This window comes from Cupressus sempervirens, chromosome 6, assembly GCF_028749045.1.
Source record: "Cupressus sempervirens isolate cs-2001-9-10 chromosome 6, ASM2874904v1, whole genome shotgun sequence".
Taxonomy (NCBI): Eukaryota; Viridiplantae; Streptophyta; class Pinopsida; order Cupressales; family Cupressaceae; genus Cupressus; species Cupressus sempervirens.
In genome coordinates, this window is record NC_143123.1 from 396578620 (window position 1) to 396650708 (window position 72089).

General features: G+C 35.6%; 1 protein-coding gene across 1 annotated transcript; it reads left to right on the forward strand.

Moving 5' to 3' along the window:
• The first annotated feature begins 26384 nt into the window (after positions 1 to 26384).
• LOC149552731 (uncharacterized) lies at positions 26385 to 35116 on the forward strand. Its single transcript, XM_089788281.1, has 4 exons — positions 26385 to 26615; positions 26708 to 26809; positions 28523 to 28683; positions 34658 to 35116. The coding sequence occupies exons 1-4, from the start codon at positions 26519 to 26521 to the stop codon at positions 34799 to 34801; spliced, it is 504 nt and encodes a 167-aa protein (XP_089644407.1). The 5' UTR covers positions 26385 to 26518; the 3' UTR covers positions 34802 to 35116.
• The last annotated feature ends 36973 nt before the right edge of the window (positions 35117 to 72089 follow it).

Consider the following 72089-nt stretch of genomic DNA (forward strand, 5'->3'; position numbering starts at 1 on the left):
AGCATCTTCCCATATGTAGGCCCATTCACGAGGATGCCCAAGAGCCGATGGAGCCATATATCTGCAGATATCAGGGGCATATTACCCAGGTCTTCCTAGGTAAGACAAAGCATTAGAAGACACATCTTGATGACCTGGTCTCCATCGTATGGCAGCCCTAGCAAGAGATGGAGGATTGGGATGACACCCAGAGAGAGTTGCCCTAGATTTTTAGCTCGTGGCCACTGTTGGGCAGGACCACGCAGATCATAGAGCGGTTTACAATTTCACGGGTGTGGTGACAATACGGCCGACCACAAGATATCTCGCTGGAGTACTGCGCCTACGCCCAATTGCAGAGGGACGTAGAGCGGGGGTGGTCTCCACTTATGGATCTAGGCCAATCCATGATAGACATGTGCAGTTTAGCTATGGTTCAATGGGACTTCCTTTCGAAGGTAACAAATGTAGGATGATGCCTACCTATCAAGCTCATTTGATTAGCCATCCATTCCCATGATTTACTGATCCACTAGGGATGGTAGGTCAAGCACAGAGACAGGTGCCTCAGCAGCAGTAGGCATAGCCACAGCCACAGGTGTGGGCACAATAGCAGCCATAGGTCTGGCACTAGGTACAGTAGGTGCAGATTCCTCCACGACAAATGGGATCAAACCCAGGTGCTGGGGGTAGCGGGGCAGAGCACGATCGGTGACAGAGGCCAAGGACCAAGGAGCAGACACCACTGCAGCAGTAGGCACTGCCATAGTAGTAGGCACTACCACAGCAGCAGGCACCTGAGATGTTGGATGAGGATATGCCTAATCAGCCTACTATTAGGACACAGGACATAATGTGATGCTACCGAGAGCGGATTCGTCAGGGCTCCCGACAATTGGGAGATCTGTAGATACAAGTAGTTATCCATGATGCACAATTGGCCGAGCGACAGCGGGAGATCTATCGATGGAGAGAGCACGTCGAGACTGCTAAGCAGAGGTTAGTGATGTTGTAGGATGAGGTTCGATTACAGTCAGCCTAGGTAGCCTACTACTATGCTGCATATTCAATAGTGGTGCTTGATGAGGCTCTGTAGGTGCAATAATTTTCACCATATGCGCAAGAGTCTGGAGGTGCATGACCTCCTATGAGGTCAAACATGCCACCGCCTCCTCCTCCACCTACTGCTCCTGCTTCTCCTAGAGACGAGGGTACAAGACAGAGTTAGATGTTGTATGTTTCGCTCTTGATTTTGATCTCTGGCTATGTATTGATTGGTGTGCTAGCACCATTTTGTATCATTTTGATCGATAGCACTCGAGTAGTGCCCATTTTTGTACTGATCCATTTTGTTTGATAGATATATAAATGAGATTTTTGAGCCGAGTATCAGTGTGTACATGTCATTGTCTATGTCTGCTTCACTTTGATGTACATGAGATGTCAATATGATGATTATGAGATGTATGTTTTACTTGGATATGAATATGATTATGAGCATGTAGAGTAGATATTATGAGTATATGGATGCAATGCATATGGAAAATGGACCGACATCTCATGTAGTGTTGCGTGTTTTTACTTGATAGTGATAGCTATTCCATTGAGGAGTGTGAATCGACAAATCAAATGCTTGTGCAGCCATGGAAAAACTTGATATGTTTGAAGATGCCCCCAATCCTTCATCACACGGGGGAGAAATAGAATCACAATCAAATTGCGTGCTTATGCAAGTGAAGCATGTAATGAAAGACTATATTAAATGCAACCCTAGGTCTGGTTACCAAGCCTTGGCATTTTATCATCACTGGATATAGAAAAAAGCTCATATGTTATATAATTCCCACTAACATTGCATTCATGTGAATATAAATAGACCATACATTATAGGTTTGTTGGGATTAAATGTAAGCATTCGAGGCACAAGAAGCTAGAATGACCAGAATATTTGTCCCTTTTAATATAGCAAGTTAACATAAGCATCAAAGCATAAATGCTAGGATGACCAGAATGTTTCTTGCATGACAAACACACCAAACACACGAGAGATTCATCTCATGGTCAGTATTAAGTAAGTATTATATCTACAACAACCCTTGCATTCATAACCTGAGACAGAAGTGTGCTAGGTATACTTGCAGTGACCCATACATTCACTTAGCAGGATGAGTATCAGTATTTACTGTAGCATGAAGAGTTCACTCCAACAAACAAGGAGAAGAACCAACGTTATTGACGTATTCATCTAAAAGGAGTTGAGGTACACTCGGCCATCCAATGTGAGATGGAGGCTCTTATAGTGGACACCCCTCTTATAGGAATATGTCAACTAATTGGAACTAAACTGCAAACAAAAAGCAAAGAAAAGATCATGCCCCTGGTCATTATCTCTCTAATAAAAAATGACATCATCGAGTTGCTCAAGGGGACATGATAAAGTGAAAACAAAGCAAACAAAGAAAGATCTCAGTATATCCAAACAAGTATGTCATTTTGAAATCATTATTTGTCATGAGATTGATGTCAAGTGTCAGTGTCCAGAACATGTTTGAAATTAATCTCTTCAGTAGGGTGACAACAGTAGGCAAACTCAGTCAAAATGACTGGTGATTGAGAACAAAGGGGAATCTTCATGACGAAGAACCTAAAGAGGACTAAGCAATAATAGACAAACACAGCCAAAATGACTGGTGACTAATGCAAGAGAGATCTTCCATAAAGGAATCTGGAGAAGTGACCCAAGTAATAGTAGGCAAATACAACTAAAACAATTGGTGACTGTTGCGAAAGAGATTCTATGAGGAGAATCTTGAAAATAAGGTATAGTGGCGACAATAGGTAGATGCAGTGAGGACCACTGGTGACTGTCATGAAGGAGATTCTATGAGGAGAATCTCAAAAATAGTGACAAGTTAGTGATAGTAGGTAGACGTAGTGAGGACCACTGGTGATTGTCACGAAGGAGATTCTATGAGGAGAATCTCAAAAATAGTGACGGTAGGCAAACATAGTGAGGACCACTAGTGACTATTGCGAAGGAGATTCTATGAGGAGAATCTCAAAAATAGTGACATTGAAGGGGAATGCCCACAAGCTGTGCAAGACTCAATCCATGGATACATGAGCAAAAAGTGGGAAAAGTAGGAAAGCAACTATATAGAAAGCTAGAAGGTGCGCTGCAAGATGGAGCATTGGGAACAAGAGGTGTCTGTTTACTAGGTTTTCACCTTCTTGGCAGGATTTCTCTTTTTTTGCTACCATGATGCCTATTTCTAGGTTTTCACCAATGGCACTCTTTTTTTTCAATTTTTTTTGTATTTTTCTTTTTTTAGTATTTTTGAGATTTTTCACTTTTTTTTGGTGTTACCAAGGTGCCTATTGCTAGGTTTTCACCAGGGTAACAATTTTTTTGAAGAGTTTTTCTTATTTTTATGATTTTTTCAAGACATATAGATATGTACAAAGAGCTTATTGAGATTAGATCAACTATAAAACCGCTTCAAGTGGAGAGTGTTGACAGGTTCTTTAAGCACTTCTCCTTCGATTGTGGAAAGCTAATAGGTACCAGATCCATATACTGCAATAATGATGTAAGAACCGAGCTAGTTCGGTTCAAACTTTCCTTTTTGTACTCCTTGTTGTTGATTCTTAGGGTTCTCTTGCAGGACGAGATCACCCAGCTAGAAATCACATGGCTTGACCCTTCGATTGTAAATTCTTACCATTCATTGTTGATATTGCTCATAGATGATCACATGCCACTTGTCGACGTTCATCCAGTAACACAAGCTCTTGAAGCTGAGCTATCCTATAGTCATCATTAGTGATAAGGCCCTTCATAGAGATTCTCAAGGTAGGAATCTCAACCTCTATTGGGAACACAACATCCGCCCCATACACCAATGCAAAGAGAGTCGTGCCCGTTGCGGTCTTGATGCTTGTCCTATATGCCCACAGGGCTGGATTGATCTGGAGATGCCAGTCTCTCCCCAATTTGCTAACTATGCGATGGAGGATTTTGAGGATCATCTTATTGGATGCTTCAGCCCGGCCATTACCCTAGAGTAATAAATGGAAGACCAATGTTGTGTGATTTTGAATTTCTTGCATAGTTCCATGAGGTCTTTGTTCTTGAATTATCCTCCATTGTTAGTAATGATTGAGAACGGCACACCATATCTGCAGATGATGTAGTTTGTGATAAAAAGTGCTACAGTTTTGCCATCGGCAACTGCTAAGGTACTGCCTCGACCCACTTCATGAAGTAATCTGTAGCCGTGATGATGAACTTAAGCCCATTAAAAGAAGTCAGGTGGATCTATCCCACCAAGTCGAAGGCCCATTGTTGAAATGGCTATGTTGTAGTAGAGGGAATCAACTCTCTAGCTAGAGAATGAATCAGATTCTCGTGTAACTGACACTACTTGCAGGATCTAGCATACTTGATAGCTTCTTGCTCCATTTTAGGCCAATAGTAACCAGCTCTAAGGAGTTTGCGAGCTAGTGTCAGGCCATTGGAATGAGATCCACAATTGCCCTCGTGAACGTCAATTAGTGTGCGTTTGGACTCTTTAGGTTCTAAACACCTAAGGAGTGTTCCGTCAAGACCTCTCTTATATAGATTGTCAGCAATAATGACATAATGCAAAGCATTACAAATTAGGTAATGTTTCTCATTCCAGGTCAGACCTTGCAGAATGGTTTGATTGCGAAGGTAGGAATAAATGTGATGGTAGCGGGATGATTCTTGTCCTATAATAGAATATATCATCTTAGAATCAGGGGTTTCATAGGCTGGGTAGTGTAACGCTTCCACCAAGAACTCATGGCGGAGATCATTTGCAGGCATTTGTAGCAAAGAGGCCAGAGTGGCCATGGTATCAGCCGCTTTATTATCTGCTCATGGAACTTGCTGGAAGGTGATGTGTGCAAAATACTTCTTTAATTCATCAACCATGCACTTGTAAGGAATTAGTTTCTCATCCTTTTTTTTGTACACATCATTAACCTGGTTGATGACAAGCTGAGAGTCACCAAAGATATCTAACTGATCCACTCTACATTCAGCTGCAATTTTCATGCCATTGATGAAAGCCTCATATTCAACAATGTTGTTTGTACAAGGAAACATAATCTTGTACGCTTTGGGCAGTGAGCATCTTTGTGGTGTAATAAAGAGTAATCCAGCACCTGATCCTTGTTGTGTGAAGGACCCATCAAAGAACATAACCCATGTGTGGTGCGTTAGTGTTAGAATCGACTCATCTGGGAAATCAATGTTCATTGGTAGAAGACTCTGTATGGGTGCATCGGTCATCTGGTCTACGATTGCCTGTCCCTTTATAGCCTTGTGTTCAATGTATTGAATGTCAAACTCACTGAGTATCATAACCCATTTAGTCAATCTTCTAGTGAGAGCTGCCTTATTGAGCAAGTAATTTAGTGGGTCTATTTTAGCCATGAGCCGCGTAGTGTGCGCAAGCATGTAGTGTCTCAACTTCTAGGAAGCAAAGACAACTACCAAGCAAGCTTTCTCAATAATGTTGTATTTCTTCTCATAAGAGACCAGTGTTTGGCTCAAGTAGTAAATAGCTCTTTCTTTGTTGTCATTATCTTCCTGAGCCAACAGGATTTCCAGAGATGTTCCAGTTGCCGAGATGTATAAAAGAAAAGGCTTCCCATGGATGGGAGGCATTAGGATTGGTGGATTGGCAAGATATTGTTTGATCTATGCTAAGCTTTGCTCACAATCTTAGCTCCAATTGAATTCCACACCCTTATGTAAGGTCTTTGTGAAGGGTTGTGATCTATCTGCCAATTATGAAATAAACCTACGAGTAGATTGGAGCCTTCCCTGTAGTCCTCTCCTCTGACTGATGTTTTGAGGTGGTGGCATGTCCATTATTTCTTGTAATTTCTCTAGATCTACCTCAATTCCTTTTGCAAAAACAATGTATCCCAACAACTTCCCTGATGTGACTCCAAATGCGCATTTCTTAGGATTGAGTCGAAGATTGAATTTTTCCATATGATCTATGATGGGCCCCAAATCTTGTAGATGAGTATTGCATTTAACACTTTTGACCAAAGTATCATCAATGTAGTCCTCCATGGTTCTATGCATCATGTCATAGAAAATTGTAGTAACAGCCTGCTAATACGTAGCACCAGCATTCTTCAAACCAAATGGCATCACATTCCAACAAAAGGTTCCCCATGCACATGTGAAAGTCATTTTCTCCTAGTCTTCTGGTGCAATTTTTATTTGATTGTATCCAGAAAAACCATCCATAAGTGAGTACATCTCATAGCCAGCCATCATGTCTACGATCATATCAATATTAGGGAGTGAAAAGTCATCTTTAGGACATGCCAAGTTAAGATCACGGAAGTTTGTACAAACCCTAATAGATTTATCGTGCTTGGAAACTGGAACAATATTGGATATCCATTCAGCATAATCAATTGCACGGATGAAACTAACTTTTAGAAGTTTCTCCAATTCTGCTATGATGAGCAATGCAACGTGAGGATGCATTTTCTGAAGCTTCTATTTAACTGGTTTGATGCCTGGTGTTATGGAAAAGTGATGCATGATAAGATCAGGATCTAATCCTGCCATGTCAAAGTATGTCCAAGAAAAAATTATTTTCTTTTCTTTGAAAAAGGCAATGAATTCTTCCTTCTCTTTAGGTGGCAATGATTGTACCAGATGTATCATATGAGGATTTTCTTCTGTGCCCAGATTAATTGGTTGTGTTGGCTCTATTAACACTAATGATCTCTCTTGAAAGTAACTAGGAAGTGCATCAAATATCTCGTCCATGGGCACCTTAGAGAGGTTTTCACCCTTGGATACATCTTTTGTTTTTACTTTTTTGGGTTCCAACACTGCTACAATGTGGTTTTCACCATCAAACCTTTTGCATTTTTTCTTTTTAATTGTATGATTGAGATATTTGATGTTAGCCTCAGTCACGTTGACACTTTTCTCATTAGTGGAAGACATTACAAGTTCGACAGCGTTTAGGTAACAGGCAAGAGCATAATCATTCTGGAACATGGGGACTTCGCTAGATGCATTAGGGTTCCAATCTATAAGCTCGGGATGTGTGAGTGAGAGAGTAGTGGTTGGTTCAATTGTGTTCACAATATAGTCATTAAGTGCTTGGACTAGCAATTCGAGACCTATGGTGACCTCGTCCATAGGTGTGTTCAAACGCCTCAGAGTACAAACATCAGTAATTGATGACACTAGGATACTAGTTGGATTAGACCCATGTGACCTAACCCTAGACGTTTGACCCACTTTGATTTGGTTTTCATAGACATGCACTTGGTCAATGTCTTTATCAGTAGTCGCTTCTGAAAGAGAGTCAAACTCGTATTCCTTAGAATCAATGCTACATGGGGAGAGATTATAGAACTCCCCAATAGTGATAGGGACATACTTGCCTTCATCCTCTAGGTTCTTACACAAATACTCAATATGAAATGACTGACTAGATTCTCCCTTTTCTGAATGATATTTGAGTTGCTTAGTATTTTCCTCAGAAGAATCACTAGTATCATCCACAGTGCTAACACATGGCAAAAAGTCATCTGGCTCAGCAAAGAATTCAGCGAGATCATGAGGAATAGGATGAGGATAGGAATCCTCACCATTGGATTCTTCCTCTTGAGTATCTGACTCAACTTGTGACTCATTTTCAGATGAACTCTCAGGTTCTGGTATGAATTTATTTGGTCCCAAATGGAAAGGGACCTTCTTAAATCCTAGGCCAGTTGTATCACTGTTACTTCAAGCTGTTGCTTTGATAGGATCAATTAGGCCATTGTTATTGCACCCAACAGGGCCAGTTCACTTGTAACCAAAACACTTCATAAGCCTAAGACCAGGCCCATATTTCTTAGGAGTGATTTCTCGAGCTTGCTCTGTTAGGTCCACTGGAGCCTCTTCTTTATAAAGCCATGCTGCAATGGCTCTATTTTCACTTTCATCCTCTAAGAGCATTGTAGCCTTAACAAAAGTGTCATTATACTTGGTCTGAGGTGTTAGCACAAATGGCTTCTTTGCCTCTGAAGGTCTCCCATAATGTCAAGGAGACTCTAGGAGAGATGTTAATGACAACACTGGTTCAATGTGGTACTCTCCCATGCCAATTTATTTTAGTTTGAATGACTGCTCGATTTGTTTCAGCTTATTGTCATGATAATCAGTGAATTCACGGTTAGCAGGGACAAAAGTTTCAACAGCCTTGAGCAGATTGCAGGTATAGCTAGTAGTGGCAGGAATAATAACTTTGGAACCATGAAATGGGAACTTAATGCATTGGTGGTATGTGGATGGCACAACATGCATCTCATGTATCCATGGTCATCCTAATAGAATGTTGTAAGCCAAGGGAATGTCAAGCACCTGACAAGTGACATCCCTTTCTACAAGACCGACGCAAATGGGTAAAACCACAAGACCTAGAGACTTTCGTTCCACTTCATCATATTCTTTGATAGGGATCTTACATCAAGGATCAATAGAGTCCTTAGAATAGTTCAATTGTCTAAGGAGAGTAGTAGAGGCAATATTCAGGCCAGCACCGTTATCGATGAGTACCCAACAAACACGTGTCTGATGGATCATAACCTTGATATGTAGAGGTTGATTGTGTGGATGACTCAGCAAGTTATCATCCTCCTTGGAGAAGGTCATAAGATAAGGTGAGTTCGGGTGACCTACCATGGATTAAAATCACTCAAGATCAAGATCTTGAGGAACATTCATCTCAACGAGGGATTTGTCCAGAATCTGCCGGTGAGCAGGGGAGATTTAAAGTAGCTCAAAGATGGAAATATGAGCATTAGTTCATTTCAATTGATTGAGAGCACTATAACTGGTTACTGTCAAGTTTGTTGTGGGTTTTGCACCTTTGCCAGATGGACTAGCAAGGGCTTTGTCTTTGTGTTGTTCAAGATCTAAAGTAGGAGGCAAAGGGCCTTTGACCACCAACTTGGCATAAGAGTGAGTGACAACGTTAGCACAATGTTGCGAGGCTGTATTATCCATTGTGTTGAAAGTAGAGCCCCTCAAGAAAAATGGTTTCTTGGGGTTTGTTGTTATCTTGTTTGCCTTTAATGGTAATAATGTCGCAGTATTCATAATCCACAGCTTCAACCATGTGAATGACATTGTCATCATTGGAATATGCATAATTGACCTTTTTGTAGGGTTGTGGTTTCGAAGTCTCTCCTTTTTCATAAGCTGGGAAAGGTTCTTTGAATGCCTTGTGATCCGAGTTTTTGTTATGTCCATCTACCACAAGACCACCAGCATCAATCATGTCTTGGACTTTATGGTGTAGATTTATGCAGTTGCTAGTTTTGTGTCCCTTATTTTGGTGATACTCACATAATGAATTTTCATTCCACCATGGTGGACGTGGTTGTGGATCATAGGGATGAGGATTATCCATTAGTGAAATAAGCTTATGTTGTAGCAATGATTTGTAAACCACGTCCAAAGGTTCTCCCAAGGGTGTATACTCTTGCTTAGGGTGTGTTACCCATGAGTTTTTTGGTTTATTCCTGGATGGCTTGTTGTTAGGTGGAGGTTTCTTAGCATTTTTGGCCACTTTGAGGTCGTCTGTGAGATTAAATGTCGCTTTAGCAGGTTTGGGTGTGACATTATCAACAACTCCATCATGTACAATTTCTCGGTTCTTGTTGACATGTTTGGTTTTATCCCTATTGGAAGTGGAACCTTGTTTTATGTCCCTCTAAAGAGTAAGTTCACCTTTCTTGACCATAAATTCCTTGATGTGGATAGCCTATGTGATCATGTCTTCAAAGGTACATGGACCTTGAAGTTGGACTCTATATCCGAAATCAAGTAGGAGGTTATCAATGAAAATGTCAAGCTTCTCTATTTCTAGAATTTTGTGAGAATACTTAGTGTATAGTTGTCTCCATCATTAGAGGAATGTGAGAAAAAGTTCTCCAACTTTCTATTGAAGGTTGCATAGATCTCGAATATTGACAGGGTGTTGTATGTTATGAGAATACTGCTGAACAAATAGATTGGCAATTTTGTCAAACATCTTGATAGGAGGAGGTAAATGTGAGAACCACTCCAAATCTTGACCACCTAAGCTTCTAGGGAATAAATGCATGAGGTGTGTTTGATCATGTATAAACTCCATAGAAAAAGCACCAAATTCTTGCAAGTGATCTTGGGATCAGGAGTACCAAAGTACTTGTCATACTTGGGTAGCTCTATGCCTCATGGGAAAGGCGACATGTTTATGCTTTTGTCAAATGAAAATAGACAAAGAGCATCTAATGTGTATGTTTTCGTGGATTTCTCCTTCTCATGCATCATCTAAGCCAGTTGGTCTTGCATAATTTTCAATTGTTTTTGGAGTTTAGAAGTCTTGGTTTCTTCTTTAGGCATGATAATGGTTTCCACATTGAAATGAGAGGGCAGCTTAGCTCCCTCTTGGGAAAGTTTGAGAAAGTACTTTTCTTTTTCTTCGTTGAGTAGGATTCCCATGACCTTTTGAAAGTATTTGTCTCTTCAACATTTTGCTATGTGTTTAGGGGGTATTTCCACCTCTTCCTGTTCCTCATTAGTGTCGTGGTCTTTCTCTTTCTCTTTGTCATTCCTGGGTGGTTCTTGATGTCGACTATAACTACCATGTTCAGGTCCATGATTAGTCATTGTAGGAACATGTTCAGTTTCAGTGTGTTGTGTTTCAAAAGGTCCTTTGAAAAACGAGTCAGACATCATGTTTGGTGATACAAGACCTCTACCTGTCTCAATGTCCTCTTGGTACAAAGGATTCCTAATTTGTTGCAAGTTTATGGAAAATGTTTGTTGAATTCGAGGTGACCTGGCAGGTGAGGGAGATTGTGAAGATGCCTCACTAGCCAAACTAGTTACAGATTATGTAGTGAAAGGTAAGCGACCTCTATCGTAATTACAACCCCTAACACAACCTTGTCTAAGTCTAAGAGAATAAAGTATGTCGCCGCTCCTAGTTGCGATAGTCATAGACAAGGACAAGAAGCAAGAACCTGGACAAGGACTGCACTAAGACTGAGTCTCAATAGGGCAAGACAAGAATGCCATATATTGAGGCACGAGTAGTTTGATTTGAAGGCTAGAATAGCTAAAGGTTATGACTTTCATAACATGGAGTATGAAAATCATTAAGAAACAAGAATCCAGAGAAGTAAAAGATAAAACTAGTCAAAATGCGGATCATAAATCTTTGGTTCAGCTAAATGCCACTATTCAGGACTGTGTACAGATAGAAAAGGACAACTTAGTGTAGGAAACTGATTGGACGAAGATTACAGATTGGTCAAACTAACTAATTTGACAGTTTTAGAGCAGGATTTTGTGCGAAGATTCTCTATAAGCCGTGCGAGGAAGTTCACAAGATCGCACAAAGACTCATGACAGTAGTTTAATTTCACGCAAGGACTTTTTCTATCTCACGTGAAGAAATGGTAGGATAGCTAACATAGAGGCAAGATTTCGTGCAGGTATAGGCAAGATCTCGTACAAAGACCTAAAAGGGCTCATGCGAAAAGATGAATTCTCACGTGAAAAAGTACAAGTCTGCGCAAAAATTAGGACAAGATTACCAACAATGTTGGATTTTGAAGAGATTTTCAAACTGTTCGGATAGATTGGATAGATTTATTAGACAAATTTGATTAGATAGATAGCAAGGTTAACTTAGTAAGACATTTGGACAATGTTTCAGGATTCAATCAAGGCAATGTGTTTGAACAAGACAGTGGGAAGCAAGCAGTAGTCGAAAACAGTCCTGCCGAGGGCAAAGCAACTCGACAAGATAGGGGAGTCTTGACCTTTGTTTGTTGTAGATAGTTTTGGACTTGTTTATGACTCAAGAACAAACACGCTTTTATCCCTAAAAACAAAAATTGGTAGAGAAGGCAAAACCTTTGTCCCACATCTTATGTGTATGCGTGTACCTCACACAACCGTGTCACCCCTAGAGGGCACCCTTATTTTTGGTATATTCAAAGGACTTAATAGTATATGCTAAATGAGTGCCCTTGTGGCAGGGGACGAGCACGTATACCACCTTCAAACTTCCAGTAGCATGCCTATGGTGAGTTCTACAAGAGAGATTCTTCCCCCTCCTTGCACAAATATTATGCTTCCTTTCGGAGGTGAATCGGGTAGCTTCTAACTAAGAGGTTTTTACTTGGCTTCTATTCGAATTAATCCTTGGTGGCTCTGCAAGTGGAGTTGAGGCCAGCAACCCACACCAGCATCTGAAAGTGTACACTACTTGCTTAGCAAGCAAGGGGTTGATGCCGACCAATGCACAAACAAAGCTTCCCTTTGATATGCGATATCGAGAATCAAGGGGAAGAAATTAATTCGGCTTTGAAGTCTTTCACTCTACAAAGCATCTTGATTATAGTGAGTTGGAATCTCTAGTGAAAGGAGTGTGCTCACTTGGGTTGTTCCCGGAGGTTGGATCACTCCGGCAGGCCCTCTAAAGGATTGACTTAGACTGGTGGTTTGATCGCAAGGGTCAAAGTTTCTGATTTCCCCCAAGGGGAAAGAGCATAGTCCTCTACCTTACTTTCTCACCCAAACACGCAAAACAAGTTGATTTATCGACTTAGCTTAATCAATCCAGACTTGTCCTTTCTCAAAATTTTGATTCCCTAAAAGAAAATCATCATCTCTTCATAGAAAAGGACCTGTACTAGAGAACCACTAAGTTGCTTGCCTTCTTCAAAATGTTGTCTTTCAGAAGTGTCTAGGTTTCTGATTCACCCTTGATCATGACCTCCAAGTGGTGAAGAGCATAATCCCCTATTCTTCTGTCTTGCACCCTAGGAAGTTCACAATCCCTTAATGAATCTATGTTTTGAAAGCAATAAATAAGACATGCTATTTTGTGGGTTTTAAAAATAGTCTTTGTCAAACGTATCTTTGGTAATCGTTCTACAAGCAAACTGTTAGTTCATGTTTGAGTAGGTTGTATAAGGAATCTTTGACAAATCATCCTGCAAACAACAGTTAAGCTGCAAAAAATTAGAGAAACAGAGCAACACAGATTCCAAAAAAAGTACGTTAACAAAATTGAGTAAATTGCAAAGTAAAAAATGCTTGAAACATAGGCTATTGTTACAAGATCTCATGCGAGATCTCTAGCAGAGCCGTGCGAAATCTTTTTACAGCTCGCGCGAAGAAATAAGGTGAAGGTTCACGAGCCAGGGCACTTTTTGGCGCGAACCAAAAAGAATCTTCGTGCGAAGATTCAAAATCTTGGCGCTAAAATGGATTATCTCGCACGAAGATTCATGAATCTGTATGAAACTGTATTGACAGAGAGCTTGAAAACTAATAAAAAAAAGTGTAGAGAAGGCCTGAGAAATTGATTTTCTTGGGCCCATGGTGGGTGCTAGAAATGTATGCATGAATTTTGGCCTATACTAACACACATTTCAACATGGTCATTATGTGTGGATTCATCCTGGAATGAACATGAGATTGTTCATCTGAGAGAAATCCTGCAAGACGACCTGTTTCCTTCTATCTAAAAGGATTTTTCCTGTTAATATCCTTAGAATCAAGGTGCAGGCAACCAAACCCTCTAAGAACGAAGGATTTGATGAATGTAGCTAGTCTAGATAAATGTGGAAATTATTTTAAATGAGATATGCAATGTAATCCAAGAACAAAATAAAGCAAACTAGATTAACATATGCATAGTTAAGCTAAATGAAATTAAACTAAGGATGCAAGTGTATGCAAAATGTGAGCAAATGTGAGTATGAATTTCAACAGCACTTTGATAGCAATTTAATTCATCCTCCAAAATGAAGAAATGAGGGTCTCTTAAATAGATTTTCCTGAAATACTCCAACGGATGAGATTGATTTCAATCAACGGTCAAGATTGAAGATGAGGTTCAGTTAAGGTGGAAGATTCCCAAATTAGAGGGAGTTAATTGGCTCAGATCTGAGTGTAAGATTCAGTCAGCTCAAATAAACTATAGTGTGAGAGTAAGTGATCTGGGTCACTTCTAATTTGATCAGCAGTGAACTAGGAATTTCCATTTTTGAACTGAAGAGAAAATTAGGAGAGATATTTAATTTAATAAAATGAGATATGCTCTCATAAATATATTTTCTATTTAATTAAATAATTTGATTTAATTAATTAGAGACATTTTTTGTTTAGTCAAATAACTTTATTTAATTAATTAGGAATAACTTCCTATTTAATTAAATAACTTTGCTTGATTAATTAGAAGTAGCTTCTCCATTTAATTAAATAATTTTGTTTAATTAATTAGAAATACCTTCCCCATTTAATTAAATAATTCCTTTTAATTAATTGAGATAGGTGTATTTATTAAATTAAATAAATCTAATCCCATAGTACATTAACCTTAGGAGATAATTTAATTTAATAAAGTATGAATACTTTAGATTAAATTAAATTGAAATCAAATAGGTTTAATGTGGCTAATATGAGTGCGTACTATAGGGATTAAATATTGAGTATGATGAATGTAGATTAGGGTTTTCTGCATCTAACAATTAAGTCAAGTAGCGAGTAGCAGAATGAGAATTGCCTATTAGAATAGATCTTATAATTGGTCAAAATAGACCAGAATTGGTGATCATGGGGATGAGCCAATTTTGGGGTATTACACTTAGCATCAATTGTTTTGCTTGGCATACACTAGAATGAACTTCTACTCGGCTCTAACTAATTTTCTACTCAACTTGCACTAACTTTGCTCGACACCTACTATCTAGTCAGTCAAGCTTGGTAGACAAACTTTGTATAACTTGTTATTCTAAACTATCTAAGTGTAACCAACCTTTGTAACCTTAAGTAGATTATCAATGCATCATGTCATCACTGTATTAACTGATCCTTGTACTTCATTACATAATCATAACTCAACCTTTCCTTTAAGTGTTATTGTTACCACTTATTGATCAAATCCTCTTCATCAATCAACTAAGTGATAGTACATGAATCTTATAAGCAATTGTCTTACTAGAAAATAGCAGGTTTGACATCAGTGACAAAACAATGATTGAAACACATAGTCTTCTTCAACAATCTCCCTCTTTCAATGATCTCTCTCGACAATAATCTTTTCAATCAGATCTCAACAATCTCCCTCTTTGGGATTGATGGCAAGCCAAACTAATCAACCAAGTCAACAAAATGGTAAACAACTTTGTTCAACCAAACTGACTTGGTTAAAATAGTAAGACAATACCAAAAAGAAAACTTGTATTGATATCTCTCTCTCTATCAACAACTTGCATCTTCTGATTAGGTTACAAAATTCACTCTTTCTTATAACTCCCTTTGACTAGTTACATTAGGATTTCTCTCTCTTTCAACAATCTCTTGATATCTCTGATATATCTTTCTTTCTCATTAATCATATTGATACTAGCTTGATCTATCTCTTTGATCATTAGAATATCTCCCTATACGTTCTAGCTCTTTGATCAGTAGAATATCTCCCTCTTTAACAACAATGCCAAAGATATATGCCAAAAACTTGTCATCTTGAACATGCAGATATAGGCTTTTGCAGTTTTTTCAATTTCTCCTTTTGTCACCTTGCTTGTGACTAATTTGAAGTTTTAGTTCTACGATTACTTTAGGAAGCTCCTAAAGTAAGATCCTTTGCATCAATGTGTAACATATGAATATTATCTTGTTTGATGCAGGGCACTTCTCTTGTTACTTAGATAGCCTCTGATAGGGATATCACCCCTAATTTACCTCTTAGATATTCATGAGCATCCTTAGGTAATGGTTTTGTGAAGATATAATCAATTTGATCCTTTATGTTAATATATTCCATCTTCACCTCTTTGTCTTGAACTAATTCTCTCAAGTAATGATACTTGATTGCAATGTGCTTTGTCTTTATATGCATCATTGGATTCTTTGATATATTGATAACACTTGTATTATCACAATAAAGTATTACTAGTTTTGTGATTTCTTCCTTCATTCCTTTGAGTAGTTGTTTGATCCATATAACGTTTGTGCAATTTACAGCAGTAACAACATATTCAGCTCTAGCAATAGATTGTGAAGTACAACTTTTTTTTCTTACTAGTCCATGTAACTAGTCTCTTGCCTAAGAAAAATGCTCCTCCACTGGTGCTCTTTCTATCATCAATGTTTCCAGCCCAATCAACATTAGCGTAGGCTCTCAATTTACATATTTCATTCTTCTTGTAGTATAGACCAAACTCTTTTGTTCCTTTCAAATATCTCATTATTCTCTTCACAGCCATTAAATGATTCTCCCTGGGATTAGCAGAGAATCTTGCAACTATCCCTACAAATAATGCAATATCAAGTTTGCTATGTACTACATATTGCAATATGCCAATCATAGACCTGTACATTGTTTGGTTCACCTCAGTAGAATCATCATTTTTTGATAATCTGTGTCTTATCACTATAGGTGTACTTACTGGTTTGGAATCCTCTAATCCAAAAGTTTTCAATATTTCTTTGATATACTTTTCCTGAGTGATGTATCTACCATATTTCATTTGATATACTTACAAACCCACAAAAAAATTGATCTCTCCAAACATAGACATTTCAAATTCTTGCTTCATTTGATTTGCAAAATCTTTACATAAAGCATCTTGACCTCCAAATATGATATCGTCAACAAATATTTTAGATAACAAAATACATTTGCCTTTTTCTATCTTTATGTATAAATTGTTGTTATCATCAGTCCTTTCAAATCCAATCTTCACAAGATAATTATGAAGTCTCTCATACCATGCTCTTGGTGCTTGTTTCAAACCATATAGAGCTCTGTGTAGTCTACATACCATGTTCTTATTGTTAACATCAACAAAACCTTCTAGCCATTCTATGTAAACTTCTTCCTCTAATATGTCATTAAGAAATGTAGATTTATCATCCATCTAATAAACTTTGAAACCTTTGTATGCAACATAAGTAAGTAGAGTTCTTACTCCTTCTAATCTAGCAATAGGGGAAAATGTCTCTCCATAGTCAATTCCTTCTTCTTGTGCATATCCTTTGCAAACTAATCTTGCTTTGTTTCTTGTAACTTCACCATTTTCATCTAGCTTGTTTCTGAATACCCACTTGGTAGAAATCACATTTTTGTCTTCTGGTCTAGGAACTAGACTCCATGTTTTGTTCTTCTCTATTTGTTCAATCTCTTCTTCCATGGCTTTGTACCAGTCAACATCTTCTAGTGCATCTTTTACTATTTTGGGTTCCTTCAAGCTCAGCAAACATGTTTCACTTTTCAATCTGTTTCTTGTCATTGTTCTAGCATCTTTATCTCCAATAATTTGAGCAGCAGGATGATGTCTTTTGACATACTTAGACAATCTTGGTTGAGCTCTTGTTTCTTCATTTTGTCTTTCAACCTTAGAATCATTGTGTATATCTTTGTTAGGTATCTCAGCATCTCTTTCATGTGTACTAATCTCAAAATCAAAATGTGCATCCACTTCATTCTGTAAGTCGACATCTAAATGCAACTTAGTTCCTGAATGCAACTCTACATTCATAGGGTGAGACTCGACAGTCACTGTAACTTGCTGTTGATTTGAAACTTGATATGCAACATCTTCTTCAATAGGTGCATTCATTTATAGAAGTATACAAATGATTTGTATTCTTCTGGCTTTTTCATAGGTTCAATCTCATTTACTTCTGTATATTCATCAAAGTTCAAATTTGCACTTTCCACAATTTTGTTAGTGTTAGTATTCAAACATTTGTAAGCTTTACTTCTCGTGGAATATCATAGGAATACACCTTCTTCACTTTTTGCATCAAGCTTACCATTCCTAACATCTTTAAGAATGTAACACTTACCCTCCAAATACCTTAAAGTATTTTACATCGGATGAGTATCCATACCATAGCTCAAAAGGTGTTGAATGAGTACCTTTCTTGATTTGCACACAGTTCAAGGTATAGACAGCTATGCTTATAGCTTCTCTCTAGTATTTTAGAGCAACATTCTTCTCCATCATGAGTGTTCTAGCATAGTCAATCATAGATTTGTTCCTCCTCTCAACTATTCCATTTTGTGGAGGGGTTCTAGGGGCAGATGTCTGTCTTTTGATTCCTTTGTTATTATAGAACATCTCAAATTCATTTGATGTGAATTATCCTCCTTTGTTAGATCTCAAACATTTTGGACTTTTACCCGTTTCCTTTTCAACTCTTGCCAAGCACCACTTAAACATTTGAAAAGAATCAGATTTCTATTTCAAAAACATAATTGTCATCATCCTAGAATAGTCATCAACAAATAACATTATGTACTTATCTCCCTTGTAGGTTTTCACATCATTTGGTCCACATAAGTCAGTATGAACAATCTCTAGTATTCCTTTAGAGGTATAAGTTTTACTCTTAAAACTTGACTTTGTCATTTTGCCTAACTGACATTGTTTGCACATTAAATTATCATGCTTCTTTAACTTAGGCAAACCTCTAACTTTCTTCATGTTGCTAATACTAACCAAGTTATCAAAGTTAACATGACATAACCTCTTCTTCCATAGCCATACATCATCAAATTTTACAAGAAGACAAGTAACATCCTCTATATCAAGATAGAATAAATTACTTTTAGTTTGATCACCTTTTCCAATCAGCTTCCCATTTGTGTCATATATCTTAACAATCTTGTTTTCAAATTCAACCTTACATCCTAGATTGTTCAATTATGACACACTCAACAAATTATAGTTTAGTCCTTCAACATGGTAAGCATTGTCACATGAAATCTTATGTATGAGTTTGATAGAACCTTTTCCTTTTATCAAACATGGTGCATCATTACCAAATCTTACACTATTTCCATCATAAAAATTCAAGGTAATGAACTTACTTTTGTCTCCAGTCTTGTGATGTGAGCAGTCGCTGTCAATGATCCATCTATAATTCTTGTTCACACAAGTCACAAGTGCAATTGCATCATCTTCATCAGATTCGTCCTTTCTTGCAACATATACCACCTCATCATCATGTTCATCAGAATTATTCTCTTCAACAACGTAGCAAGACTTCTTGACTTTGTCTTTGTAATCCTTGCTATCTTCATCTCTTCTACTCTTGTATTTGTCACCATCTCTATAGTTTTTCTTCTCTAGACATCTAGTAGCAATATGACCAACCTCATTGCAATTGAAATGAATGATGGTTAACTTACCTTTGAACTTTTGAACTTGCCTTTACCTTTGTGAAATCTTCTTGCCAATAGTGCTTCAAGTTGTTCAACATCCTCTTCATCTGTATCACTATCACTAGACACATACTTCTTTTTCTTCTTTTTCTCATCAAATTCCTTTAATGACACCTTAGCTTTGAAAGCTTATTCAATCTTTTTAGGTTTGTAATTATCAAAGTTAGATAGCTCAAAAGTAGTGAGTCTACCTACCAAACCTTCAAGTGATAAATTATTACCTAAAATACATCTTAGTTGTTGAATTGCAGAAACTCTAATAGCATATATAGGTAGTAGTGTTCTCAAAGCTTTGCTTAAAATAGTTTCATCATCTAGTTTTCTATTTGCTCCTCTTATTGCATTAACCACTTATTTTATCCTTTCAACATATTGAGCAATATTCTCACCTTCTTCCATTCTCCTTTCATCAAACTTAACTCTGAGGCTTTTAGCTTTGGCTCTAAGAACATTGGCGTCTCCTCCACAGATGATAGTTAGGGCATCCCACATTTTCTTTGCACTGTTAAGATGTTTGATATCATCAAATTCGGCATAGCTTAGGGCAGATGCAATCTCCAACATTGTTTGGTTGTGTTCCTTCTTCTTCCTCATATCTTCAATAGATGGGGCACCAACAAGATCAACATGTTCTGTAGAAATGGTAGATTGTGCATAATCTCCAAGTCCTCCAAGGTGTAGCTTCATCAAACTTTTCCATGCAAGAAACTTATCTCTATTAAGCATGGGTGCTTCTCTTTTAGACATCTCAATTTTTGTGTTGTTAGTACTTTCAAACTAGTTCTCTTAAGTAGATGGCTCTAATACCAATTGTTAGAATACTTTTAGAATAACTAAGAGTGGGGGGGGGGGGGGTGAATCAGTTATCCAAGGTCCATATGTATAAATGAAACTTTTCACAGCTTAGTGAACCCATAAAACATTCATATTCATGCATGCATCCATAAGATTATGCAATCACTAAAACTTGTAGGTTACTATCAAATCAACTTGCAGAAATGTAAAGCATGAAGCATAACAGATTCATCAATACACTTGACACAATGATTTATGTGGAAATCCAATTTGGGAAAAACCACCAGTAACATGCTATTCTTTTCACTCTTCTAAAGTGATGCCCTGTGAAAGGCCAACCCCATTAAAGGTTACAATAGACATTGTTAAATGTGACCCTATTAAAGGATTTCAATCACCATGTTAGGAGTGAGCCTTGTTAGAGGACTTTATGCCATTCAATTGGAATGCCACCTGGTTAAAGGATTTACAAATGACTATTAGGTCAACCTTAATCCAAAGGATTTACCCTAGACTGATACAATTGTTGGAGAGTAATAGTAGAGCTTTGATCTAATACAACTTACAACTTCTCTTGTAGATTATAGATCTTTATTCAGTCCTCAATTCTACTTGACCTTCATACTTTGCAGTTCTGATAGCTTGTTCACCCTTCAAGCATTCATATTCTTAAGCCTTCTTTCTTAGCATGCCATTGTAGACTCTTCTCTTGGGTCACTTGATGAAGCAAAACCCTTGACTCCTTGTCTCCCTTAGGTTCTCGAACATGATACCTTTACTTTATGACCAAACATTCCTATAAATAGGAAATTAAGATATTTTTCGACTCATTTTCCGTCGTCCAATTTAGGTTTCAGATGGATTAGGTAGGATACAATGTATCTACCCCATATCTTATATCTCTTCTAGAAACTTCTCCTAGAATTCATTTAAATTCACCTAAAAATGGTTTACCTCAAATTCTGTGCCACAAGCTCATCAACGTTATCTTCCTCTTGGTTCACAAAATCCAAGAAAACAAACTTGTTAGCTCAGATTCATTGAATCTTCCATCTTTTAAATAATGCAGAAGCTTGACATTATCAACCTTCTGATGCTTGACACATACTACGTTGCTCGACATCCACTATGAAATTACTCGACACCTACTAAAGTTTATTGATGCTCGACATCAACTAAACTTTACTCGACATCAACTGTTTTGCTCGGCATACACTAGAATGAACTTTTACTCAACTCCAACTAATTTTCTACTTGGCTTGCACTAACTTTTTTTGACACCTACTATCCACTCAGTCAAGCTTGGCAGACAAACTTTGTGTAACTTGTTCTTCTAAACTTTCTAAGTGTAACCAACCTTTGTAACCTTAAGTAGATTATCAATGCATCATATCATCACTATCTTAACTGATCCTTGTACTTCATTACATAATCATAACTCAACCTTTCCTCTATGTGCTATTGTTACCTCTTATTGATCAAATCCTCTTCATCAATCAACTAAGTGATAGTACTTGAATCTTATAAGCAATTGTCTTACTAGAAAATAGCAGGTTTGACATCAGTGACAAAACAATGATTGAAACACATAGTCTTCTTCAACAATCTCCCTCTTTCAATGATCTCTATCAACAATGATCTTTTCATTCAGATCTCAACACAAGGTTATAACACTGATAGTCAATTATGCAAAGAATAATAAGCTAACAATTTGAAGTAAATAATTTGAAAGAGTTATTTGATAAGTTTAATGTGTATATCGAGTGTTTGTTATTGATGTTTATGAAGTTGAATTTGTACTAAAGTGGTTGAGGGGACTGTAGGATAACTAAACATAACTTACTAACTGGCCATTCATTTTTGTTCCTTTTGACATACAATGTAGTCTCAACATCATCATCAGCTTCAACAAAAATGTCACTGATATCAATTTAATATTTCATATCATTTTCTACATAAAGTAAGCAATCTTTATTTCAAACTCATCACCTGTGATAGCAGCATGTTCATTCACATAGTAAACATTTTTAATGAAACTTTTTGAAGTTTTGTCCCTTTCTCTATAAATCTAGTAACCAAATAACCAATCTTACCACATCTAAAGTATTTCAAGGTTAGCACACCTTTATATTTTCTGGTACCTTTCTTTAGTCTTCTTGCAAAGTTTTCCTCAATCTCTATTTCATCACTACCATCAAGTTTATCTTATGATTTTGTAACTTTTAGTGTTGCCTCAGATCTATTCTTATATCTTCTAAACTTCCTTAGCTTAAATGCTATCAAGGTAAAAAATAATTGATCTTTGGTAAACTTATTTAGATGATACACCTCATCAATTATTGAGATATTGTCACTATAATTACTTGGTGATGTCATCAAGATCTTTTCCATGAAATCTTCATCGATAATAGTGCCTCCTTGGTTCTTGAATTCATTAACTACATTCTCAACTCTCTAGAAATAGATTTTGATATCTTCTCCATCTTCCATTCTCAAATTCTCATTGTGTCTCTTAGTTGTCACTTCTTAGATAAATTAACCATAATATTTTCTTTATAGATCTTTTTTAACTTTTCTCAAATTTCATAAGCAATATTCAAAGAAATAACTTTAGCCAATTCTATCTTTGATACATAGCTAGTAATATCATACCTTACCTTTTTATCCTCCACATATTCCTCAATTCCATCCCAAGTAGTAGTTCCATTTTGAGGGAGTACATACTTTATTTCTACATGCTTCTAGGTCTTCAACCAACTCATACCAGGTATTCTTTCATCTAAGCTCTCTGTGAATTGTAGTTTGATCCATCAAAATAAGGAATAGTTAATTTGTGTGCCATTAGATATGCCTCAAATAGTTAATCTCTTCATCAAGGAATCAAGTTTATATACTAATTGTTCAACATATTGAATAATTTGCCGGGGGGGGAGGGGGGGTGGGTGGGTTTGATTAATCAATTGCTTCTGCACAAATTTACAACAAAAAAATCTCTCTTGGTTAAGACTTAAACAATTACAATGATAACTTAGGATTTATCAATTTAGCACATCAAGCATCCATAATAAATAGAGAATGATAGATTTTATGTGGGAAACCCAAACTAGGAAAAAACACAAAGTAGATAATTCTCATGAAAAATATAAAAACACCTGTTAGGTGGTATTGAAAAGGTGATTTGGGCAAAAGGATTGCTGTTAGAAATGCTCACTGTAAGAAGGCTCATTGCCAATAGATAGGGGCTTATTGTCTAAAGATATGTAAAGAGATATAATCCACCTCTAAGATCAATATACTACTTTGTATAGATATAGATTTCCTTCACATTTATTTGTAGTCACTTCATATTTAATCCACATAAGACATGTACATGTAATATACTTATTCAGACACAAAAAACTAAACTTATCACCCTACTTATACACAATGATGAGATCTACCAAGTAAACTAAACCATTTGAGTTAGGACACACTAAAACATTCCTATGGTGGAAAGGAATGAAATGAAGACCACACCCACTAATAAAACATGTCACACTTCGGGCCAACACACAACACTTCCTCTAAAGAACTTGGTTCTAATAGATATATTCAACATGTTACAATCACATAGTTGCATGACTAAAATTATATGCACACCTAGATAAGATTGAACAAAAAAAACACAATCTACCATGAAGTAGATTAAACACCAAATCCAATTGATAGATGCACCAACTGATTCATAGACTATCAGTACGTACCAACCAATATGCCCATAGGCTGAAAGATGGATATGTTGATATCAATGAAAATCATTAATGAAAATAACATTGGATAGCATTAACCTCACATTCTAACAACAAAGACCAAGAAAATAAGGAAATTTGGAAATGAGATGAAGAGCAAACAAGGATTAAATGCTAAGAGAAATAGGGAAGGGAGTGGAAGAAAGAGAGAATATTAGGAGGGATGGTTAATAAAGATGGAACTCAAGAGGGGTTTTCAAGAATGGCTTGTGTGACATTCTTTATATCAATTAAGATTGGAATTATGGTTTTTGAGGGTAATGGCCTCTTGATTTGTACTTAAAGAATAGGTGTATTCCTTGTAAATGATTAGGGCATTTTCTAGACAAATGTGGCATTTAAATTGGTGTGAGTGTTCATCTACGGTGGACTTGGAGATCTAGTTTGTAATCTGATATAAACATTTTTCTCATTTATCATGGTGCTAATGAACCACCTTATTTCTCCAATATAAGGGGTGCTACAAGAATAATCAATTTTGTAAACTCTCTGAGTGGAAAAGATAAGGTAAATGATCTTTAACAATGTGGTTGATTCAATGAGTGGTGACGATTGGTTTGAGAGGCACAAGATATGCCTTGTTTAGAAAGAAATATCTTAGAGATCTTGTAGAAGAGGCCTTCCACATAGGGGATGCTAGCAATCTAGGAGGTGCAAGGTAGGATTGGTATATGTAGAGGATTGACATGATTTTTGACATTTTTGAAAACCTCGAGGATTTTCTTTTTGGACTCACAAGTCCACTTATAAAACATATTGGCTAATAATATAAACTACAAAGATATAAACATGACCAAATGTTAGAATAATGGAGGATTTCACAAGTTTATTTTCTAGGTGATGGTATAATGAATCATCTAAGATGGATGTATGCTATAAGGTAGATGTTGATATTTAAATAGTGATATGCTATTAATTTACACAATAAGGGAATATGATAGTTTGATTAGGCATTCACGATAATTAGTTTTCATTATTTAGTAAGTTTCATATGAATGGTTTGACCTCCACCCCTTTGAATAGCCACACATTTGGATTTAATTATTCATACCTATGGTCTAAGCCCATCAAACCTTCAAAACTCTTGAAACAATAGTTGAAAAATAAGTAGATGGTTGACTATAATGGAGATGTGAAATCCTAAAGTAATTCTTTCTTAGAGCATGAAGGATTTATGTTTATTGCTTGTTCTAGTCTAGGTTGTTTGATTATTGTTTGTCTTTAGTCTAGATTGTTTGTTTATAGTCTAGCTGTTTGTTTATTGTTTATTTCTAGTCTATGTAGTTTGTTTGTTTTTTTATTTTTACTCTATATTTTTTGTTTTGTTTCTAGTATAGGTTTATATGCATGACATAAAGACTATGTTTTTTGGAAAGTATAACATAAAAAAAAGCCATATATATATATATATGGAAAAACTCTTTTTTTTTTTTTTCATTTATAAAAATACAAAAATCAAATACTGACAAAAGGAACAAAAAAATGAAAACTAACCAACTTGAAAGATTGTTGTGGTTGAATTTGGGCATATGAGATGGGGATCCCAATCTAGGTTAAAGTAGTAGTGAGAAGAAAAGGCCTTTTTACACATTTTCTAAAACAATGATACTTTGGATCCCATTTAATACTAATAGAGGATTCCATTTAGTGGTATTCAAGATCTTGTATTGTAGTCTTTGGCTTGAGATCCCATCAACAAATAGGATCTTGTTCCAAAATTTGTCTTAGGACTCCATAATGAAAATGGTCAAATTTCATTAAATTGAGATCCCATTTCATCTTCCACAATTTAGTGTTTTGGCTAAACCCAAAACTTCCAAGGGAAATTATTCGTCTTCTTGCATTTATCCTTAGCAAAGTTACATTTAAAGTGGCGCATCTATAACTGCTATTAGATCATTAGGCTAATGCCCGATTGCTAGTCATTTGCCTTCATTCTCCTCTTCATGGATGTCAATGTGAAAACATATATAGATAGCTTAGAGAGGTCATGATTCCCAATCACATGCTCCCTAGGCTCTTTCTAGAAGAGCCTGACACTAATCTACTTGAAGGGGAACTTAACCCTCTCACTCCCTTTCAACCTCCTCCTACTCATGACCTAGGAACTATTAGTTGGTCAATTGGTGGCAAAGTTCTAATTCTCCTATTTATACTACTTATTTGCTCGCAACAAACAAGAACAAAAAAAAGAGTTGAAAGAGAAATGCCAGTCATTACTTCAACCTTGCCAATATATGAGATCATCTAGACTATGATCCTTCTCCTTTAGCATTACTCTGAATACTACAATAATTTTGCATTATTATTATTATTATTTTTAATTTATCCTTTAAATTTGAGCCCACATTGACTTCAAAGTATACCTTCTACCACCTACTAAGTAATGTATTATTTTCTCTTCAATTATTCAACTAAAAAACAAAACTAATTCTTGTTTGAGAACGGCATTCAAATGGGTTTTTAAATCTGGTATCTCGTATATTCGTTGCGGAAACGCCACGCGTCCAATCTTTCAGTTTCTTTATGATCGATAATATCTGTAAAAATATATTCCCATTTTAACTGTACTTTATATTATAATACTACATATTAGCAGAGCTCGTAAATTTCTTGGTATTGCGTGCTTCGGACGAAATTTAGGCATTCAGTAGAATGGAGGGCAAATTGCAATGTTGGGTTTTTCTGCTAATTGTGGCCAGCGTTTCATTCATTCCTGCAACATACGCAGATGTGAAGACGGATTATTGTGGTAGGAAATAAGTTCATGGTATTTATTTGTGTATTGGCAGCACCGAATTTTGGCAGACGATTGTTAACCTATTTCAATTGAATTGCACATAGGGTCTCAGGAGGACTATCTGGTAAAGGTTGATTCGGTGGATATCGATCCAAATCCAGTTGTCAGAGGAGAAACTGCAACCTTTAATATCACCGCAATTTCTGGTAACTACACAAGATTTAACACCTCTTTGTAATGTTCTTTGTCATCTTTTTATTATTTAGGTATTTTTGTTGATAACCTAATGATGTATTTGGGTTAAATCCTTCACAAAAAATCAACAACCGTTTGAGAACTGTTCACAGTGTAGATTTAACTCTTATTTATTCGAATCAGAATATCCGATTGTTTTGTTTTCAGAGGTGTTCTTTATCTGTGAGATTTTGAAGCGCACACAAAGGATTAATACAGGCCATAAAATTTTGCTGACAAATTAATCTTTTGACTTCCCAATTGACAAAGCTTTTGGTGCATCCAATGACTGATAAACTTGTTTGTCTTGCAAATTATTATCATTCTTTCAAATTTGGGGGAAACATATCCCACGCAATTCTGTGGAATCGTTCGTAATGATTTTTATGGAATTGTGAAATTTTATTTAAAAAATGATAAACAGAAAATCATTAAAGATTGATCTGAAGCTTTTTCAAGGCACGTAAAAGATTCGTTGCCTCATATCCACACTGAATACCTTCCCTCATTCTCCTATCCATCGACTTAAAGATCCTTCACATTCCCAACCTAAAATCTTTCATCTTATTGCCGTACTCAATATCGCCCTCTCATTTTCCCATCATTGACTTAAAGACCATTCACGTCCCCAACCTAAAATCATTCATTTCAGATCATCAACAAATATTCCCTCGTCTTTTTATCCATTGACTTATAGATATTTCACATCCCAACCTAAAGTCCCCCGTCTCATATCCCCACCCAATATGCCCTCCTCATCCTCATACCCATCATTTTAAATATCTTTCACACTCCCAACGTAAACTCTTTCATCTCATATCGCCCTGCCCTCTTGACCTAAAGGTTACTCATTTCATGGGCACGCTCGACTTCAATCTCCCCTGCTCATCCCCCTTACTGAAAATACACACGTCTAAATATGGTGAATGTTGCTTCAAGTAAGCATGGCACATATATTATTGTTTTTCTCTGTTTCATTAAGTTAAATACTTTTATTAAATTGTCTGATGGAGTTAATGCAATATGTCTTTAATGTATTCTGAATAGTACTGGGATGGGTGATTTTCTGGAAGTTCTGGTGCTTAATCTCTATGAGCATCACCTAGAGCCAATGAGTGGTAAGTGTTCTATTTATTGTCATGAACAATGGATTCATGTGAATCACTACTCATGAACATGAATCAATAAATTTCACTCAAAAAAACAACACAGTTAAATCCTGATAACAATATCAATAGTACGTACTTTCAATAAATATTAATAGGATGCAGTGTGTAGTCATTTGTATCTTATCTTGGTCTTAAGCACCCATGTAATGTGCTTTCTATTTATTGTAGTCTTAGGTCTTTCTCTGCTTGCCATAAAGATTTTAGGCAAAGCTTAAATATCATCAATTGCAGCGCCTGTGCTACATTTCAAATTGGATTTTTTAATTGGGGTCTGTTCCCTATGTTCTGTAATCTTTTGGTAGTTTCAGTAATCTTCTTCATCTTTGGTATATTATTATTGATTCCTAAAGAGAGTTGTGTAACGCGGATTTATGTTGCATTGATTCCTCCATCTTGGGTACTTTACATTAGAAGTAGATAACTAGTCAAGCATTTTGCAAACATGATTTTGTATTAATTAGTCTTTTATGATGCCTTCCTAATTTCAAATATCTAATATTTGCCCTGGTTCTGCAGACGATGGCATTTCTGGTGGAAAATTGACTATCGAGGTATTTTTCTATGGAGTACGTATTCATTCAGAAAATCACGATCTTTGCACGAAGACAACATGCCCTGTGAAGGCAGGAAGTTTTGTTATTTCACACTCCCAGAGTTTGCCGGCATTTACACCACCTGTGAGTTATATAAATTTTAAATTTCCGATGATCAGACATGCCTTAAATCTCCTTATTTTATATGAAGTCTTTATATATTTAATATTACTTGCGATTTGTGAGTTTTATCTCTACTCTTTATCGTTTTATGCTAGAGAAAGGTCTCCATGTTAGGATCAGCTGGAGAAACCTGTACTTTTGGATTGCTAGAATTTTTGGTTGGAGTTTCTTCTAGAGTTTTTTGCTACATGTCAGTCTTGGCTTCATAAGGTTGTAGGTAATTGGTAACATTTGTTTATGAGTATGTTAATGGCAGGATTAAGATCTAAGGTAATGATTAATTACTGAGGGCCATCATGATTACGACTTCCCTTGTAATCTTTATTTGTTAATTCATTATTAGATTCTTCGTCTTTCTGTTTTATGTGGAGGGTAAGTTCTTAGCACCAAGTTGAAGCCACTCCTCATGTACAGTGTATCCTCCAGTTGAAAACACCTCCCGAATGAACCACCTGTAAATACTAAATACGGAATTTTAGTTAAAAAAAATTCAGGATAAAGGTTTTTAGTGTGAGAAAATTGTTTGGATTAACTTACAAATACAAAAGAAAAGGTTAAAAGGTGAGATAAAATATCTATTGGTTTTGTGAGTATAACAAGAGGAACCAAGGCCATTTTAATTTTGAGGAAAATTTAATCATGAAGACGGTACTTATCGTTTTTTAATTCATTGTAATTCTTATAAATTTATAATTACACGAGTAGTATTCTTATAAATTTATAATTACATTAGTAAGTGGACCACCCTTGGGTTTCAAAGATGCAGTAAGTCATGCCCACACTTACCTTTATCCCCTGTTCCATTGTAGGATTGACATATTTTAATCTATTTCTTTTTAGAGACTTTAAATTCCAGCCTATTAGACTCCAAACTTGAGTCTGCAATTTCAGTATGTGCATAAGCAATTATACGAGGCATAGCTTTCTTCATGAGTGAATGTTTTCTCTTGATAATGTAGCAGCATAATATAATGGAGGATTGTGCATCGCATTTCTTTTTCTCTCAAATTTACTGGATGTAGGTCCAAATGATTAATAAATTCAACCTTATGGGGCAAGAAAAAATCTTTATTAGAATGTCCAGGTAATTGATCTTTGCCTATACATGATGTTTGGAAGAACACTTCAAAATTATAAATTTTCTCTGTAGCTGCCTTTTTAATTTTAACATCAAAATAGTAGAATCAACTTCATGGTAATGGGCTTCATTGTAATGGAGAAGAAGGATGGATTTTCCATAAGCTCATGCTGCAATTTACAAAGATACAATAGTGAGGTATGCTTCCAGTTTATTTTGGGGTGAGATGGTAGTTATAAATCTGATTACAGCTTTACTTCCATTTAGTGAATTTTTATATCTTTGATCCTTGCAATTAGCCCTCAAACTGGAACCTGTTTACTGCAAGCTATGGCATATTCCTTCTGCATAATTGTGCAATGATTTGTCAGTTTATCAGATGTTTAGCTATTTTAAGCTTCACCGGCACTAGCACTGAAAACTTACCTTCCTGGTTATAGCTGGAGTTTCTTTCAACTCTGTGACTATCAGAAAATAGACTTTTTTTTGCAGATGATTTTATGTGCCATTGTACTATTTTGTCCACTCAATCTCTCCTCACTTCTCTATTCCGTTCTCTCTCTGTTTCTCCCTCCTCTCATGCGTGCAAGTATATTTTCTTTTTCTTTGAATATGTCCCTCTTTCTCTTTCTCATTCTATCTTTGTCCACTTCTATATCTTTTTACCTCTCTTCCCCCTCTCATTCTCTCCTACGCTCTCTCAATCTCTCCTCTCTTGCCCTTCAATCTCTCTTTCTTTCCCTAGACCTCCCTTTTTCTCTTCCTCTAGTTTAATGGAAAATGTTTTTTTAAAAGGTAAATAACATTTTTGTTTTCTAATTTGGTAGTGGAAGTATAAATTATTCAGACCATTTGCAAGGATATATATACATTTAAAGCTACCATTAAAAATGATTCTAATATATGTTTATATGATATTTTAGTCTTCTGATAGCTTCTTGTATGGAGATTGTGACTGTCTTTTTAAATAAACATAATTGATGCTTGTGCTTCTTGATATAGAATCAAGACATCGAAATTGCATTAGTGTTTTTCACAAGTAAATGAGAGATTACTCGAATAAGAGTGACCTACATAAAATATTCATTCCCTCTCTCCACAATATCTGAGCAATGCGGTTTAGCAAGGAGGGCCCCCCTTTAAATGGTGTCCAGAATCTGGCTCCCATTCTACTATTTGTCTATGTCATTTGTCTTTTGGGAGCTAGGTGGCGCGAAAGTGAAAGCAAGTTATCTTTAAGCAAATGATGTGAGTTGCTCCCACAGGCATGTGGTAGCTTAAGATTATTGGTGCACTGGTTAGGTCCATGCTGTCATTATATTGACAATATTTTAAGTAGCACTAATTTCACTTTCCTAGCCTGGAATCATATAAGTAAATACCCTTGCAATCAATACCGCTAAATTACATTTATATGCAAATATTGTGATATGATTAGGGTATAATAACTTCTAGCAATCAAGAATATAATTGTGAAAATTTTTCTAGTTATTATAATTAATAAAAATGTGCTCCTAATGGCTTCGACTTGCAACCGATGAACAGGCAACAAGTGTATGTCTATATAGACAAGTAGGATTTGTTGGAATGTGTAATTTCCTCCTCAAATGAAATGTAAAATCCTTTTTTAATTTTTATTTTATTGTACTTCACAACTTGGCTCTGATACCAATATGCCTTAGTCAAAACTAATATCAATGAATGCCATACACATTTCTGCTTATTACAGAAAATAATGGTCTTTCTCCCTCCAATGATACAATTTTGATCAGCTTCCTCTATCAAAGAAGGTAACATGATATCCTTAAACATACACATTGCATTCCTTTTCTTCAATGAAATCTGAATTGGCATCTTTCCTACTCTTTTACCTGATGCGAAAATGCTATTTTCAATAATGTTCATATGTGTTAATGCATGAATAGTGTCTTCCAAGGCTGCGGCCTTGAATTTCGACAAGCATTTTGTCAGCAATTGGCTGACAACAATTTCCTCTTTTCACAAATACAGGCACTTATAGAAATTATAGAATCATTTCATTTGAGGGAGAAATTACACATTCCAACAGAATTTGGTTGAATTCTCCAGCGACCTCTTCTGGCCTCCTAACCCTTTATCCACCGTTATTGCCCCGGTGTACAAAGCTATCAGATTGTACAAAGATATTGTGAAGGGAGAGGTCAGTGATAAATAATGCAGTTCTTTCCATAGCCAGCTTTGGTCAATAAAAAGAAAAAGTCTGTTCTAACCAGCTTGACGCAAGATTATGGGATTGAATGTGTGATGGAAAAGTGAAATCTCTATTTGTGAGCGTATCATGTAGGTATGCCACTCACAAATTGTTCAGTAGTTTTCTTGGGTGTAATTATATGCTAAGTGGGCTCCCTTAAATCATATTTTGAGACCGTACTACCATGGAATTACATTTATTATTCAACCAAATATTATATTAACGACCGATCCCTATGGTTAGCTAGCCCTCAAACGTTGGCTTCCTCTTCTGGTCTCTGCCAATGTTTCTTCTTTGTCTGAAGAAAAAATGAGATCATTGATAGTTTTAAAGGTAAGATGAAAGGGGGAGATTCATTGCAGAGAAATAGGAGTCGGTAAACACGCTGGCTTAAAAAACACCAATCGGAATTGGGAAGACGAAAATAAAATAACGTACTAATAAATTTAAGGTAAGAGTTTTTTAATTTTATCTTGTTTTCAGCATGGAACGGTGTGGAAAATGTTTGAAGGTCGAGTTTCTTTTGATGGTAATCCTTTATAATATATTTCATCTGGTGCTCCTCACACAGAGTGTCTATATATGTTAAGCAAAATAATTTTCAAATTAGAATTCTATGTTTTTCAATATTAAATTGTATGGATGAAACCGAAGGTTATGTTTGGTGATTGCTCTTTTAATCTCCACTGTTAATTTCTATTAAAATTTCTATTGTATATGCACACTCTAAAAGTAAATAAATAATTTCTAATTCTGTAAAAAAAATAGAAATAATTGTACGTAGTAAGTTGATTTAAATATAAATAAATACTTTAATTTTTAAAATAAATTAGATTATTCAAAACAAATGAATTTAATGAAATTTGGAATATACAATTAAAAAGAATAATAGCGGTTGTGATAAGCTTGTGTAAGCCTCTGTCCAGGCCTTCATATACAATTAGATCGTAGAATGAAATACTGAATTAGTATGCCCTGGCTAGTGCTTTTCACAACTTTGCTTTGATAAGTTGAATGTAGTATGTTTTGACTGTATGTGAACTTTTGGGCAGCACAGCAATGCCCTGTGAACCCATTTGTCCTGCAATGGCACCCATATCCCAAGAACCTGGTAACATAGTAAAATTTCAATGGTACATGCTTTGTGTGAATGCAACTGCAATGGTGGGCAGACAAATATAATTAATACTTTCTAATTGAACAAACCATATGAACTGGGTAGCTAAACTCGTGATCTTGAAATAAAAACTATGTACAAGCTTTATCACAACTGATCTGAAATGGATAGGATGATTTTTAACGATAACTGGAAATGGAAGGATGCCGAGGAATGGTGATTGACAACTTGTTGAGCACTAGTTTCTAAGAGATCCTTCATTGGGGGTTCAATACTCAAATGACAGCACATACCTGAGCATTGATGCACAGGTGGACATGTCAGAACCGTTCCCTACTTTGGGAACTCTGATGAGTTCTCGACTTGCTAACAGTGAGCATCATCAATATCTCTTGCATCATATGCTTTGAAAATGGATATGGGGTTTCCCAACATGGTACCAAGGCACTTGGCAAAAGTCAGTTTTGTAATTCGTCTTTCTGACCTCCCAAAATGGCTAGAAAACAGACGAAGACTGCTGCTAATAATTGAGTTGTATGATTTTTGATTGAGCTATATTTTGGTATGCAGAAAACGTTCACTCTCCTATTGTTCCAATGATTTTCTGCCCCCTTTTTGGCCACATTAACCCCCTTAGATTACATCCACTGATTAACTTAGTAGGATGGCATCTATACGTTGTCTTGAAGGTTTTTCTATGTAAATGATGGATATCTCTACTAATCAACGGGTTTGTATTTTTCACCAACTTATTTGTTTAGTATCTGGTAGGATTTTACCCGCAACTCTTAGATTTGACGCTCCAAGGAATTCAAATAATTGGAACAACCACCCGTGGTCCCAGAAAATATTAAGAGCTAATAGAGCACGCGAAAACACACAGAAACTAACGGATAGAAATAAGTATCAGTCCAAAAGCCATGAATACACCTTACTTAAAGGACTAGGGGTACTGATTCATTTACTTGAAGCTGGATTGAGGAGCAAATGATTTGTACAGGGCACAAGTGAAAGTGAAAGTGAAAAGCCAAGTCTCCATACTCTCGTGACGCCATACATCTTCGTAAGATACTTTGTACATCTGCTTGTTGACAAAGAATAAATTTAAGAGATTTACTTGAGGTTTCTGCATCTACTATTTGAACAATGCAATATATCTCTCGATAGCGATGTTTAATTAGGTTTTTCAGGTAGGCTGTATTGTTTCTTGACCATCTTTCCAATAGCCGTTTCATTTCTCGCTTGTACTTGGAACATTTGTTTGGTTGCCGCTTTAGTTCATTGACTGATCACTTGCTTATTCTATGTAATCAGCAGCAGTTTTTCTTCTACTTACATTTGAAAATAATTTCTTTATAACGTTTTTACCGAGCATCATGAGCATCATAGCTAAATCATGAAGGTTCTATCTTTCATAGCCTGCTTATAAGAAATTTGTCGGGGTTACATCTTTTAAGATCAGTCCACTTGAATTACTTATATATCCAATTTTTTTTTTGGCACTGTACAGGGTTCGTATAGGCTCAGGGTAAAGCTGACAGATACTGATGGCAAGTTGTTGACGTGTGTTTATGTCCAATTCAACATTGTTCGTAGTAGCATCGTTTCTGACATCGAAGATACAGCAACTTCAGGAGTGCTGCAAAGAACTTGATTGCTGATTCCGAGTCTTGATTTGAAATTTCAGAAAGGTTCTATTACAGCAAATCATTTGTTTGGCTATATTTAAAGTGTACATAGGAAACAGTTTCCCATTACATCTGCTCCTTTTCGCATGATATCATGCTTTCGGGTTTCAACTAGAATGGTTTTATGAATGTGTAGGCAACTGTTGGTGTTTATATATGTGTGGTATAACTTAGAAATTGGAACGAATGTGAGAATTTTGTGTTCACTGCCGTAATGGCTTTTACGTGACATTGTTCAAAAGCGACATATTTATGAGAATGAAAATCATGATGGCGAAACACACCTAGAATCACAATTTGTTTCTTTTCCTGATTTTTGTCACCTTTACTTCCATTGTCATGTCTGCTGTATTTTCATACATACCCGAACTCCTCGAGGGACCATAGAGAGAAATGCAGTGATTAGCCGGTCCTTGACCCAACAACGAGAAAGCAAATTGCTACGAGACTTTCCTCAAATTACCTTATTGTTGATTTCATACCGATAACTGTTCACAGGATAAAAATTACATGATTTCGCGGAATGTGCGAGGGTGACTGTATACAACTATAGAAAAGCATAATTGTTCATAGGACAAAAGTTACATGCTTTTGCAGAATATGTGGGGGTGACTGTACACGGCTATAGAATGAAAGCACACGGGCATAAGATTTCATTTTTCATCAATGTGGAAAGTGTGTGTTTGCATATGATTTTAGGAGAGCATATAGAATGACAACATAAAATTAGGATCCCTTTTCGAATAATATATATTGAATGGTTAGTCTGACCGCATATAGCTGCAGAATGTGAGGATGCAAATTTGTGAAGATATCACCTACAAAGTATTATATAACAAAACAAGACGTGGTTGAAAAAAATTCGAAATGAAGACTCCCGCTCCTCCCGTGAAGACTCTCGCTTAGGCTTCTGTAACTGCTGCTCTGGCTTCTGCGACGGCTCAGGGTCCCGCTCAGACTGCTGCTCACGGCCTAGCTGCTTCTGCCATCGCCGCTCAAGCTTCTGCCTTCGGTGCTGCTGCGGCTCGGGTTGTTGGTCCTGCACCCGTTGCTCCAGCTGTTCATGCTTCTTCTGTTTGATCTGCTCTCTCGTATGCGGATGTGGCTGCTTATGAGTCAGATATTATTGCTTCTGCAAGGAAGAGGCTCCGTTCGGCTGTGCCTTCTGTTAGTCGATCAACTGAGCCTGTTTCTTTAAGTAAACTGCTTGTGCTTCATCTTGAACAAGATATTGTTGATGAGAACATTACATATGTGGTGGATTACTCTTCTAGGACTGTTATTTTTTGTTTTAGGGTTTTTTGGCCCTCTCTTTCAGATTTGCATGCTTGGATTTTCAAATATTGGGAACCAATCATTTTGAATGTAGTGCGGATTTACCTTGTGGCAAAGGGTCTTTTTTATTGTGAAATTTGCTAATGCTGATAATAGAAATGCCATCCTGTGTTGTGGTTTCTCTTGGGAGGAAAGGTTTCCTTTGATGGCCAAACCTTGGTATCCGGCATTTAATCTAACTATCGAAACCTTTAATAAGATGCTTATTTGGGTGTGGTTGTCGAATCTTCTCCTTCACTTTTGGCAAGATTCAATCTTGGACGCTGTGGGGGATACCATAGGACAATTATGCTCATATTCTTGTGGAGATGGATCTCTCCAAGGGGCTTTCAACATTGTTGAAGTTGGCTTCTTCAAATGGTTCGCATCCTTGTAGAGATGGATGTCTCCAAGGGGCTTCCAACATTGTTGAAGTTGGCTTCTCCAAATGGTTCTTAGATTCAGCTTCTTGATTATGAGGGTATTCCTTTCAGATGTAGGAAATGTCATAAGATCGGCCATCTCGCTGCATGATGCTCCTCTGACAAAGTTAGATCGAAGAAATCACCTTCTTGGTGGTTGGAGGTTTCAGATGATCACTATATGGTTTAGAAAGCATCCACAGATATGAATGGGTCAGATAGCTTTTCTCATACTGATCTCACTTTGGTTGAGGATTCTGTTGATGTTTTTGATGATTCGAATGTTGTCCCTACGATGGATTTGAATTAGAATGTTGTTTCTGACTCGTTGCCTGCTGTTGTTTTTGTTGATTTGATTATTGTCCTTTTGGCGGCTTTGAGTCAGAATGTTGATGCTATCCCTTTTTTTGCTGACTACTCTTTCCAGAACACTGTTGTTGGTGCTTCTCTTGCTGCAGAGGTTTTGGGGGTTAGTGGGGATTGGCAGAAATCTGCTGGGAAGGTGGAGGATGGTTGGACATCAGTTAAAGGAAAAAAAGACAAATCCTTCAAACCTTCATTTGATATGTCTTTACATTCTCAAAATACTAGACCAAAATGTAAATCTTGATGGTCCATGGTTTCTTGGGCTATTTGCCCTCTTGTTGGGAACTTTGGTGTGTCCCACTAGTTTGTTTGTCAGGTGGTTTTCGACAGTTGTTTTAAGATCCTCTTTGTTATATCTTTCTTGTCATTCCTAAAAGGTTTTAGGTCCTTTCAAAACTTGTTTTTACTTAATCAAAACAAAATAATAAGATGCAATAGAAACAAAATGATATTTTGGAAATATGTTTAGTTATCTTGGTGGGAGCACCTCTTTTAGATGATATCATATTTGCATAATATGATTTTACATAGTTATATAGTTGAATTTTGATAGCAATATTACAATTTGATTTCTTGTGGAAAATATCTTATATTTATCAATTGATGAGCTTAAGGGGCTTTATAATGAATGGTTCATATGACACAACACTAGTCGAAGGTTTTGCAAATGGGGTTTCAAGCAAGGTGGGCTTAACCTTCAAGGGAACTCCATAGTTAAGCACAGTTGAGCTGAGTAGTACTAGGATGGGTTACCTCCCAAGAAGTCTTGGGGCATCACCTTTGTGAGCACCACTTAGATGTAATGAGTACTAAGTGTTCCATTCACATTCATGAGAGGTGAGTTATTGTGTACCACTACTCATGAAAAACAGGTCAATGAGTGACTCAAAAGCTACACAGTTGAATCATGTAGCAATATTACAATTGACTTGTGAAAGATGTCTTCTATTTATGAATTGATGAACTTAAGGGGCTTATAATGAATGGGAAGACACAACACTTGTTGAAGGTTTTGCAAATGGGTTTGCGAGCAAAGTGGGTGTAATCTTGGAGGATACTCCATGGTTAGGTGCATTTGAGCTAGAGTATTGCTAGGTTGGGTGCCCTCATGAGTGCTAAGTGTTCTATTCATTCTTATGAGAGATGGGTTCTTATAAACCACTACTCAGGATTAATGGCTCAATGAGTTTGACTTAGATATTACACTTCTAAATTGTGCTAGTAATATAACAATTTGATTTGTTGTGAAAACTATCTTCTACTTATCTAGTTGATGAGCTTAAAGGACATTATAATGATGTTTTCATAACGTACAACACTTGTTGAAGGTTTTGCAAATGAGGTTGTGAACAAAGTGAGCTTAACCATAAAGGAAACTTTGTTGGTAGCCTCTTAGAAAGTCTAGTACTTCATTTGTGTAAGCATCATATAGATGCAAATGAGTGTTGAGTGTTCCATTCATTCTAATGAGAGATGGGTTCTTGCGAACCACTACTCATGAGATATGGGTTCTCATGAATCACTACTCATGAAACATGGGTCAATGAGCATGACTCAAAAACTACACATTTAAATCAATTTGACTTGTATAGAAAATATCTTTTAATTAACATTTGACGAGTTCAAGGGTCTTTACAATGTGTAAGAATTTTGTATAGCTCTGATACCATGTAAGAATTTGCCTTAGGGCAAAATTCACCCAAGACCAAGAAGCACAATAACTAGCACAAAATAGACCAACAGAGTTTGATCAGAATAACAATATGATATTCAAATCATTGTAATTGATTGATGTAGTACACTAGAGGTGCTTGTATATAAAGGCCTCTATGATACATCTAGAATGTTTAGGAGTTAGCAATATGATAAGCTCCACAACTAAGCACTTGTTCACCAGGAGTGGGTTATTTTTCATTAAGCATAGGAGTTAGTGCGATGATGAGAGGATAAGCTTACAAATGCATGTCATGTAAATTTATGTTGTAGACACTATTTGCTTAATTAAGAGTGCGAACAACCGTGTTGTCAACATGACAACTCAAGTGAGTATGCAAACTCCTAGGTGTCTAACCTAATAAATAATAAAATAATGCATTTATCCTAAGTAAACTTAAGTAAAGTGTAAATAATTATTATTTACATTAACACCCCCTCTTAAGTGCAACTTAGGGGAATGCACTTAAGTTCACAAAAGCTATGATGAAATGCATAATGGGTCTTGGCTACTAGACCATGTTAGGTACCCAAGTACAAAAGCAATGCTGAACACACAATCCAATCTCTCTGCAAACAGAGACAGAGGGAAAACCTCATGGGAAAAACCCTCCCCCAAAAATATGACATACATCTTGCATATACAATAGAGAATCCCTTGATGAAATCTCCCTTTTAGTGAAGGATCTTGTAATGATGAGTGCTTGAAGACAGAAGAAAATCCAATGTTGACAAATAACATTTCTCCCTTTAGGAAGAAGATACACCAAGTATAGGTGCAAATATGCTTCCCACTGTGGATAGGAAGATGGAAGAGGGATCCAGATGTAGTATGTGATGGATGCTGCCTTTGAAGTTTGCTCAAATGCTTGATGAATGTAGATGCCACGAACTAATTTGGTGAATGCCCACAAGAAGGTCGCAACCAAGGAAACATGTCCATGTATGATGCTGAATCAAACTTCAAAGACGATGAAGCATCCTGATAGGAAGATCTAGGAAGAGAAGCAATGTCGCCTCCCCTCAATGATGTATGTACACCCATGATTGAAACTGCTTGATGACTGAAGAAGTTGCACCATGAAAGCTGAATGATATTCCTCCTTGTTGGAAGGAATGGTGCCATAGAACACTCCCGAACTGATAGGAAGAATCCTCAAAAAATAGGATGTCTGCGAAAACTGGAATGCAATTGCCACAGACAGAGATGTCTCCTCATAAGTGAACGAGTCCTCCTCCATCTGCTGTAAAGAAGCCACAATCATGTCAGAACGATCAAGTGGTTGAGGGTTAGAGTGTGCCCTCGCAACGAGTGAAGAAGTCTCCTCAACAAAGAGAAGATTGATGTCATCGATGATGTCTCCCACATCTTCAATGTGAGACTCCACGAACAACCCAACAATGTCTGGAAGGATGTCATCCCATGAAGCTAAAGTAAGAAGACATGGAATATCTTGTTGCACTAAATCAAGAGCATCTGTGGCTGGAACTTGATTAGTAGAAGCAACAAGAGCATCAGGAGGTAGGATCTCATCTGGAGTTGGAGGAACCATTACTGAAGCGACAAAAGATAGAATGTTCTTTGGAAATGGAGGGACTCGTGGATCGCCATATTCTTCCTAAAGACACATCCAAATGTCATAAGGATTCCAGACTTGTCAATGACTTTATAGAAATTAGAATTGATATTGAAATAAATGATATTCAAAAGTCTGTTAACAGGTGGTAGATCAGTTATTTGATCAATGGAAGAGATCGGTTCGTTGGAATATAAATAAGGAAATACTTCCTTATGCTCTCTTCTCAGATGATCAATGAGTGTAGCACTCCATTTCTGATAGTTCCTCTTTGTCAACCTTCGCCTAAGACCACCTTGACATGGGGAACAAAACTCCTCCATGAGATCAATGAATGTATGCACTTCCCAAAATACATAAATAATCAATCAACACCCCCCCCCAAATGCATGATTTGGCACTTTATAGGTAGTGCATTTACAATGGGCCCTTTTGTCAATTTTGACCTTAGTGGACTTCTGATTTTCAGTTTACAACCTCCTTGGATAGCTCAAATCTGGAACTTTACAATGTAGCTTAGAAATACAACAAATTTGAAGCAATACAATGCAAAGAAAGAACATATTTTTGAAAGTGATATTTTTGTCACACAAGCCTATAATTTGATTGTAGATTTGGAAAGTAGATAAAAAATTACGCACTTTAAAAAAAAAACGGAACTTGTTTGTGTCCAGATGAACCTATACCAAGCATTTGAGGTTGCAAAAAAGGGGATTTGCGACTTGTAGAAAAATTCAGGAACAGAGATCTTAAACATCTTGCACCAATGTGTAGAACATGAAATTCTACCCCAAAACAAAAAAAATGCTCGAAAAAAACGAGTCCGTATGAGGGAGATATCTTTGTTTGAAAATCACCTTTGTAATTATTTTTTCTGAATCGCCGTCGCTGCATTTCCAAAAATCAATTGACTCTAGATTTCACCTTAGATGTTCGATCTTGATGAAATAATAGTCAATTTGGCAGTTTGTTGACCTTTTGAATAGGATGCCAATATTTGATTAGCACCAGCAAGTTCCAATCTTCACCTACAAAAAATCTCTCCTATTGGCCTGATGGTCAAATTTTTTCCAGAAAAATATACAAATCCGAAAAATAATGCAAAGAAATTGCAGAGATTGAAATAATAAAATAAGCAGATATGAAAATTAAATCTAGAGATCTGAAATGATCATACCAATTTTGCAAATCGGGCCTTTGAGTGTTGGTTTGCAAAAAAAAATTGGCCCCAATTTTGACTATGACCCAATATAGGTGAATTTATAGTCAATTTTTATCGAATTGACACCCTGGATGCAATGGTGAGGTCCGCTTTGGCTTTAGACGCCCCCAATAGCTGCGGATACTCTGAATCTGAATCGAGGTGTCCTCAGAGAGGTGAAGCAAGAATGGTCTCCAATGATTATGTAATGACGCCTCTATGGCTCTGATACCATGTAAGAATTTGGTATAACTTTGATACCATGTAAGAATTTTCCTTAGGGAAAAATTCACCCAAGACCAAGAAGCACAATAATTAGCACAAAATAGACTAATAGAGTATGATCAAAATAACAATATGATATTCAATTCATTGTAATTGATTGATGTAGTACACTATAGGTGCCTGTATATAAAGGCCTCTATGATACATCTAGCATGTCTAGGAGTTAGCAATCTGATAAGCTCCACAACTAAGCACTTGTCTACCAGGAGTGGGTTATCCTCCATTAAGCACAAAAGGTAGTGTGATGATGAGAGGATAAACCTACAAAGGTGTGTCACGTAAATTTATGTTGCAGACACCATGTGCTTAATTAAAAGTGTGAATAATTATGTTGTCAACATGACAAGTCAATTGATTATGCAAACTTCAGTGTTGTCAACATGACAACTCAAATGAGTACGCAAACTCGTAGGTGTCTAACCTAATAAATAATAAAATAATGTATTTATCCCAAGTAAACTTAAGTAAAGTGTAAATAATTATTATTTACACTAATAGAATGAATAGTTTATAAGGCACAACACGTGTTGAAGGTTTTTCAAATGAGGTTATAAGAAAAGTGAGCTTAACTTGGACGAAGTTTTGTGGTTAACTGTGCTTCAACTGGACTAGTATTGGGTTGGGTGACCTCTTGGCAAAACTTGACACTTCACCTTTTATGAGAATCACTTAGATGCAACAAGTGCCAAGTGTCCCATTCATTCTCATGGGAGACGAGTTCTTATGAACCAGTACTCATAAAACATGGGTCACTTGTGTTTTGACTCAAAAACTACATAGTTAAATTTTAATAAAAGTATTACATTTTGACTTGTGTAAAATATTTTATCAAGTTTGATACCAAATCGTGTAAAAATTATCAGAAATCTGAAAATTGAATTATAGAACTCGCATAACATAAAACTATTGATTATAAAAACTTTTAACAATCCAAAGAACACATAATTTTGAGCAACAAACCACACAAAAAGCACCAAAAAAATCGACATGAATTATTGCAATCAATCAGCTCCAATATTTTTTTGAATGATATTATCCTTTTCAACTCAATGATTTGCATCTGCTTAGTTGAGAAACCAATAGATTTTTGTCCACCTATAATAATTCTTATGGGTTTTGTCAATAGAAGAATTTGTATGAAGTAAAAAGTGCTCACACAATTCAATTGAATTCCAATTTGAAAATATTAGATGCCAAAATTTGCAATTTCATCTAAACAAATAGAATCAAATTTGAATGAGCCTCTTTGGTGAAAATTCATGTGATCTTTGAGTTTCCTTGCATATGACACTTTCCTTCTATGTCCTCCACTTGTCAAACCACATTACTGTGAGAGTTTTTAGGCAAGTTTATAATGGCTCCAGTCAGTGGTGACCCAGTTGTTGATACTGGTATTCACGTTGCTGCTTCGGAAAGCCATGGCGCCTCCATTGAACAAATGTCCTCGCAAGTTTGTCCCGAAGGTTTTTCACGAGGTAATCTTGATATTATCCTTCCTTTGCAAAAATTTGATGCTACTTGTGATTGGTTAGAACAACATACTTTAATAGGGTATTTTGTGAGTATGACTCCTCCTGAAGCTATGCTCCAAGAATGGGTTAACAAGAGCTGGACTCCTCACAAAGTCTGCCTTGACTCTGTGCAAAACTTTACCAAAGGTTTTTATTTTTTATTTTTATTTCAGTTTGCTAACCCGTTGCAAGTAGACAGTTTTTAATAATGGTCATTGGTCGATGCGTTCTTCCCTACTTGTTTTTCAAAGATGGTCGAGAGATTTCACTGTCTCTAATGATAAAAAACTTAGGGTTCCTGTGTTGGTAGAGTTCTTGGGTTTACCCTTGACATGCTAGCCTTTTATTGAGTCCATTGCCAATACTCTTGGCAAAGTTATTACAAAGGAACATGAAACATGTTTGCGTTAAGGTTGATCTTTCCAAGGATCTTAAGGATTCTGTGGAAATATAGATTGGTTCCCTAACCTTCTCCCAAAAGGTGCTTTATTTGAACCTACCTAACACCTGCTATAGGTGCTAGTCAACAAAACACAAGATTAGGGATTGCCCTTTGGTTGTGCCTAGGGTTAAACCCTTGCCTAAAGAGGCTCTTGCCAAACTAGCAGAAGGGAAAAAAGAAGAATGGACTATTGTTGGGCACAAGAGCAAGGTTCCCTTGGCTCCTAAACAATCATATGCAACCATTGTTTGGGTTCCTCCTATCTCAATAGGAGTGCAAACCCCAGCCAGTGTAGGGACGCAAGCGATTTTTTTGGAACCAAACCCTGGTGTTTCATAGGTTACAAACCCTGGTGCACAGGGAATTAAGGCGGTTGCCAAGGTCAACACCTTGGTTGTGATACACACCCCTCTTGCTACTTCTTCCATAGCGACTTTGAATGTGTGGTGTTCTTGTAGTCCTCCCGGACGTGCTAAGAAACTAGAGGTGAAATGTCAGGCCATCAATCTAGAGGATCTTCTTGCTGACTTTAACCCAGTTTCAACCTTCTTGCAGAATAGCTACTCCTCTCTCGAGGACGAGGAAGAAATGGAAGAAATTTTATGAATTTTTTATCATGGAATGTGCGAGGTCTTACAGACCTCTCTAGAAAGTACTATGTCAGGGATACCTATCATAGACTTGGAAATTTTGATTTTCTCTATATGCAAGAAGTTAAGATATTTAGTTTCGTGCTTTCTTCTGCATGTCACATCATTTGGTTGGATAACATTATGTTTTCTTCTAAACACAATTCTGGTAGGGGTGGTGTAGTTACTCTCTTGTCACGTTGTCTTCATTCTGCTATTATTTTGCATGGTTCTGACTCCATGCACAGAATCATTTGGCTTTTGCTTTCAATTAACAATGATTCTTTTGGAGTCATTAATGTTTATGCTCCCAATGATGTTGTGGAAAGATCTCAATTATGGGGCTGGATGGCTGACAATTTGCCTCCAGCTACTTGGGTTATGTGTGGTGACTTCAATATGGTTGAGCTAGCCTTTGACAAAATTTTTGCTAGATAGTTGGGGAAAGAGAAGCCTAGCACTACATGCATAATAAATTGGGCTTTTTGATTGCAATACTAACCACCGCCAACATAATAGGGTTTGGCACACTTGGTCCAACTTTCGAGTTGGCTCTGACCGCATTGTAAAACGTTTCGATTGTGCCATGATTACTACACAATCTTTTTTCGCCTTTTCTAAGGATCGAGATTTACCTGCCATTCCCTTGCTAGATGTGACGTTATCTTACCACTATCCCATTTATTTTGCTATCTCGTGGCACACAGCTGTCCAGAGAGTTTTTAGATCTCTTTAATGTCTTAGAGGGTAAGAAGTTGCTCATTAAATTTATACCTAGGAGCTATTATCAACAAAGGAAACATTAAAGTCATACCTAAAGTTGGAGATCCTAAGGATATTTGCAGTTGGCGACCCATTACCCTTCTTAATGTGTTTTATAAGATTATTGCTAAGACAATTTCTCTTAAAATTTACCATCTCCTTCCTTTAATTGTGCGGCTCCAGCAAACTGGGTTTATCAAGTCCATATATATTCTTGACAACATCATTGTTGTTTGGGAAGGTATGGAGTGGGCTCACAAGTCCAAGCAGCGAGTTGTCTTTTTTAAAATTGATTTTGCTAAAGCTTATGATCGGATTGAATGGCCTTTCATTGGCTATGCTCCAGGCTCTTGGTTTTTGTCCCAATTTCTTGCAATCCATTGAGATGCTAATGCTTGCATTACCATCAATAACTCCCACTCTGACGCCTTTGGGCTCTTCTGTTCCATCAGGCAAGGTTGCCCTCTGGCTCCGACACTTTATGTTCTTGTTGTTGAAGGGTTTGGCTACTTGTTAGCCCACTCTGTGTCCTCGGGATTGGTTTGTGGCATCTCTTCACTAGAATCCTCTTCCAGTTGATCAATGGCCATTTTTTTGATGATTCCTTTCTCACTCTTTTGGAGGATGAAGAAAACATCAATAATGCCTTGAATTGCCTTGACACTTTTTGTCAAGCCTCTAGCTTTGCTGTTCAATGGCATAAAACACTCTATTATCGCCAATCTTTTTTGCCAGCTCCTCCTTGGCTTAACTAGTTTGAATGGAAATGGGTCACTCATGGGCATATTTTCTGTTTTTTAGGCATTCCTTTTGCCTTTCAAGCGTCACTAGTGGATTTGTGGAACGCTGTGCTTGCCAAGATTACTAAAAAGTTGGATTATTGGCTTATGAATCTGCTTTCTCTTGCAGGAAAATTCCAGATTTGCTCTAAAGTTCTTGCTGCGATGCATATGTCTTATTCTGCTATTATTTCGCACGGTTCTGACCCCATGCACAGAATCATTTGGCTTTTTCTTTCCATCAACAATCATTTTTTTGAAGTAGTTAATGTTTATGCTCCCAATGATGCTGTGGAAAGATCTCAATTGTGGGGCTAGATGGCTGACAACTTGCCTCCAGCTACTTGGGTTATGTGTGGTGACTTTAATATGGTTGAGTTGGGCTTTGACAAATTTTTCGCTGTATAGCTAAGGAAAGGGAAGCCTAGTACTACATGCGCACTAAATTGGGCCTTTTTGATCCCAATACTAACCGCCGCTAGCATAATGGGGTTTGGCACACTTGGTCCAACTTTCAAGCTGGCTCTGACCACATTTTAAAGCATCTCGATCGTGCCACAATTACTGCACAATTTTTCTCTCCTTTATTGAGGATCAAGATTTCCCTGTCATTCCCTTGTCAGATGTGATGTTATCTTATCACTATCCCACTTATTTTGCTATCTCGTGGCACACAAGTTTCTAGAGAGTTTTCAGATCTCAATTTTTCCTCAACACATCAGTGATGATGCACGCCTCCACTATTGCTCAATCCTACGTGTTTGGAATTTGGAGCCACGTCCGCATTCCCAGACGGTGGATTTAGTGGTGGAATGGTGCCATTACTAGATACGCTTGCTTTCTGCACATCTATGGGTGGTAGTTGGCGGTTTTTAGAAGGTGGACTTATGAATCCACTACCACTGCTCTCAAAAAAGCTTCTGAGGCTCCCACCCTTAACCCTTTTGATGTCGATTTGCAAATTCAGCTTGCCAAATTTCGTCATGACAAATAGGTTGCGGATAATTATGTTGCTCAAGGGGTTCGAATCAAAGCTCGCTTCCATTGGTTGGAGGTTGGCAATAAAGCTTCGAAAGAGTTCTTTCAGGCTCTTTGAGCCTGCCTTACCAATTTTGGGATTGAAACAATCCAACAAGACACTTTTGTTCTCTCTAGTCTCCCTGCCATCCTGCAAGTATTTGTTCATTACTATGAGAATGTGTTTGCTTTGCAGAGAAATTCAATTGCTAAAGAGGAAGCTCCTAGAAAGTGTATTTATGTTACTCCAAACTGCCTAGCAATTGAGTAACGTGCTTTTTGTGAGCAACTTCTTACCCTCTGAGACCTTAAAGAGGCCTAGGAGCTATTATCAACAAAGGAAACATTAAATTCATAACTAAAGCTAGAGATCTTGAGGATATTTGCAATTGGTGGCCCATTACCCTTCTTAATGTGTCTTATAAGATTATTGCTAAGAAAATTTTTCCTGAAAATTTGCGATCTCCTTCCTTTAATTGTGTGGCCTGAGAAAACTGCTTTTATCAAGTCCAGATATATTCTTGACAACATCATTGCTGTCTGGGAAGATATGGAGTGGGCTTGCAAGCCGAAGCAGCCGGCTGTCTTTTTGAAAATTGATTTTGCTAAAGCTTATGACTGGATTGAATGGCCTTTTAGTTTGGCTATGCTCTAGGCTCTTGTTTTTGGTCCCAATTTCCTGCAATCCATGGAGATGCTCTTTGGAGATGCTAATGCTTGCATTACCATCAATAACTCTCAATCTGATGCCTTTGGGCTCTTTTGTTCCATCAAGCAAGGTTGCCCTTTTGCTCCGACGCTTTATGTTCTTGCTGTTGAAGGGTTGGGCTACTTGTTAGCTCACTTTGTGTCCTCCTGATTGGTGGCATCTCTTTACTAGAATCCTCTTCCCAGTGTTAGGATAAACCACGGACAGAAATAAAAACTACATGCAAATATAACCAATAACAGAAAATAATAGAACACACAGAAATGAACACAAGGCACCAAGATTTAACGTGGTTCACCCAATCCCTGGGCTACGTCCACCAAACAGCAAGTCCGATCTTATTACAATCCAGTGATTACAACCTGATTACAATCCGTAATCCCTTACAGCTCAATACCGCCACAAGAACCAATTTCGTATCACCACATATCAAAAAATACCCAACCCTAAGCCCTTTTTATACAAGTATTAAACCGCTTTAGGGTTATAACATGTCGGCCATATGTCAGCCATAATATGTCGGCTACCATGTCGATGTCGGCTACTTCCAAATTTTTTTTTTTTCGGGGCGATGCCCCGAACCCCACTATTTATGAAGTATGTACAGTACTTTCCTGATCAGTCACCACAATCTAACACCCAGTTGGTCAATGGCCATTTTGCTGATGATTCCTTTCTCACTCTTTTGGAGGATGAAGAAAACATCAATAATGCCTTGAATTGCTCTGGCTCTACTATTCAATGGCATAAAACACTTTGTTATCGCCAATCTTTTTTGCCAGCTCCTCCTTGGCTTAACCAGTTTGAATGGAAACGGGTCACTCATGGGGATATTTTTCGCATTTTAGGCATTCCTTTTGCCTTTCAAGCATCGCCAGTGGATTTATGGAATGTTGTGCTTGCCAAGATTACTAAGAAGCTAGATTATTGGCTTATGAAACCACTTTCTCTTGTGGACAGATTCTAGATTTGCTCTAAAGTTCTTCCTACTACGCATGTCTATTATTCTTCTTGTTGAGCTCCTTCAAAAGCCTCTTATAAGAAATTAGAGCATTTGCTTTGTGATTTTCTTTGGGCTTCTAGTTCTGATCATCATGCCTTTCACATAGTTGCTTGGGACTTTTGTTGTCTCCTCAAAGAGTCTGGAGGCCTTGGTCTTCTCTCTACTCAGAAGTAAGGCCTAGCTCTATGTGCCAAATGGATTATTCATGCCATCACTGAACATGAAGCTTGGAAGATTCTGGTTCGACATTGCATTTCCTCTGGGTTTCCTGTTAACAGAACTGCATGGAAGGGTATTGGCTTTCAAACCCTTATCATCATGCGAGAATCCGTATATATACAAGGCTCTTTTGTTATAAAGAGCATATGGAAAGCTTGGGAAGCTATTAAGCCTTGGCTTTGTTGGTATGGGGATGAGTTCTGTAATGGGCTCTCTTTGAACCAATAGAACATTTGGTGGTCTCCCTTATTTGCCATCCAAGGTATTCCCCTAGCCAAGACTCAAGGTGCTAATGCTATGCGTTTTTTCAAATGAGGCATTAAGACTCCTGAAGATTTTTTTTCTAGGGTCTCCATGAGTCTCAGATCTTGGGAAGATATGCAAGTCCAATTATGTCTTGCTCATTCAAATTGACATACTTCTGACTTATTGCTTTATGTAATTCCAGGTCAATTCATAAAGTTGGTATCTAGTCTGTTCGACCTTGGTGGACTGATTGGAAGTGGTATGCTGCCACTCCTTTCACCAGTTACAAACCAAGGTCTCCCCATTTGCCGATGGTGGATACACTTAATTAGAGATGACATTTGCAATCTTCCCTTTCTCAATGGAGAAAATGCTTTGACACCGTTTGGAGTGCCATTACAGAGCCCAAGATTGCCCATTTTGCTTGGTGCCTAGCTTTTCAAGGTCTTCCCCTTGGGCCTCGGCTCAAGCATATTGGGGTTTCGGATCCTAGGTGTCCATTTTGTGGCAAACCAAAGTCTTTTTTGCATATTTTTTGGTTTTGTGGACGTTCTCAAAATTATTGGCATCGGATTCATGATTTTTTAAAGCCGTTTAGACTTGAACCCTTTTCTTGGCACATGGTTATTTTGGGGGATTCCCCCAGGATCCCTAGGAAATTTACCTAGATCTGGCATACCTTCAGGATGAAGGTTTTGTTCACTTTGTGGAAAGATAGAAATGTTGTTATTTTCACTCACAATTTTTTTGATATAAATATTGCTATGTACACTAAGGCGTGCATTTGTAATAATGTAATGATGCAGATACAAGTACAAGCAAACAAGGTGGCCCACCTTCAAGAGCTTCTTAATCATTGGGGCAATTCCCCTTGTACTATTGTCAAGATACCTCCAGATGCCTTGGTTGATACCTCGACACCTAGAGGTCGCCGCCACAGGCCCACTTCTTTAGGCTGCCACTCGCACATGCCACTTTCCCAGGCTTCCTGACATTGTTCTCCTAGTGGTGGCGATGGTAGGTGGAGGCACTGCTCGGTTTCCCTACCTCGTGGTGGCACTAGTTGGTCCTAGACTCCTCATGGTCCTAGGCGAGCGGTTTCTAGAAAGTGGCCTTTTCGCTTGGAATTGGTCATCTCTCCTCTGCGGCCTGATACAAAGGATGCTAAACAGGGCCCTGGTGAAGTTGCTGATGGTTGGATCGTTCCTAGCTTGACTGCCAACCCTAAGGATGACTGGGGATTTTATGATCGAGATGAACCACCCCCCTCAGCTAGCACTATTTTAGTTGCTTGAGGGGTTGCTTCTTATATGTTTTTTTGATGAAAAGTGATTCCGGCTTCAGCTGTGTGAACTCTTGCGGGGTGATCTTGTATCCCTTAGCCCCTTTTTTGTGAATTGTAATCTTAGTATATTTTTATTAATAGATAAAGACTATTCATAATTTTTTTTTGAATAAATTGCAATGCAATGCATTCTTATGTAAGTTTGAGCTAAGGACGTGTTGTAACTTTCAATGCCCCAAATACTCAATCTAAGATAATATGTTCAATATTTCACTTTAAATTGGCTCAAATTCTTTTAAAATGTAAAATGTTTTGGAACCAAAATTAAATATTAAATAAGTTATTTTCCTAATCTTCAATACAACCCATGGAAAGTGTCGAAATTGGTTGATTGACTCACCATTTAAAATTAATTAAAAGGGGGCACTGTTTGAAATTTCCAACAATTAATGTATTATTGTAAAATAACCCTAATAGCAAGAAAATGTCAAAACTACGAAAGAAACATTCTTGAAGTTCATGTTAAATATATTTTTCCTAAACTTGTAGGTAGATAATGTGTGACACCTTCATGATAACCTCTATTGGTTTGGTCTACTCAACACCATTTGGCCATGTCAAGAATGAATATATTCTTGCAAAAACTATAATTTGAAAGTAGTGCAACTATGATGAGACCTAATTGGAAACAACACATTAGTGTGAGCAACTACATGTTGCCAATTACCTCTATTCATTCTTTGGGTCTCACAATCCTTAAAGGCTCCACTATGTTGACATAGTCTCTTAAGTGCTCTATAATAAAAGATTGTCAAATTGTAATGTAGTAGTTTTCAAAGTTTGTGACAAATAGGAATGTTTTGTCTAGACCTACATGTGGATATGAGGTCCCTCTATAGTATGCTATCTCAATATTAGGAAACTTGACAATATTTGTGCATGATAGAGCCAAACTAACTATGTTAACACATTAAAGTAGGTAAGTGAATGCTAATAGAAGCTTAAATTTATTCTCCAAGTCTCTTTATCCTTGCAAGCTACAATATTCTAATTAGTATTTTAAGACCCCTAAACCAAAAACCTGCCAAAGTATAATGGAGTATTTATAGAGTTTGTTGCACCCTAGAATGTTTGGTCTTAACCTACAAGTGGATATGGAGTACCTATATGTTTTATCTCATTTTTGGCCAAGTATGCATTGTTTGAATATTCCATTGATGAATACATTCTTTTAACAAGAGCTTTGAAAGAGCTTGAGTTCCTGCCTTGTGCAAGGATTAGGAGGTAGAAGAATGAAATAGATAATGTTATAAGCGTGACAAATCATAAGAAGCTGATTGTTATTAATGATTATCTAATTACAATTTAGAAAAGGTCACAGTTGGAGTTGGATGTTCTGGATGGATGAATTTTTGATTGAATGTCTTGTTAAATCTAATTAAAATCTTCTTGGATAAGAAGTAAATGTATGAAGTGTAATTGTGTATCATTGTTGCATAAGGAGGAAAGACATGATTTTCCACTATCCAAATTTAGAAAACAAGAAGTGAATTCAATACTTAATCTTAAAATCACTTTTAAGTTTTTTTTACTCGACAAACATTTCATTTATTTTACTAGAGAAACTTAGATTGTTATTTTATTACTTTGAGCATCAACTTTAGAGAGTATTCGTACAATCACATTTTGTTCTCTAATATGATGAAAAGCGCTGAAGTGCTTAAATAAAATATTTTTACTGGCATATCTCAATATCTCAATAACATTGAGGAGTATAAGGTGTGAAAAGAAAAATAGGTAAAAATGAAATTTATAGAAAAAAAAAAGATAAAAAACAAACTGTGAACACTAGAATAAAGAATAAAAAATTTAAAGAGTATATTATACAATGATTAGATATTTAAACTCATATCAAATTAGTAATAAAATACTATTTTTAGGTAAGAGCCTATAACACAATGGTAAATTGTGAGCCTCTTAATTGGGAGGTCATGGGTTCATATCTAAGATTAATTAATATTCAAACCTAAGATTAACTAATAATTGAAATAATTAATCACAACAAATAATTAACCTTGGCTTTGGCCTCTTACCAATCAAAAAAAAGAAAAAACCTTTTTTCTATTGAAATTATTTTGAAAATTTATTTGAAAAACTAATATAATTAAAAATTGATAAAAAGATAACATAAAGGAAAAAAATCATTCAAATGCAAAATTAAACTAATAAATTATTTTAATTAAATAAAGAAATGTATTAATTTTTTATTAGTATTTATTTTCAAATTTAATAGAAAATAAATATGAGAAGATACTAGTGGCTATACATTCTAAAAACATTTTAATAGTTCTGCGTTTCAATTCTTTCACAAATTAATATAATTGGCCACGTGTTTCATTTTTCATGAAATTGAACAAAAGAAACTTTTATCTTATCTTAGATATACACTCATTAATTGTCTGAATACTCATGTTTATTCCATACGATCTAATTAAATAAGGAATTCCTTGTAATGTTGTAATCCACTTCCCTGCCATATTGTGATCTGCTTCGCAAGTACTAATAAACATGCATAAATGACAATCAAATATTTTAACAGGCTATTTAACAACTAAATAGACTAAATACATCTAAGTGGCCACAATTTTGTACACAAAAGCTCATTGGCAGCATCCTTCTACTATCATTCAACCCATAAATCAAAAGCTAGTTCTTTGGACCGAAGCATTTTGTTTTTAATAATTCAACTAGGCAAAATAACAAGTGGACAACTACCATAGATGATTCGAAAGTGACATGATATCCACAACGTAATTGCCCACACTGCTATGAATTTAGCTTTTTCTAGGTCGGTGGCTCGCGAATCAATTTTATTCGGATCATTCACTTATCATTTTTGGGCTAGCATAGCTTCCAGATCATATGCCTCCTCTAAATCCTCCTATTTTATAGACTTGGATAGGCGTGTTACAACTAGGGACAGTGTGAGGGGCTATATTGTCTACCATTTGGGGATTCTGGCCTCCCAGGCATCTATCTTAGCTATGAGGAGCAACATGCCTATGTTGTATTTGTTTATTTATAGTTTTAATCCAAGAAGTTGGGAAATGGAAGCAGTGTTAGTTACAGGAGCCATTAATGGAAGGGAGACATAAAGAAGCAGAATTCTTCAAAATGGGGCTGCAGCAAAACAAAACTTGTATTTCGGGGAAAAGTTGCTTTAGAGGAAGTGTTTTAATCTGTTAAATTTGTATGATTTCCATGTTAGTCAAAATTCAAGGAAAAATAATAATGGAAGAATTACACAGGCCTTGATTGATAGCAGAATTCAGGAGAAGCTTACAGAATGAAGCTAGGATAATTTTTGCTATTTTTTGAGTTCAAAATTTCAATTTAACTCTAGCAAAATAGAAACTAGCCAATTAGAAAAAATGAATTAATGATTAGAAAATAATTTAAAAATAAATTTGTTTTGAACTTTAGAAATTCAATAAACTTGATTTTGAAAATTAAATGTGAGGGGGGACAACTGAAAACATTAGTACCTTGCTTTATAAATAAGGCAAGGACTAAAACTCACCATTCTAGAGGACACACATGGAAATGAACATATCTTTTGTTTTGTGCATTGAGGCCAAAATGACCATGCCAACACTTTGAGATAGGCAAGTGAATACTAATAGATGCCTCAATTCACTCTCCAAATTCTCTAATCTTTACAATCTATTATATTTTGGTGTAGTCTCTCAAGAATATAAAATAAGGAATCTAACAAACTATGATAAAGTAGTTCTCAAAGTTTGTGTTACATAGGAATGTTTTGTTTGAACTTGTAGGTAGATATGTGGTCCATCTATAATGTCATATCTTAATTTCAATCAAATTGATATTATTTAATCAATCCAAAACCAAAAAATGAATTCGGTTTTGTAAAAATAATTATTTTAGAGTAGTGCAATCATGGACAAAGCCATATACTAAATTCTAAGCATAGTGGGGCCAAATTGATTACACCAACACATTGGGGTTAAGAAAGTGAATGCTTCTAAAGGCCTTTATTTATTCTCCAAGTTATCTTGTCCTTGAGAGTTACACTATTCTAGTAGATTTCTTCAAGAGTGTCATTGTTAAGGTGGAAATGTGAATCAAGGATATAAAACCTTGCGTTCATTACAAATCCTAGAGGGAGTCAAGGAGATTGATCATTTTAATCCCAACTCTAAGATAACTAGATCTAGGAAGATAAGTGTCAATTGAGTAGTAAAGGGGCACTAATGCAAACAAAGATCTAATGGTTATAAGATTGGAGAAAGGATACAAAAGTCCTTGAAACCCTAATATAACAAGTGCTATGAAAAGAACCTAAGTAGATATGCATAACTAAGATATACAAAACAATGATAAAGTGTATTGAAATGAAAGAGCACAAATGATATACCTTGTGAAAACCGTCAAAAATAGGATGTCAAATGACCTCTGAAAGCATCGATTATCGCAATTTGGATTGAAAACTGCGTTGTGGACAAAACCCATAAATTGTTTGGCAAGAAATCAAGAGAGCCTTCTTAATCAAGGCCAAAATTCGACCTTAATGAAATCTTTAGCGACAAAACTTTAGAGGCCAGATTGGTCATCAGGGGTGAAGTTTTCCCTTGATGACAATGTCTAATGTTGATTTTTATTTTCACAGTTTTGTAAACAGACGAAAAGGGTACTCAAATTTGCAACTTGTTCATCAATTCAAGCTCATCAACCTGCAATAGAAAAGGGTTATTTTTGTTGATGGGGAGTTCACCTTGGTCAAACCCCAATTTGGGAATTAACCTTGAATTGAAATAATTGAATTGTAGAAATGTAAGACAAATGCATGAATTCACCTTACAATAGTAGAATATCTCAAATCACATGTAATGTACTCACTTCACCAATTGATTTGGATCAATAAGATGATGATGAATTGATGTAGAAGATGCAACAAAGGATCTTGAATGCATTGAAGGAGATCTTGAAGATGACTCCCACAATTGCTTGAATGCTTGAATGCTTGATTCTTTTTCTTTAATAGTGGAATTGCTTGAATGACGCTTGAAGGCTTAAATGCTCGAGGAATGCTTGAGCACGAGTGCTTTATCTTGTGACTACTTGATCATAAACCTCTTGGATGTCTTGTAATGTGAAAATGAAATGAGAAGGCTCTTTTTTTATAAAGATCTCAAGGTGGTCAATGCTTCAAACTTTAAAATGAGGTGAGACCCATCTTAAAGTTGAGCAATAAATGAGATTTCTTAGGGGAGTAAATTAGGGATTATTAATTTCAATTCATAAGAGGTCTACCGCAAATTATAAAACAAGAGGAGACACATAATATTAATTTATAGGGGAGATAAAATATTATTTAAGATATGACCAATTCTAAATATTAATTTAAATTAATTAATAAACGAGGACGTTATTTAAGAAAAATAAAGCTCAAACCCATTTATGTTAATTCTGAATTAATAAGAGGTCTAATGAGATGAAATTAATTATTTAAATGGAGGAATAATAGAAGATAAATGCAAATAAATGATAGAATTGCATTAAATTGGTGCTAAACCTTCATTAAATTGGAGTACTTCCAATTTAAGATGGTACACTTAACCCCTATTTTAGCGAGAGAATGGACTTGATTCAAACTCTTGGTAAAGTAGAGTACAAGACATGAGATAATCTTACTATGATCAAGGAGACCAAGAATCACCCAAGGGTTGAGCCCTTGCTAACTTCAAGAACATAATAAGAGAGAAATCACTAATTGAAAAGAAGCAGAGAGAGAAGGGGAGTGATTATCCCGCCCACTATGAATCATTGAAAGAGATGCTACAAAAGATGGTGTTAAATGGTCCAATCGGGCAATAACTTGCTAGTCAACCCATCAGAGGGCCCATTCATAGATCGACATTCTTTGTATCACCATGGCAAGGTCCAATAAGGCCATGTTACTCATGTATGGAACTTAACAAATTGTTATGCATTACCCATAAACGAGATTTAGCATGTGTGTGTGCATAGGAGAGAGAGACCCCCAATGTAAAGGATGCTCTCTTACCACAAAGAATCCATGCTTTAGGGTTATTCCCAATCCATAAAGGGAAGATATGTGCAAAAAAGAGAGATGAAGTAGCAACACATAGATTTGAGGATAACCGAGGAAGAATATCAAGCACATAATGCTAAAGTACCCTAAGCCATACTCAGAATCCATATTTACTACTCCATGAGAATGATTTGAGAATGTGCAAGGATAGTTCAAATGGTCTAGCAAGTGTACAATCATGTTAGTCAACCAAACCTAGACATATGAAAATAAGGGGAATAATACACCCCTTAAGATGGAAAAATAATTGCTTATTTTAGCATCTTAAGGAAGTGATGGAGAAGGATAAAGCAATTTCAGCATCAAGATACTACCCACAAGCAACACTCAGTTCAAACCAAAGAGGTCATAGCTCCTATGAGGTCATGGAAGGGTAAAATGCAGTGAGACACTGTGCAAGAAATGAACAAGTAAATCCTTGAAAAGGATAACTCAATATTATGAGTCTCCAAGGTAGGTGATCTATCTACCGTGAAACCCCATTTGCTAATAATATAAGATTGGATGTAACATGATAAAAAAATAACACTAAACCAAAGGAAATAGTAGATCCTTGAAAGAATGAGAAAGATGAATAAAATTTCCTTGCCCCTCAAAGTGTAGGAACAAAGAGAAAAGGAGGACCTATTATGCTACTCACAATGTGGACCATGTACAATGAGCCCCCAAGAGAGAGGCTAATAGTGTTACATGGTATAGAGCAACATAATAGGGACCTAAATGTTATTTAAAGAAATGCAGATGTAATGACCCACTCAGGAACCCAAAAGAAATAAACCTAATATGTTACAAAGTTTACTGAACTATTTTGTTTTTAAATTTTAAACAATATCAAAGTAACAATAATGCGGAAGCAATATATACATACACATCAAGAACACGTAATCAATTATAAATACAGTTTCAATTCTTTAAGGGTTCCTTCATGTTGAGTCACATTTAATAAAATTTTATTAATAAGTTTAAGTCTCAATTACAATGTCCATAATCATAAAATGAATAAACACATACATAGTCATATAAGTAAATGCATAAGTACAACTAATAATATGAAAACACTTCTAATGAATAACATCCACTACACATGTCACAGGGTATGTGAAAATAGATACAAGTGTAATACCTCAAAATTGGCTCATTGCCACGATACCAATTCTGGTCTATTTTAAACCAATCCTAAAGACCTATTCTAATAAGCAATTCTCATTCTGCTATTCACTACTTGACTTAATTGTCAGATGCAGAAAACCCTAATCTGCATTCATCATATTTCTTATTTAATTCCTATAGTACGTACTCATATTAGTGACATTAAACCTACTTGATTTAATTATAATTTAATTATTAAGTATTTATACTTTAATTAAATTAAATTATATCCTAAGGCTAATGTAGTATGGAATTAAATTTATTTAATTTAATAAATACGCCTATCTTGATTAATTAAATGTAATTATTTAATTAAATGGAAAAGATATTTCTAATTAATTAAACGAAATTATTTAATTAGATGGAGTACTTACTTATAATTAATTAAACAAAGTTATTTAATTAAATGGGAAGCCATTCCTAATTAATTAAATGCAAGTTATTTGATTAAATAAGAAAAGTGTCTCTAATTAATTAAAGATTATTTAATTAAATAGAAAAATTAATTATGAGAGCATATCTCATTTTATTAAATTAAATATCTCAACAAAATCTCTCTTCAGTTCAAAAAGGGAAATTTCCAGTTCACTATTGATAAAAAATGAGTTAAATCAGTTAACTCCTTTTTCTACTCAAATTGAATCAGTTAACTCCTTATTTTACTCAAATTAAATCTGTTAACTCCCTTTAATTTGGGAATCTCACTTTATGACTGAACTTCACCTTTAATCCTGACTCTTGATTGAAATCGATCTCAACCATCGATGGATTCCAGGAAAGTCTATTTAAGAGACCCTCATCTCTTCATTTTGAAGAGGATGAATATGAAGAATTTGCATCGAATTGCTACTGGAATTCATACTCACATTTGCTCATATTTTTACATACATTTTGCATTTTTAGTTTAAATTCATCTAGATTTGATATGCATACATTTTAGCATAGCTTTCTTTTACATGTTTTTAGATTAAACGTGCACACTCCATTCTAGATTAATCTGCATTCTCATATAGATTAGTCGCATCTTCTTTTTAAATCCTTCGTTCTTACAAGGTCTGGTTGCTTAAACATCTCGAATTTGAGGATATCTGATGAGCAATTCCCTTTAGATATAAGGAATCATATAACATTGAGAATTATTAGGCAAGAGCGTACAACGCATCGGTAAATTGCAAGCCTCTTATCGGGGAGGTCTTGGGTTCAAATCTACTCATGATTAACACATAATAATAATTAATCTTAATAATAATAACCTAGGCTTTGACCATTAATCTATCATATATATATATATAGAGAGAGAGAGAGAGAGAGAGAGAGAGAGAGAGAGAGAGAGAGAGAGAGTTATTAAATATTATTTGATTAAAAAGAAATATTAAAGTATGAGAATATTTAATTGATTAAAGAATTAATTAAATATGTGCTTTAATTTAAAAGTCTAAATTTAGAAAATTAGTTGAAGAAAAATTAGAATATGATATTATTTAATTAATTATAAATTAATTAAATATGTACTTCAATTTAAAAGATTTAATTTAAGAAGTTGGACAAAAAGAGCATTAAAATATTAAAGATTTAATATTACTTTATTATAATTGTTTATTTAATAATAATTAAATTAGAGTTACATTTAAACAATGAGCTTTGATTATAATTATTAATTCAAATAAACTATGCTTTAATTAGTGTTTGTACTAATAAATAAACTAAAGGAAAATAAAATATAAAAGAATGAAATTTAAAAATAAAGTTATAGTTCTAATTGTGATATAGTTATATTTATTTAATTTAATGATAATTATTTAGGAGTTTTATTTTAATAATAAACTCTAAATAATGTTAGTAATTAAATTAATAAATATATTATTAAAAATGCTTCGAAAAATAATCAAAGAGAGAAAGCTAATTATTTAAATTAAGACATTTTGTAATTAAATATCTAAAAGAGTTGTGTATGAAAAGGTAAAAGGTAAAAAAGTAATAAACAATAATAGATCAGTGAGTTCCCTCTCACGATTGCATAAATAATTAATCTTGAGACCATCATTAGACCATCGTGGGTCCTAGCCATCCCTCCATGCATAACATTCCAAATCACCAAAGAGATCATCAGTATCAACATAGTAGGAATGTCACTCCTAAAACATACTACATCATATGCAGAAATTAATCTAACATAAAAAGTAAAGCATAAGATATCATCATCTAATATATGAAAATCATTAATATAAGGATACATGTCCACCATCATAATCATGAATGCATCAGCTACGGTGTCTCAAATAGATCTCAAATGATAAGAGTAATAAAGCACTACCACCCGACCGCGTGGAACTTAAGTGGTCCACTCCCACCGTGCTGAGGAGATAATCTCAAGTCCCAAATAGGTTATCAAAATCACATAACATAAATACTCGCTAAGTCCAAGAATCCTAAAAGTATACTAACTCAAAGGTTCCAATCACAAACATACATCTAATGCCAGAGGCACATAAAGACATGTAGGAAACCTACTATGCAAGCAGGAAAGTGTCATCGCACGAATCACGCTAGAGTTACCCTGGTAGTCTCCCAATAGACCTCGACCCCCTAGTGATCCCTGTGCGGCCACTAGTATCCTCTCATACAAACGAGGCATACTACGGAATGCAAGGTCGCAACCAAGCGTTCTCTCTACTCCCATCCTAGTCTGTACTAGCACTCGAGGCATGGGCGAGAACAAAACAATTATCTTTTTAGGTTCATTTAGTTAGTATTAGGTGTGAATGTTTTCACTTATTAAGGAAACTTACAATGAGTTACCCTGACAGACTCTTAGGGCCCCGACCTTCATTGCAAGCCACTTCCCGTCACTACAAGTAGATAACCTATCTTAAGCTCATGGAATCATAAATCTCAAAATCACAAAAGATAATCCATAAAATAAACATCAAATCTCGATGAGTCAACTGAAAAGCATCCATAGATAATCATGACCACAACAGTTCTCTATTGGCAATTGAAGGTATCCCTGATAATCACAATAATCATTGGTTCTTAATAAGCAACCAAAAATATCTCAAAATAATACTGATCAAAGACTCCAAAATGGTTGAGTCAAAACATGTCACAACATGACATCATCAAGATCAAGTAACAATTCAATTCCATCAAATGACTGGAAGTAACCCAAGTATAATTGATCGATGACTCAAAATGGTTAAGTCAAATGTCTCATACATATGAATCTCAGCTTCACACAAGAGGACTGGAAAGCATTAACAATCAGTAAATACAAACATCTCATAGAGCATACCATCACATAACCATGGTTGGGTTTATAAAGATCGGAATTAAAAGACATCATCATAACATCCCAATCATAACCCTCGAGCCTCTAGTAGATGTCCTATAACTGGTCAACACTAGTCAACCCAAAAACTCAAAACAAGAAGCATAGAGAAAACACAATGCAAGCACATGTTTGGGTTTGCTAAAACTACATAGCTGAATAAAGTGTGGAGGTCTTAGTTTTCATTTTCAAATTTAGACATCGAGTGGAAAAGTTTATACATTTTACCTAACCCATGTATTTGTTTGATAAATAAAAGTATACTCCCCATAACCCATTAAATCAATATTCCAAGATGTTTTCTAAGAATATATAGTATATATAATATTTGAAAAAGACCCCCATCGTGTCCCATTAAAACATGTAGAAAACAAATGCAATTCATTCACATTTATCTATTCTTCATTACCAAACCGATTAAATTAGATTTATATTATTAAATAAAAAGATTAAGTATTAAAAAGGATAATCTATTAAAATATTAGTCAATATTTTATAATACATAATAAAAAAGATTAATTATTAAAGAAACAATCTGTTAATAAAATTTTATTTATATTATATATTAATTAATATTATATAACACTTAATATTATATAATATTTAATATCTAATAATATACATAATAATCAGTAATTAAAAATTAGTAATATAACATTAACCGAAATTCATTTAAAACTGATTTATTAAAATAAGATTTGGAACGTATAACATATTGCGTATATTTGAAAAGGCTGCCGCCTTTATGGTGGAGCCGTGCAGCCTTGCCTATTGTCACAGGGCCTGCGACAGCAATCGTAGTACCTACGACTGCAGGCGCGGATGCGGCGGCCAGGCAGGGGGTATGAGCTTCACCCTCTCTTGTTCAATAAACTTTTTTTTTTTATAGAGTTTTTTATAAAACGTTTCTTTACCACATGCGATACAGAATTTTTAATAAAGTTCTCACTGCGATTTGACATTTGATTTCTCAATAAATAAATATATATGTATGTATATATATAAATAAATGTATATATGTATATGTATATATATACATGCAGAGTTTATTAAGCACAATAGCATATATATATATATATATATATATATATATATATATATATATATATATATATATATATATATATATATATATATATATATATATATATATATATATATATATATTACACACACACACACACACACACAGATCTAAAAAATATAAATATGTATATATCTACAGAGAACATATACATAATTTTTAAAAAGGGCTTCCAATTTTAAGAATTTTTCTATAAAATATTTGTTCTCTAAATTTACCCATTAATGCTTCTAATAGGTTTGACTATAAATTTTAACCCTAGCTCCATAATTTCATCGGATCTACGCATAAGGGGTTTTCTCACATAAGAATTAAATATTCATGACAAGAATAAAATAATTGGAACATGCACACATAGAATCCTCAGAAGGTATTCAGAAGACACGAGGAAGACAGGAAGTGCAAGAAGCGAAAATAACATAGGTAAAATCACAAGAGTCTACCCAGATTCTGATGCTAATTCGCTTCTCCTCAGAAACTGTAGAGCAAGATCCTTCCTTCTCCCACGTTCCCGAGTCCTCCAAAAATGCTCTCCAAATGCTTCCCCTAAGCCTCTAGGAGTGCTTGAACATAAAGAACTCTCAGGAAGAACCTAGAATATCTCTAGAAACAACCAGAAGGTGTTGACAACTAAGCATGAGTCTATTCCAACCTTCTAGATGAATCATAAGGTTGTAGACACCATGTGCTTAATTTGTGCTCTAACCCCTGTGTTGTTGACATTTATGAAATCAAGAGGTGCGTTTACTCCTAGGCAAGCTTATAACTTTTATTCTAATTCTCTTATAACTTTTATTATTATTATTTATTTATTACTTTATTATTATTTTTTATTATTTTAATTTTAATTTCTATTTTCTTTTATTTAATTCTTTTCTCAATTAATTTTTATTTAATTAATTATAATCAAAATATCAAAGATCATGATATTATATTAATTTTTCCCAAATAATTAATTTATTAATTAAATTTATTTATTAAGACTTAATTAATAAAAAATTCACCATAGACCTCCAGAATAAAATATGAAAACCCATCATAGAACAATCCATACAAAATTAGTCTAAAGGGTTAAAAATGATGAATTATGTCATCTGACACATTCGGAAGGTAAAATATCCAGATACTTGTCCTACCTCACTAGGACAAATGGTTTAAGGGTTTGGGATTTGGACTTGAGAATTTATCTCCCCTCTCTTACCATTGAGATAGTGTGATAGGGTACGCTCATCTTGGCAATTCAGGGAAGTCGATACCCGATACCTGCAATCTGCATAAAAACCATGCATGTACATACAATATATATTATGCTAAGCTAAACAGGCAATGGCAGGAAGTGGTGCATCATGTAGATCCCGACTAGCAGGTGACTATGACTCCCTTCCTTAACCACATCAGTAACACCATACATAAGAACAAACATGCACACCATACACATGCAAGTATGGGGTAAGTATCCATAATAAAACACATGTGATAATAAACCATCTAACTAATCATCATCAATAACTAAAAGCAATGTAATAATCATCATGCATACATGAAATGTAGAGTCTAAATAATCTGATCATACATCAACTAAATCCATAACATAATGTCTGATAGTCTCAAAACAATACTACTAACCATCAACTAGCCTAACATAGTTTGACAATAATAATAACAACGTGTCCAGAAAAAAGTAAACGAGGGCAGGCACTACATGTGATCTTCTACTAATGCTTTATCTCTACAAGGAGAAAAAACATCTCTACAAGGAAAAGAAGAGCCATGTTGAAGAGAGAAGGTATTAACCATTGCATCTTTTCTAGGAGGAAGAGAATAACCAATATTGTCTTCTAGAGTTTCATTCAAAATAGAAAAATCATCCAATGGTGGAAGAGAATACACAATTGAAGAGGAAGACATATCTCTATCAAATGTCCCAACCCAAATAGTGTTATTATCATGACTCAATAGAGGAGGGTCATAATTTTCTTTAATAAGATGAGATTCAATGAAAGAACATACTTGAGTATCATCATATTCATGAAATAAAAAATCTTGAAGGTCATCAAGAACATTTCAAAACAAAGATAGAAACCCCATTAAGAGGAAATGCAATGACTAAAATGTAAGATGCAAATTATTTTGGTACTTTTAAATGAAAATATATGAAAATCTATATGTAAAGGAAATGAGATCTAAATGTTATAAATGCAAAAAATAGAATACCAATTAGAAATAAATGCACAAAGAAGAAATCTAACTCCAAAATTAAATAAAGGAGGGAAAGTGCTCAAGTTCACCAAAGAAAGATGAACAAATGATAGAATGCAAATAATCTAACTCCAAAAATAAAGGTGAATGAGGTTGGGTTCACCAAAGATGTATAGGGAGAAATGCGAATATATAAAACCCTAAGTTCATCACAAATCCCTCTTATACAACTCAAAGAGGGAGTCAAGGAGATTGATCATTTAATCCCAACTCTAAGGTAACTAGATCTAGGAAGATTAGTGACAACCGAGTGATAAAGGAGCACTAATGCAAAAAAATCTAATGTTTATAAGGTTGGAGAAAGGATACAAAAGTCCTTGAAACCCTAATGTAACAAGAGCTATGAAAAGAAGCTATGTAGATGTGCAATGTAGAACTAAGATGTATAAATAAATGATAAATTATATTGAAATGAAAGAGGGAAAATGATATACCTTGTGAAAAAATTGAAAAATAGGCTGCCAAGCGACCTCCAAAAGGGTCAATTCTTATTAAAGTTAACTAAAAATTTGCATTGCAGACGAAACCTAGAAATTGTTCGAAGAGAAATCAAGGGCAACCTTCTGAATTAGGGAAAATTTTGACCTTGATGGAATCTTCAGGGTGAAATTGGTCATTAGGGGTGAAGTTTTCCCTTCATGACAATGTTTGATGCTAATTTTAATATTTTGTAAAATTATGAAAAGGGTATTCAGATTTACAACCTGTTCGTAAATTAATAAAAGATCTAATGAGATGAATTGATTTTTTTAAATGGAAGAAAAATATAAGATAAATGGAAACAAATGATAGAATCACATAAAATGGTTGCTAAATCTTCATTAAATTCAAGTGCTTACAATTTAAGATAGTACAATTCTAAGGAAAAAAATTGTCAAATAATATGAAGTAGTTCTCTAAACTTTTTGGGACCTAGGAATGTCTCATCTAGATCTACAAGTAGACATGGGGTCCCTTCACAACACCATATCTATATTCTAGTCAACTTGACAATAGGTGACCATGCCAATAATCAATGTATGTTGCTAAAAAAACCATTTGAGATAAAGAAAAATGTGGAAGAAAGCATATTTTGTGCTCTATATGTGGCAGGTCTAAATTGAACATTCTAAAATCTCAAGCTAGTTGGGAGAATTCTTTGAATACCTCTATTCACTCTTCATAGCCCTTAATCCTTGATGGATATGTTATTTGGGCCTATGGAGAGATCTTGCAAGACCCAAACTCCTTAATATAGTTTAGCTGAGTATTTGATTATTTGGGGGTTGGGTTGGGAATTTTTATTGCCTTATGGTAATCATTGTATAACGAGAAGGGTATGTACGAGTGGGCATGTTGAGTAGCTTCTCATGGGTACCCTGACTTGGAAGTGGGTAACAAGGTAATGTGTAGACATTTTAATAACATGAAAATTAAATAAATACATGGACAATAAAATTGAATACAATATAAGAGAACACATATACAATAGGCAATTTTCTTGAGGAAGTCAATGCGAGGATGTGTTGTCTGTACGATAGCTAGTCTCCTATGACGCCTCTTGTTGGAGTTGAGTTACCATACCGCTATACTACTTGGGCTAGTATGATCCAAGTGATTACTCTACACTAGAGTACCAAAATAGTATCATATATATTGGTTTGAGTAGTGACCTAAAGTACTACATTGCATTCATGATTATATGTGTCTCTATGTCATGTATTATTTGATGTAAGATCCCTTGGGTGTTTATGTCTTTTGTGACTATGGTCAACTCATTATCATCATAGGTACAACTAGGTGGGCCTATGGGTTCCACATGGTTGGGATGTGTTTCTACCTATACCACTATTGGGGATCGAAGAACAAGGATGGTTAGCTTCCAAGTGTGAGACTTACCTTATCCACCTCTCTTCTCTTTTCTTCTTGTTCTTGTACTCTTGATACAATTTCACTTAAAGAATTGATTAGATTATGTAATTGAGATGTTAGATGATCCAGATGCTAGTATTTTTTGCATTTCATGTTTATGAAATTTTCCAAATGTTCACCTCCTTGAATCAACAGTTCTTGCTACTCCCCAATGTGTAGGATTTATGCTAAATACTTCACGTTTTAACTTCCTTTGATGATCAATAGTTTTCCTAGTTGTATGATCAAACATTTCACCATTTTCTTCTTGGTTTGTTATCTTATGATAAAGCATTATATCGTATAACATACATTTCGATGCATGACTCAAAAAGGTTCATTATGTTAGAAATTAGGATCGTGTTGGCATTTGGATGAGTAGCTTATGTGTTGTATTGATGATTAGTTTTTTCATTGATGACAACATATGTTTATATGTTCATGATAGATACATTATGTATATTACAAGTTGATGACAACATTATGCATGCAATCTTAGATTTTTGTAGCAAGATGAGTATTAACATCATGTCTATGTTTTTTTGGGCTTTATGTTATGTTCTAGACGAGTCACAATTTATTTGGTGAAAACTAGTAGCAAACTAGCGTACAGGGAATTATGGTAGAGATGTTTGGTCATATTTTTCTTGTATTTTATTGGTGAGTTGGACTCAATGTCAACGAGCTTGGGATGTGATATAATAATTGTTTGTGCACCTATGTTAATGATGAAGAAGCATTTGGAGTATTTTGGAAAGGTCTCTCTACTTTACTAACAAGCGACTATGATAAGGAAGAGTATAATTTATTGTATTCAAAAAAGCTTGCACCTTTGCCTAAAGTTTTTACCTAAAGGAAACCTTGTGAAACATGGAAACAATTTCCCAGCTATGAGACTTGAACTGTGAGATTGAGTCTCTAGAGAAGGTCGACTTCCTTACTATCAGGGCACATATAGCTACTCTTTGAGAGGAAAAGGGAGAAGGAAAGCATGAAAGAAAACTACCTAACCTAATCTAAAGGGGGTGATACACCAAAATAGTGTGTTCATTCATATCTCTGCCTAAAAATGCACTATTCATCAATACAACCTCAAAATACATTGATTCAACCTTTTTCTTAATCCCACAGTTACATACATATCATAAACCAAATGAAACACCACAAGGAAAGAAATTCACTCTAAAACATTCAAAGGCAAGAGTAGATACTATTATGTAGATTGAAGAATGAAAACAAAAAACAATGGAGGCAAGAAGATTTTGCACTAATATTGATGGGAGAATAAGGTACAACAAAAGATTACATTCACTTATAGACGAAAGGAAATTACAAAAATAGAGCATAGAATATTGTTTCTTTAGAATCAGAGAAGAAATGACCGAATCTAAGAAGGGTTACAAAATTTTCCTTTATAGTTCAAGCATAACTCAGATAGCTTCGACCCTAAGGCAAAACCCGACCACTACATTTAAGGTTGTAGAGAACAATCACTGCAAATCTAGAAGAGATCTGATCATGATACACATCTAGATGCAGAAAAATCATATCTATTCATAAAAAAAAAATCCTTGAGAAGAAAGAAATGGTGACCATTATTGTTTTGATTGGGTAGATGGATCACCAGGTGACAATGGAGTGTCCTTTACATTTATTAGGCATGGGGAATGTGGAAGAGTAGTTGTGGATGATCAAGAAGATCAGATTTTCCATTTAAGAGTTGTTTCTTCCTTGCTACCAGCACACCAAGTCATCCATGCCATTAGTTAGATGGAGTCAATCCTCGGGCTTCATCATGTGGACCAGTCATATCCTATCATTCTACCACCCGACCACTCATCTATCTTTCATTTTAAATGTTGACTTCCTATGATCGTGCGTTGTAACCACCTTTATTCATTAACTATTATTCCTTGTGAAACCACGAACTTAAACTATATTGCTGCTTTGCAGCTTGTCTTCAATATTTTCCACCAACTATTGCAACCCGATGATTGGATGATCCTAACCCTTCACATTGTCGCCATGGTTTAGGCCTAATAGCCTTCTAATCATGCAACGATGCAAGGTCACTAAGATGCCTTAGTTGCACATTTGTATCTTGAAATTGATATAACATAAAATACTTGCGAGCTTGTGAAATTGTGAACTTAATCGCAACTTCTTACTTGCCACTCGGGCTCGTTGAGACACGTGTTGCATCATTGCCATCTTTCTATATATTTTCATTGTACATTTTTTCATAGAGACGTAGTGGCATGTGTTGATTTTGGAAGATTGGATGACCAAGGGAGAAACATAGTTTACCACCCACATTGGTACTTTTGACCAATCTAGTGCTACCACATCATCAGAGTCCATCCATACGGCACCATGCTGCAACTTTGCAACCTTAACCCACAATTAGCCATTAACCTCATCGACAATGCGACATGCAATACTTCACCACTTTGCAACTCTAATAAAGGGTTAACCTAAAACTCATGCAACCTTGTGACAAAGCCAACATCAAACTGCAATTGCTTAGTCACAACTTATCATTAACCTGAGTGCCTTAACCTTGCGAATGAGTGATAAAGGGGATTGCTTGGTTAAGCTTAACCATCGATAACCTTGCGATCCACATGAAATTTGTTTGTTGGAGTTAATTTCAAACCATTACAACCAGGAACTACAAGCTAGCATGAAATGTTACGAAGATGCGCTGACTATAAATTTAGCTATTTTGCCCCTTTGCAACTTACCTAAGTGTTAAGTGCTAATAGCCTGCGACTAGGTGATGAAAGAGAAATCACATAGTCACAAATTAAAATGGCTCATAAGATATAACATGAAAATCATGAAAGGCTAAGGTTAGACTTAGGAATATAAGGGTTAAAGAATGATGTGTTCGGACCTACATGAAAATCTTAGATTTAAAATAATCAATTAACCGTTAGACATGTTTGTCATTTAAAATTAAAATTTTGGCGGGAGGGGCAAAAATGGCTAATATTTATCATTAAAAAATGTGATAATTATGTTGTAATGTGTCCAAACTATATTTTAATGATTTTTATGAAGGTATGTATGCCTCAACATGGACTTATGTAGTTAATTGCATCTTGAGGAAGCCTTAATAAGCTAACCTAATTAGATATTTGTATAGGGCATAAAGGAAAGTTATTTTCCTTGTATGGATATGTGTATTCGATGGAAATAATATGTGGATGCAAAACTTAATGTTGGATTATTAGAGTATATTAGTGATGATGTTGGATGATTGAGTTGATCTTCAAAAGAAATATTTTTCCAAGTAAGTTGCAGATCAGTTAGTTCATGAAATTGGATATGTTTTCTTGAAATATTGTATATCGCTTTGTTGGAGCATTTAGGAAATGAGTCTATTTATATCCTTTTTTCCTTTAACAGGGTTGTAACCTTCTAAAAAGGGTGTAAGGTCTCCTAACAAGGATCTTACCTCTAATAAGGAAAATTGTTCTACATGTGTTGCATATGACTCCTAATAGGGGCACACCCTTTCACAAGGAACTTATATATCAATACATTATCTTGTGGATATAATCTCCATAGGGATTTTCCCTCTGATCAAGAGTGTCCCTTTTAATAAATCATTTTATTATGATGTATGGTTTCTTATTATTATGCATTATTATCTTATTTATTGGATATATGGCTTATGAGTTTGGCTTTAATAATATTTGGCATGAATTGATTCAACCCCCCAATTGTATGTGGACTTTACTTCTTAACACATTGTATGCCTTTACATTTCATCATTTCCCTTTCGAAGTGTCATCAAATGATAATTTGCACGAAACCTTTGTATCATGGACATAGGGAACTTTTGTGCATGATCATACAATGTGAGATATATATTTGGATACCCTTTTGGGATAAACATCTTTCCAATTAGGAATAGACAAAATATTGTTCGCCATTGGGGTAGCAAGATACAATTTCATGTTTAACTATGTGGTTTATTTGATGAAGGGTGCTCCCCTTAATACCATAATAGAAACAAAGAAATGACAACAAACATGAGAACAAAGTATGGACTTATTATTTGTGCCAAAAATGCAGGATTACAGAATTCAAAAGTACAACATGCTAACCCACATGGGCGCCTTCATTATAGTAATCTAGAAGACTAAGCTACAAACTACCACCCAAAGCTATTCTAGACAATGTTCAGGCCTTTCTTAAATAATCAATTTTGTGTTGCTCAGGAAGGTTCTAGTCATTGAAACTTAATACCTAGGGCTAACAGACCCTAACAATACATATAGATTTAGCCAAATACATCTTTGACAATTATTTTAGATATTTTAGGTAGTCCAACTTTGGAAGGCCATAACTCTCAAACCATTGCTCCGATTAGCTATTATTACCACTTTTCAGAAGTGCCAACTCTAGCTACAGGATTCAATCAATGGAAGTGCCCTTTCATCGAGTTTTTGGACCTCATCTGGGCACTCTAAGGCCTCCAATAGTGAGCTTGAAGATTTTTTTGCAAATGTTTCCACTGCAAATACATAATAACTTCTCTGATACTTAAGTTGGAGCAGTGATATTTTTATGGTAGGCATATAATCTAAAATGAACCTTCATGTAGAAAATCAAAACAATCCAAGCTCGTATGACAAACTTACTAAAACTAGCAATTATCCATAAATAGTAACCACCCTATCTACTAGTCCTTATTAAAATAGAAAAGACTAAAAGCAAAGTATTTTTGGGTGATGCAAGATTGCTCTTACACCTAGATTCTCCTGCATTAAACACCCGAGGTAATTTAAGAAGTGACTCTGTCACATCTCAGGTGTTTAAATGAAAATAAGATGATTAACCTCCTCCATTGCTAGCCATGATGAATCCTCTACTAGGCACCCTTTCCATTTGACCAATTATTCCTCATAAGTTATGTTCCTTGTACTTTTTCCAACATGAATATCTAGTATCTCCTCAATCTCCTTTGTAGCCAAACTATCTACTAGAATACTCCACTGTGCTTCCACAATTTCATCTCCATCACCTCCTTCATAATACTCTATCAAATATAAAATATTAAATACTAGTGAAATATTCAATTCAATAAAAAAATCCACTTCATAAGCACTTCCAAAATCATTCCTTTTCATTATCTTGCACGGTCCAAACTTCTTCATCTTCAGCTTATTATATGTACCCACTAGAAAATGCTCATTTCTCAAATGAACCATGACTTCATCTCCAATATGAAATTACTTATATCTCCTTTTCACATCTACCTTAGCCTTATATTGTGTATTCATCTTTATGATGTGTTTATTCACCTCCTCATGGATGTTCTTAATGCACGAGCAAAGAAATTGGATGGATTGAGTTGAAGTTTGAACTATTTTTACCCTACTGCTAGAATTGTGTTTTTCTGGTTTCTGGGTGCTTGTTGTAGGCCATGTAAATAATTTTTCATAAAAATGAGAGGATTCACTTTTTAGGGATTGAAGAGGGCCTAGACTAATATCTATGATCCAAGGTGCAAGTTCTTAGTTGGGAGATATGGCAATTCTCTCAGAGTATCAATTTATGACAGTTTTGTGCAACAATTTTCTGTGCTTGACTTTTAGGATGGATATGCACTTATCCTTGGTGAATCAGTCTTTGCAACTTTAATGGGTTGTAGTGGACTTAAAGCTGTTGTAGTGGACTTAAAGCTGTACCTTTGGTTCAAAGAATGAGTTCTAATTCAATCAGAGCTATGAGATATCACGATTTTTCTCAGATATCGATTTTTGGACATTTAATTGCTGTTGGAGGCCGACTTTTGGCTCTTCAAGTATTTAATGTAAGGGGTTTATTTAATTTATAATTGGTAGGCCAACTTTTGGCTTACTTGGGTATAAGTAGGGGTCTTATGGAGTCTTTTAGTCATTTAGTTGAGTGTGG

Bases quoted from the DNA above. Each gene is read 5' to 3' on its own strand.
- LOC149552731 (XM_089788281.1), top strand. From the start codon at position 26,519: ATGGAGGGCAAATTGCAATGTTGGGTTTTTCTGCTAATTGTGGCCAGC. The intron at 26,616-26,707 runs GTAGGAAATAAG...AATTGCACATAG, and splicing joins TGTGAAGACGGATTATTGTG to GGTCTCAGGAGGACTATCTG. The intron at 26,810-28,522 runs GTAACTACACAA...CTGGTTCTGCAG, and splicing joins TAATATCACCGCAATTTCTG to ACGATGGCATTTCTGGTGGA.